This window comes from Galeopterus variegatus, unplaced genomic scaffold (assembly GCF_000696425.1).
Source record: "Galeopterus variegatus unplaced genomic scaffold, G_variegatus-3.0.2 Scaffold140, whole genome shotgun sequence".
NCBI classification, from domain to species: Eukaryota; Metazoa; Chordata; class Mammalia; order Dermoptera; family Cynocephalidae; genus Galeopterus; species Galeopterus variegatus.
This window is the reverse complement of record NW_007726251.1, coordinates 529,309-598,039: the sequence shown is the minus strand read 5'-3', so window position 1 is coordinate 598,039 and position 68,731 is coordinate 529,309. Positions and strand designations below refer to the sequence as shown.

General features: G+C 52.7%; 1 protein-coding gene across 1 annotated transcript; it reads left to right on the top strand.

The window, feature by feature from the left end:
- Positions 1-10,429: 10,429 nt before the first annotated feature.
- TMEM63C (transmembrane protein 63C) lies at positions 10,430-61,380 on the top strand. The gene is made up of 25 exons (XM_008590445.1): positions 10,430-10,543; positions 25,378-25,518; positions 28,117-28,178; positions 32,321-32,483; positions 33,025-33,104; positions 33,555-33,636; positions 38,362-38,399; positions 41,496-41,638; positions 43,028-43,076; positions 44,871-44,979; positions 46,844-46,917; positions 47,532-47,612; positions 47,722-47,845; positions 48,588-48,721; positions 50,126-50,248; positions 50,732-50,885; positions 51,991-52,097; positions 53,405-53,491; positions 54,004-54,069; positions 55,679-55,841; positions 56,086-56,191; positions 56,619-56,786; positions 58,409-58,518; positions 59,871-59,939; positions 61,180-61,380. The coding sequence occupies exons 4-25, from the start codon at positions 32,334-32,336 to the stop codon at positions 61,378-61,380; spliced, it is 2,418 nt and encodes an 805-aa protein (XP_008588667.1). The 5' UTR covers positions 10,430-10,543; positions 25,378-25,518; positions 28,117-28,178; positions 32,321-32,333.
- Positions 61,381-68,731: the final 7,351 nt, after the last annotated feature.

Below are 68,731 nucleotides of genomic sequence, written 5' to 3'. Positions count from 1 at the left end.
GAACCCTCGGGCGGGAGCGCCACCGCGCTTCCCAAGCGGCGCACTATCCAGTGCGCCACCGAGCCGGCCCCAGGGTAGTGGGGACTTTGATGAAACTCCAAAACCTGCAGGAGTGTAGCCCATTGCAAACTGGAAATAACCCAGCCCATTCCTTTGGGCCTCCCCAGCGGGGCTGTGGCCAATTTGTAGATCTTTCTTTTGCTGGAGAAAAGGAGCCGGAACTGGGTACCAGCCACTGGGCTGGTGCCAGGAGCCGGTCCTTGGGCGGGGCAGAGCTACCTTTGTGGGGTCGTGTGTCTTTTCTTGCTTCTGACTGGTAGGATTGGGGGGGCTTGGAAGGGGAACATGCCTCAGAGGAGACTTTGGGGGAAGGGCAGATGGGCAAGGCAGCTGTCCAGGCCCAGAGCATCAGGGATGCTGGAGCACCCTGCAGCAAGGGACCGGCAACCTTGTGCGTTTGCAATGGTAATTTGCAGATGGTTCCTGGTAGCGACAGGCTCTGCGAGGCGGAGCCTGAGTCTTTGCATATAATAATCCAGCCTGGGTTCCCGGACAGGTCAGAGCAGCCTCGGGGCGGGCCCAGGGTTGGCTCCTGCTGGGGAGGAGCCGGGATGCCGCTCCCCCGGTGATGCAGAGGGGAATTTTCTGACAGTCCCTTGCCAGGTGGGGCTGGCTTCACCAGGCCGGCGAGGAGGGGGACCGGCTGGCAGGCTCCTCCCAGGTAGGGAGCGTGTCGCCCGTCACCGCGCCCCGGCGGCCTGAGCACCTGGCCTGGGGCTGTGGCGCCAAGGACGCAGACGTGGTGAGCCCGCGGGGCGACTGATGGGGCCGGAGAAGGGGCGCAGGCCGGGTCCTGGGCGGGGAGGGCGCGGGCAGGGACTGCTCGCCGCTTTGCTTTCCGGGACCTCGGACTGGAAGGGATGGGGGTGGGGGAGACTGCGCCACAATCCCTTGCCACGCTGGCTGTCCCCCAGCTTGTACCCAGGAAGGGTAGGCTGAGGTGCCCACCAGGGAGGGCCGTGGCTTATTTTCAATGGATGGGGAGATGGAGGTGGGCAGGAGGCTTGCCAGGGGGTCCCCGGCCTCCTGCCTGACAGCCAGGTGGGAGTTCCTTCTCTGGACCACCCCCGCCTCTACCCAGGGATTCCCCGGGGCCCTGCCGCCCACTCACTGGGCTGGGACGGGAGGGGGCCGTCTACACCGCCGACGCTCTTATGGGTATGACAACGTCACCACTGTGCAGCTGCGGGAGGGCTGGGCTCCTGGGCTCCAGGGGCAAAGGATGCCGCCTCTCCCCCATGTGCGTCCAAAGAAAGGCTCTTACCTCTATCCTTACCTTGGCCTTGAGAGAGAAACTTTGGGTTTTGATGGAGGCCCTGGAGAAACTGAGGCCCAGGGGTGCTGTGGCATGACCAAGGTCACCTTACAGCTGCCTTCACCTGATGATATTCTAGGGAGGGGCCAGGGCCTTCTTGCTCTCTAGACCCCTGGTCCAATCTGGGGTGGACCCCCGCACCCTGGTGCCCCCCTTCCTCATCCGTGAGAATGCAGGGAGTGACAACTTCGGCATGGGGCTCCAGGGTGTCATGGGTGTGAACACTGCAGGGATCAGAATTGTCTGGGGACAGGAGAAAAGTGCTGGTGGAAAAGGCTCATCTGTGCAGAGGGGGCCGTGGGCCTGTGCTATCCTTGTGGGTTTGGGGAAGGAATGAGAGTTGGCTTCCGGGAGAGGAAGGCCAGAGGGGGCAGCCCAGTCCCAAGCGTCAGTCCTGTGTATCAGCCTCGATGGAGATGGAGTGAAAGTTCCCAGGCTGTGTAGGAAGGACAGCGGTGAGGGGGACAGCCAGTGACGCTCCAGAAAGACAACGTTTCGCTCAGAAAGGGCCAGGGAAGCCTGTGGTGGGTCTGCCTTCTCTTAGCGTCACCTTGTGGGCTATCAACTCCTGTCCCCAGGAGCCAGGGACCATTAGGTCTGTTGCCCTTAGAGGTGAATTTTCCTGACTTCAACTTGTCCTCCTTCTCCCTGGGACAGATGCCATTCTCTGGAGAGAAAATGAGGCAGGGAGACAGCTATAGTGTTTTAGAGCTGGAGCCAGCTACTGTCATTGTGCAGATGAGGAAACTGAGGCACAGAAGGTGCAGCAAGTTGCTCCAGGCCTCTTACCTACACACAGGGCAGACTGGAGAGGCCTCTTCCCTCTCCTCCTCTCTCCTGGCAAGGTGAGGCTGTGAATGCCTCCTGACAGGTATGGGGGATGTCAGTGGTAGGGGACAGTATTTTCTCCTCCTTTCAGATAGGTTTTCTAGTTACTTGGGAAGGAAGCAGCTTGCAGGGGGGAGGGAAGTCATTCGGTTACTTTCCATCATGCCACCACAGGGGATACACAATTTCGAGGGTCCTGTCAGAGCCAAAGATTAGATATCCCTCCTGCCCTGATGCCAGCAGCTGTGAACACAGCTGGAGAGCAGGGACCCAGGCCAGAGAGACTTCAGTTCTCTCCCTGACAGCATCTCAGGATGGGAGGCTCTGACCAGCCCATTATTCCGAGTGAAAGGAGTCACCATGTGTCTGGCTCGGAAACAGCTGCTTTTCGGAGACACCCTCTGGGCACACAGCCCCCAAGGCTGCTCCTGGTGATTCCACAGCATGCCGCGGGCAGCATGATGATCACCAGGAACTGCTGGGGTGACCTGGGGGGACGGATGGGGTTCCCAGCAAACCAGATAGGAATCAGCTACTTGTCAGTGACAGTGTAGTGTCAGGGGGGACAGGACGCATCCTACCAGAGGGAGACCGTGGGTCTGGCTCCTCTCCTGGGGCCCCAGAAAGCTGGTGGTGTGTGTCTCCCTTGGCTAGCAGAGGCAGGGGCAGGCCTCGGAGGGGCCCCCCAAGTCACGGAAGGAGAATCAGACTTGTAGAGCAGACAGCCTGGTTCTGGACCAAGAACCCCTATTGGCTGGCACTCTGGCCTCAGTTTCCCTACCTGACAGCTGGACATGAAAACATCTTCTTCAGATAGGTGGAAAGGCTTTGGAAACTTGTCAGGTGTTTATTAGAGACAGGAAGTGTTATTCCTGGAGACTCTAGAAATCCTGGTCTAGATCGAAACCATCTGTTTCCTGCCATGATGGGGGAAACGTGGTTGTTCCTCAAAGGAGGATGCCGTCTCCCTCTGTGGCCATCCAGGGCACCCTTCCAGGCTTGGAAGGCAGGCCAGCCCTTTCCAACCCACTTCAAGTCGTGTTTGACCCTTGAGGACTTCCCTTCCCCCATCCTTCCTGCAAAGCGGATCTTCCTGCAGGCCTGTATCCTCTCCACTGGCTCTTAAATCCCAGGGACACTCTACTCTGGTTTTTCCTGGGAAGTGGCTGGTGGAGGAACCATAGACATAATGGACATAAAGTGCTGGGAGCTCTTTGCACAGAGTGTCCAGGGCGCAGGAATCCACGTGGTATTCAGGCTTGGGCAGACTCGCACTGGGAAAGGCTGTAGTGAAAGCGCTTAGGGGAAGTACTCAGTTTCAAGAGAGATCTGCAGCTTCTAGTACTTTGCTTTGCATGAAGTGGGTTCCTCACGCTCTATCCTCTTCCCTCTCCTGGGAACGCAGTGGTTTTCACAACTTAGACATCAGCATGGGTGTGTCAATGGGACTCTGAATCCTTGCCCATGAGTTGGCTGGTACACCTCGTGCAAGGTAGGGTTGCATGGGGAGCTGAAAGGAGAATGTGAGCAGCTCAGGAAGGATGATATGTTCTTGTTCTAGATCTGTCTGGATTGCTCAGGGCCAACCGAGGCTGGCTCTTAAGTGCACTCTGCAGCCAGAACTCCATGTCTGTGTTTCTAGGGCAGGATCTGCACCTAAGCAGCCAAGTTTCTTGTTCGCACCTGGGGGCTGGTACTGAGACATGCAGAGGCAGGGCAGGAGGTAAGGGGATGGCCCACTGCCACCTCCTGCCTCCTCCTGGTCATTAGTAATGTTCCCAAAGGGGAAATTGAAGCAAGGACCCATTTAGAAAACCAAGACTAAGACCCTAGTGTCCTGACCCCACTTTCTGCTTTTCCTACCATTCCACTCTGCTATCGAGATTGTTTTGTTTTGTTTTTGCAACTGGCCAGTAAGGGGATCCAAACCCTTGACCTTGGTGTTGCCAGTACCACACTCTCCCAACGAGCTAACCGGCCAGCCCTGCGGTCAAGATTGGAAGAGCTGGGCTGGGCTGGGTGAGTTATGGCACACCCTGTGCCTGCAGGCCTTCATTCCTGCAAGTCAGGGCCTCTGGTGTCCTGAGAAGACCAGACAGAGAGGCCAGGCCAGCTTCCGGTGGGGAGCCGAACTCTCTCCTGCCCATCACTGAGTGGCCTAGCCAAGGAAGGTGGCCCTGAGACAGGAGCCTTCTCCTCACTCTGGCTGGTCTTGGCAAAACCATGTCCAGCCAGAGGGACACTGGCCTCAGGCCTTGTGGTCTAGCCAAAGAGCAAGGGGCCCTAAGATCTTTGGAGGTACAGGTGAGCAAGGTGGACCTGTGGCCAATTGGCTGGAAATAGGGCCGTTTGTTGGGGTTTTGATGTTGAGGCCTCATGGCCCCCAGGCATCTGAGTGGCAGTGACTTGGCCCTAGGCTAGAAACACAGCAGAGGCAACTGGACGCTCACCAGGGCCCTGTGGGGAAATCAACTGTGCTTTTATGGGGGGCGTGGGACCATGGAAAGACCTGTCACAAGCAGACATACTGCCTGGGGCACTTGGGAGCTGGGTTCACACCTGCTCCGTTACCCAGTTACGCTTCCCTCACTTCCCTGAGTCTTCCATTGGCTGCATGGCAAAGCAATTCCCACCCCACAGGACCATTGGGAGGATAGACAGGAGGAAGCAGAAAGATGTCCAGCATGCTGCCTGGTGACAGAGTCCCCTTCTGTCCCTGCTGTCTGGCAGTCCAAGGATCTCTGGGATGACTGACCATGCTTTGGTGGCATTCAACAATGTCCAGCAGTGTCTGACCAACAATGCCGATTGCCCCAGGCACTGTTAGAACTGAGCTGTTCCCTTCAAAAAAGCTTCAGACCCCTGAGGACTGGGGTGGTTCTCACACCAGAGGGTGTGTGGAGGAGGGGGTGCCCTTCAGTACGACAAGCTGTTGCTGGGCCAGGGATCCCTCCTGGGCCGGAGCTTGGTATGTCCAGGCCTGTGAACTAGGCCAGGCTTGGGAGAGCTTCTCAGGCACCAGAAGAATAATAGCCTGAATGGTGAGCCTGGCCCAAGACGTTGGTGCCACTCAGCAGCCTCATGTTCCTTGTCATTACTTTTTAATCCTCTCCACACTCAAGGAGAGAGCTAGAGCAGGTTTGAGTTGCCCACCCAATAGATGAGAAAGCTCAGGCTCCAGCCACAAACACACACACACACACACACACACACACACACACACACACACACACACACACACAGCAGCAGCAGCAGGACCCAAACTGGGCCCACGGAAGGTCTGATTGCAGTGGACTGACTGTGAGTCGTCCTGCCTGGGCACAGTTGACATACCCTGAGCTCACCTCCTATTGCTGGTGGTTTTGCTGAAGTTGCTTAAGACAAAAGGACCTGCAAGTGAAGGTTGTGCATCTCTCCCCTTCCCCTTCACTCTGGGCAGGGTGCCCAGAGCAGGGTTCTGCTGAAGGACAGCTCCTGTCATAAGAGCAGGGAAAACGGAAGGGATAGGATTCCCACCCCACCCCCGCCCATGCTCAGAGGGGCTGAGCCACTCGGTACAGCAAGGCCCAGGCTCCACACTCCATAGGGGGCTCCTCGGGGCCCTGGCCCAGGCACGTGCAGCTTTCCCTGCTTGGAGTGATCAGGATGGAGGGGACAGGGAGCTATGCACAGGTCCCTGGCCCAGACACAGAGCTGCAAAGTGGAGGAGCAGGAGGAGCCCCAGTCCCAGTGCTCTCCTGTGGGTCTGGGGAGGAAACACAGGCCAGAAAAGCCCTGACTTTTTCCCAGACCCAGAGGAGGGAAAGAAGTTGGGAAGAGCAGGCTTTCTGACGTAGGCCTTATTCCAGAGGCTGGGAATGCAGGCTCTCCTGCCTTCTTACTGGGTGGGTTACCTTGAACCCAGCTCTGACCTGGTGCATCCTCACTGGCTCTCCAGAGCCTGCCCTTCGAAGACTCATCTCCAGTTAAGCTCAAACAACCTTATCCAGTAAGGCCCCTTCCCACACACTGTGGTTCTTGCTCAAAGGCTCTTCATGTGTAAGGACGGGGCATGTGTCAGATCACCTTGAAGTTTTTCCTAAATATACATGCCCAGCTTTTCTGCCCAGCTCACCTCCAGCTTGGCTAAGAACCATTACTCTGGCAAATCAAGACATATCAAAAAGATTGTTATCTGCCCCATGCCCTGGACTGTCTGATCCACCTCCTCCTCCCATCCCAGTCCTTGTTCTCTTCCCCATCCTCACCTATTCAGTCTCCCTGTCCTTCAAAGCCCAACTCAAATGCTGCCTCCTCCGTGAAGCCTGCCCTGGATCTCAGCCAGAACAGGTCTCGAAGACCTTCAATGCCTTTATTGCATTGAGTCTGTCTCTTCTGCTAGACAGTGAGCTCATCATTTTCCAGATGTTCACTGAATGTCAGTCACACATGTGTCCTCTGCTAATTCATGGGGAAAGGGGCAGGTAGGCAAGGAATAGGATAATGACAACAGCTTGAGAATAATAATAATATTCTATAGTAATGGCAGTAGAAGATGCCTGGGGACATTCTGGCAAGGGCTAGTAAAGCTGACAGTGTACATACTTTATGACCAATGGTTTCACACCTAGGTGTATAATTACCTAGAGAAACTCATACATGCACATAAGGAGACAGTTCCAAAGATATCAAGGGCAATAATGTTTGAAATGCAAAAAGGAGATCTCAACCTCAATATCTACGATATCTACAATAACGAAATATACAACTATAACTGTGATATTATGCAGTAGTTAAAATATGTCGAATTGGAGAATTTTATTTTATGTAAATTATACCTCAATAAAGCTGATACGTACACCCACACATATTCTGTACTAACATGAATAAATCTCAAAAACAATGTTGCAGAAAATAATTTCACAATAATACCATTAGTGAACATTTAATTTTAATAAAAATCACAAAACAATACTATTTATGATATATGGATACAAACGTGTTGTGATACCTACCAAGTTCATGCTTGTGGTGGTCTTTGGAAAGAGAAGGAGCTGAGACTGAAAGGGGAAAAGGAAGGACTTCTGATTAGTCAGTAACATTCTATTAACAAAAAAGATTTGAAGCAAAAATGACTGTTAATATTTCTTAATTCAGTCAGTTTTATTCTTTACCATTTTTGCTTTAAAAAATTTTTGAAATAAAGAAAAAGTAATCTGGGCGTCAGAGGAAAGGCACTGACTTCTCCCTGTGGAGTCAGGGACGGGTGAAAGAGCAGGTGACAGCTGGGTGTTGAGGGATGGGTGGGAGTTGTTGGGTTTAACTAGGGGTGGAGGAGTTGGGAGAAGGAAGTGTAGGGTATTCAAGGCCAGGCAATATGTGGGCAGGCTCTTTGCACTTTTGAAAAGTTTGTTGAATGGCTTGTGTTTATCAAGCTTCCCCTACCCTGCCACCTGCTCATCCCCGTCCCTGGTTTCATCTCCTCTATTTCTGGGCTGTGTACATAAAAAGTAGGATCCTAAGGAAAAACTCATGTGTAATTTGATGATTTTTTAAAAAGCCTTGCTAATCTAATGGCAGTTGGAGGAGGAATGAGGCAAATATATAAAACTTAACATTAAAATGAGAAAGTAGCCACTGATAGAAAATAGGAAGACTTCTTAAAGGATACTATGTTTAACTATATGCAAATTCAGTTGAAAACCAATTGAAACAGATAGTTTTCTGGGAAAATGTAAATCATCAGTTTGAACCCAGAAGAACTAGAAAACCCAAACAGACCAATAATCGTAGAAGAAACTGAATTTTCATAAAATTCTCCTCCCCAAAATCCCAGGTTTAGACAGCTTCTAATTTCTTTCAAACCTTCAAAGAGAACCTAATTTCAATGTTATTTAGACATTGGTACCAACTACACCAGATCACAGAGAAGGAGGGATCTTAAATTATTTTATGAAGGCAGCACAACATTGATACCAAAGACTGATAAAGATAGCAGTAGAGAAAAATGAGTAAATTACTAAAACAAAAAAACCCTCAAGTATAGATTGGTGCAAAATTCATAAATTAAATAACAATAAACAGAATCATGCAGCATTCTGTTAAAAGATTAATACAACACAAGCAAGTGGGGTATATTCAAGAAATATAGATTCAATATTAGAAAAGCTGTTAAGATAATTGAGCAAACTAATAGTTCAAAAGAGATGAAACATCATATAAACAGCTCCATAGAAGCTAAAAAATGCCTAAAAGGCATTTGATAAAATTCAACATATGTCCCCAATTTTAACTCTTATTTAGTAAGAATAGATGGATATTGCTTAACATGACTCTGTGTGTGTGTGTGTGTGTGTGTGTGTGTCTGTGTGTATAGACATAAACACATATAAGGAAAGAATGCTTACCACTACCTTAATTCCTTAGCACTTCTCTGGAAGTACAAGCCAATGTAAAATTTGAAAAAACAAGTCATAAAACAGGAAAATTTATCAAAATTGTAGATGATAAAATTGACCATGTAGAGAAAAAAACAACACGATTGTCAACTGAAAAAAAAAACTATTATGAATAATAAAAGAATATACTAAGATGACTAGTAATAAATACTAGAAACAAAAATGTATTACTTGTCTATATAGAAACATTAGTTTCTTTTAAAATATAATGAAAAAACATTTACAATAACAGTAAAAATGCTAAAAATAACTAGAACTAAGTCTAACCAGAGAGAGTGGGACAGCTCTTATTACTGGTTCCCCAGCGCTTGGAACAGGACCTGATACGTAGTAGTAGATATTTGTCAAATGATAGAACTGGCTCACAGATCAAAGGAACAAAGTACATTTAATATGCAGTAATAATAATAGTAATTGCCAACATATAGTACTTCCCATGTGTGGACACTGTTCTATACTCTTTACCTGTAGCTTAACACATGACCTATCCTGGAGAATATTCCATATGTGCTTGAGAAGAATACATATTCTGCTGCTGTTGGGTAGAGTGTTGTGAATATGTCTGTTAGGTCTAATTGGCCTATTGTTTTGTTCAAGTTCTCTGTTTTCTTACTGTCTTCTGTCTGGTTGTTCTATTTATTATTTAAAATGGGGTATTGAGGGCCGGCCCAGTGGCGCACTGGATAGTGCGCCGCTTGGGAAGCGCGGCGGCGCTCCCGTCCGAGGGTTCGGATCCCACATACAGACCGGCTCCCGCTCACTGGCTGAGTGAGGCGCGGGTGCAACACCGAGGCTTGCAATCCCGTTGCCGGTCCCCGGTCCGGTACGGGGGCAACACTGAGGGTTGCGATCCGTTGCCGGACACGGAAAAAAGACAAAAGACCAAAAAAAAAAAAAAAAAAAAAATGGGGTATTGAAATCTCCTACTGTTATTGCATTACTATCTATTTCTCCCTTCAATTCTGTCAATGTTTGCTTCATATATTTGGGTGCTCTGTTGTTAGGTACATATGTATTTATAATCTTATATCTTCCTGGTGAATTGACACTTTATCATTATACAATGTCTTTCTCTGTCTCTTGTAATAGTTTTTGACTGATACAAATATGGCCACCCCTGTTCTCTTTTGGACTTCTCTGGCTTTTCCCAGCATGTAGTCCACTGAGTCTGTCTTCACGTGCATCCACATGGGAACCTGTTAAAATACAGATTCCCAGGCACTTCCTGGTGATTCAGATTCAGTGGGCTAGGGTAGGGCCTTAAACCTGCATTTTAGCAAGCCCCACTCTCAGGTGATTCTGAGGTAGGTGATGCCTATGGCCCCCTCTGATCTCCCTCAGCTCAGCCCTGCTGGCATTCTGTGCATCTAGGCTGAAGCCTCCCACCCCAGTGAGGGAAAGTGGGGTGCTCCACCTCACCAGGGGCAAGTGACTTGGACCTCTTGGACTCCTAATGCAGTGCTCCACCCATGGTCCTGTCCCCAGTCCCCTGCTCAGCTGAGATGAATGGTAGCTCCCCAGCTCACCCACCCCAGGGGTGGGCATTCACTGGCCTATATTTGGAGGTGGAGGGCAGACTGATGGTCAGGGGTGTCTATGGGTTACATCTCACCCCACCAGAGCTCCCGTGAGGCAGGCCTTGTTGGAAGATGCTGACAAGCATGTTGGGCCTGGGAGGGGCCACAAGAAGGTAGGGAGGACTGAGATCCATACTTGCCTGCACTGAGAGTGTTCCATTGTCCCTGTGCTGTAGAGCCTTGGAGGATCCACCTTTGTGGTCAGGAATCGAGCGGCGATGCGGCTGTGCCACTCAGAAGCAACTTTTTCTGGGGACTGATCAAGAGGCAGGAAGACCCAGTAACAGCCCATCAGCCTGAGCCCCAGACCTCACCTGCCACTCCAGGTAGGTGCCTCGGTTGCTATCCCACCCATCAGGGCTAAGACCTAGTGCCAGCTCCTCCCTCAAGCCTGGGAAATGTGGCCATCCCCATGCCTTTGGTTCTCCAGTCAGCACTTGGGCAAATGCCCTCCCTAAACCCTTCTAAACCCAGCCTGACAAGAGGGGAAAGAAGGGCCTAGTCCCCTCTCCAAATGGCACTATCCCAGGTGACCCTGGCTCCTGAGGCTGGGAAAGGGGCTTTGGTTAGGATACCCTCTGCCCCTTAGAAACTCCCCAGGCTGAGCTTCTAGCTGGGTCCCCTGAGTGGTTGTTGCCCAGCTGACCCTGGTTTGAGGCAAGTCCAGAACCCAGCCAGACACAGCTCTTCCAGGAGTCCTCTATGTCTTGACACTTTTTCCTTGGGAAAGGATTAAGACAGATGTTATCCTCATAGACTGCTAGAGCTGGAAAGGATCTTAATGATATAATTCAATTGTAATCTCTTTTTACTTCTCACACATTACTTATATCAATAGTATAGTTTTGAATGTTATAGCTGAACATCTCAGAGGAACCAGATGTAATGTTGTCAAAATCGCACAGGAAACCTTTGACTTCAGACAGCCCTTCTAAGTTCAGCTGCCTCCTCCCTCCCTGGCCTCAGCAAAGTACTTGATGTCCATGTCTCCCTTATGATTTCCTGTTCCTTTCTTGGGTGAGCCCTCCAGGGTGAGAAGACTTAGCCACTTCCGTCCCTCCAGCCATGCCCAAAGCTCGAGCCCTGTGCCAGACCCTTGTTCCTTTGGTCTAGATCACTGTGACAGGCAGCATCAAATAGTGGTCAAAAGCTCAAGCTCTGGAGCCAGATGGCTTCACATCCCAGCTTAACCACCTACTAATGGCATCTCTATGTACTTCAGTCTCTTCATCTATAAAATGGATATAACAATTGTACCCTAGGGTTACTGGGAAGATTAAGTTAATACTGTATAAAGTTCTCGAAACAACCCCTAGCACCCAGTAAGTGCTTACCACATTAGCTCCGATCTTTACAAAAGCCTGCTCTCTCCCAGCCACACTCTGCTGCCTGATTAACCTCCCTAAAGCATATTGCAGTCATCTCACTCCCCTGCTCTACAATCATCCATGGCTCCCTGTTGCCTATTCAATGACTATTCTCTACCTACCCTTTAAGATCCTTGAAGGCAGAAACTACATATTGTTTACCTTTCACATAATAAGGAATCAGTAATGTTCATTGAGAGAGAGGGTGGAATGAGTTCCTAAAGAATGGAAGTGCAGCCACCTACAGCTCCACAGCTGGCAGTTTGATCCAAGCTCCCCTGCCTCCCCGACATAGCCCACCATGAACACACCAGGATATAGCGTGTCGGATCTGCACATAGTAGGAATGGTTTCCCTTGGATCTGCTGGGACTGCAAATGCAGAGAGCCCTATTTTGAACTCCAGCCGTGGTACACATCAGAGTAAGGAGAGGACACCCGGCCATAGACCAGAACAGGCAGTGACTGCAGTTATAACGCATACTCTGAGGAGTTCAGGTCAGGCAGCAGATGTGAAGTCATTGTCTTAATTCATCAGTGGGAGGTGGCAGAAACCTCGGGCTCCCATAGCTTAGGACATTTTGTTGCATGAGTAACAAAATAAATGGTCTCAGCAGAGACCGCCCATGATCTGGCCCCTCGGACAGAGCACTCAGCAAGCTCCACATCCTGTGTCCCAGCTGCTTCTCTGGCAGCAGAGAGGCCATGAACTGTGGGTAAATGAGCACTGGGTTGGACTAGGACAGACCTGAGTTTAAAACCAGGTTCCTCATCTGACAGGGAGATCTTGGCCATGCAGTGAAATTCTCTGAGCCTCTATTTTTCCATACGTGTTAAGGGGAAGGTACACTTGGTTCATAGGGTTGGTGTGAGGCCAAAATGGAACAAAATTCCCAGAGCTGTATAGGTAACTTGCAGTTATTCTGATCAGACCATTGGGGTTTTCTTCCAGGCTGCCAGGTGGAGCTGCCTCAATCCCGCAAACCTCTTGCTTGTTGTAGGTGAAATTGTCCTCTCCTAGTCTCCACACCAAGATGAAGGAAAATAGTGGTGGTTTTTGGCAGGGGAGGGAAGGAGGAACATTACAGATCTTCCCAGACTCCTGGCAAGGGTGAGAGGCACAGGAGGGAAGCATCACAGTGCTGTCTGGTTTTCTTAGAGATTTTCCACTCGGAAGCCTGGGTACTGCCGAGCCCAGGAAGCCAGGAGTCAAGTGACAGGGAGGGAGCAAACCAGATCAAGCTGGTTCCTGCAGGGTGATATTTTTCTCTTTATTCGTTCAACAAATGAATGCATGTGTTGAGATTCTGGTCACTGTGCCAGGCAGTGGGTATTCAGCAGCAAGTGAAACGGACATGGACTCTGTCCTCATGGGGCCTGCGTTCTGATGAGAGTGGGGGCAGACATAAACCATGGGAGAGGTGTGTTAGAAGGAGATAAGTGCAATGGGGAAAATAAAAACATAACAGCAGGAAAGAGAAATCGTGAGTGCCAGAGGAGCTGTGTTATTAAATAGGGTCATCAGGGTGACCTCACCGTAAAGGTAACATTTGAGACACACAAACTATTTGCTCCCCTTCAGATTCCCCTGAGAGGCCTGGGGGCTTGGAATCAGGGCCAGGTCCTTTTCATGAGCTCCTAGGACAGAAATGAAATCTAGAAGCCCTTCTAGTCCCAGCTGAGATAATATCATGCCTTTCCTCCAAAACCTTCCATAGCTCCCCACTGCCTACACAATTAAGTGCAAATCATTCAGCCTGAGATTCAGGGTGTCATGGACTGACCCCAACCTGCCTGTTATCTCACCAGACCCTTCTCACCTCACCTCTGCAGCCAAGCCTGCCTGCCGGCTATTTCTGGAATATTCCACACTCTACTTCCCTTCTCTACTTATTTGTCCCCTCCGCTCAGACTGCCCCTGTCCCCACTGATTTCTGTCAGCACAGAAATCTCACCTGCCCTCCAAATGCTACCTCTCTGAAGCCTGCCCAGGCCCCTGGAGCTGTGGTCTCCGACCCTACAACGTTGGCTGGTATCTTTCTCATCATATGGCCATTTCTTCCTTGGGTTTAGGCATTTGTTTAACTGTCTGGTTCTCCACCTGGCTGGAAGTGCCCTGGACAGGGCCTGGGCCCTTTCACCTCCAGCTGGTGTAGGACTCAGCTAACACGTCTGAATTGTATCCAGGCTCAAAGGCCTCCAGTGACACTGGGACAAGCCGGGAGATCCTTTGGCCCACTTAGACAAGGAAGGCAGAAGTGGAAGACGAGCAGGGAGAGAGGAAAGTAAACTGTAGGTGAGATACAACAGAGGAGCTAGTGAAGGAAGGGGAGAGAAAAATCCCCAGCATTTTTTTTTTTCAGATAGACTGTCACAGACTGAAAGATGAGTGCCCAGAAATAGCTACTACTCCCTTCAGCATCCCAGGCTAGTGCTTCTTTGTGTCTAACTGTAATATCTCTTGCTGCAACTGGAGCTCATTTTCTCTGGTTCCGTCCTCTGGATTCAGGTTGGATCAGAGAAGCTTTCCTGACCCCACCCCACCCCACCCCCACCCAAGGGGTAAGAGCAAGGTCAGAAGGAGGCTGGCGCCTGTCCTGGGGGCTTGTGCCACAGTTGAGGAGGCCACACAGAGACTGTCTGGGGCTAAGGTATGGGGGCCACCATAAGTCATGGAGGTTGTGCCAGTCTTCACCCCTCAGTGCTCAGCCCCCCTTCAGCTAACCTTCATCACAGGCGGATCTATAAATAGAGAGCTCCCACCAGGGTAGCACATGATTCTCAGGCCCCTCGTGTTCTGGGCTCTCTGTGCCCCCTGTGAGGCCCTGTGAGCCAGACCTGCAGCCTCTGCCATCTGGCTCCCACCCATCACTGGAGCAGCTGGGCTCAGAGAGCCCCCAAGGCAGCCAGTGCAGCTCCTGCCCTATTTAGACATATGGGGCCAGAGCCCCAGGGACAGAGCCCAGGGACAGGCTGTGACCTGGTCTCCTTCCCGTGTCTACTGTCCCTGAGGGGCAGTGCATTTCCATCTGGGGGACCTGAATTTGCCCAGGGCAAAGCCTGAATACAGTCTGGGCCCACGACTTGTCCTGCCTCCCACTTGGCTTTTGTGCATGCCTGGTTTCTGCCTGGAATGTCCTGCTTCTGTTCTCCACATGGTAGGAGGCCCATATGCCCTCAGGCTGGGAATGTGGCTGCTTGAAGCCCAAATCTCATGTCAGCGATAGTGCTTCCCATCCTGGGGTTGTTGGGAGGGTTAAAAACGCTCATGCTTGCAGACTCTGCTGTGCTAAGACACATAGCAGCGGGCCAGTAAGCCCTCAACTCATGGTGATCCATGTTGTAAGAGCTGCCCTGGCTAGCACGTCCTCCAGGCAGCCTTCCTGGACTCCCCAGGGCTGAGGCAGGTGCTCCTCCCTTGTGCTCCCAGCACACATTGAACAGACCTCTGGAGTGCACTTCTGCAGCCCTATTACTCTCTCTTTAGGGGTCTGAGTACTCACTAGACTCTTATGCTAGACCGTAGGCACCTTGAGTGTAGGGAATAGAGTCTGGACGATACTTTGCTGAATAAATGAGTTTATGAGTGACAGGTGGGAGGCTGGGAGAGCCACTCTGAGAGAATCAGATTAAGAGAGCCAGGCCTGACTTTTCCAGGAACTCTCCTAACAGGCCAGGCTGCCCACACCCAGGTCTGGGGGTCAGATGAGGGACCGAAGAGGAACCTCCATTTCCTGTTATATGGTCCAGTGCAGTGATTCTCAAAGCATGGTCCCCTAGTCCAGCAGTATCAGCATCACCAGGAACTTGTTAGAGCTGCAAATTCTCAGGCTCCATCCTGGACCTGCTGCATCAGACTCCAAGGCAGGGCCCAGCAATCTGCGGTGTAATGAGCCCTCCAGGTAATGCTGCCCCACTAGAGTTTGAGATCCACTGCTCTATTGTTTCAAAGCAACTCACATTCATTTTCCCTTGAACAAACCCCAAAGAGCAGAGGAGATAAAATCTCTCTGGGGGGACTCTGCTCTGCTGTAGGCTTCCAAGAAGGCTCTTAGGCGGGGCCCACACTCCTGAGCTTGAGACGATTCTGCTGACAGAGCAGGTATAATGGGGGCACTTCTCCTGCAGACACCTTTTATATTCCCCTCCCCTTTCCCAGGTGGCCCTAGACCAGAGAGGATGTTGCTCCAGTCTGGCCTTGAGTCTATTCCGTCCCTTCTGCCAGTGGCCAGCATCCCTTGAGGCCAACCGCTACAGCAGGAGCCCCCAGGCAGACTTTTGGGAAGACAGGGCCGAGGAAGAGCCCAGAGATTGTTGGCTACATGCACATATGCTCACACACACACTGAAACACACAAATATACACACATACACAAATTCATAGACACAACTCAACTTGCACACATATAAACATATAAACTTGCATGACCCCCCCACAAGCACCCAAATCCCAAATTATAGTCCCAAGCGCATTCCCAAGCCCAGCCAAATACTCTCCAAAACATACACAGATACACACACACACACACACACACACAAACACATCGACACACACACCTCAAAACATACAAACACATGCATGGAACCATGTGTTAGCTTCCTAGGGCAGATGTTACAAATTGTCACAAATTGGGTGGCTTGAGACAATGGAAATTTATTCCCTCACAGTTCTGGGGCTAGAAGTCTGAAATCAAGGTATTGGCAGGGCCCTGCTCCCCCTGCAGGCTCTAGAGGAGGATCCGTGGTGGCCTCTTCCTAGCTTCTGGTGGTGCCAGCAATCCTGGCATTCCTTGATTTGTATGTGCATCACTCCAACCTCTGCCTCTGTCCTCGTGTTGTCTCCTTTTAAGGACACCAGTTATTGGATTGAGGGGCCACCTCATCTAAACCAAAACAATTACATCTGCAAAGACCCTATTTCCAAACAAGGTCACATTCTGTGGTTCCAGGTGGACATGCATTTTGGAGGGACACATTTGACCCACTAGATCCACACATCCAAAAACACATCGATAGAGAGGCAGACAAGCAGGTTCACATGTGTCACACACACACTCATGCACACACACACTCATGCACACACACACTCATGCACGCACACACACACACACACTGTATAGACAAGAAACCAAGGTCCTGAGAGGACAGGAGAGTCGCTCAGTGTCAGAGCTGTCCCTTCCTCCTCTCTGGGCACTTAGTACTACATAGTTCACACACTTATCACAACCCTTGTCACGTGATGCTGTTTTTCCTTCTGGTTTTGTTGTTTTGTTTGAAGTGCTTAGATATGCATATGGTACAAAATTCAAAAACCAATAAAAAGAATATAGTGGAAAGTCAGTCTTCCTCACCCTGCTCCTGCTGCCACTTCACCGCCCCCCCAAAGGCAACCACTGCCAACATTTCTGCGGATCCTTCCAGAGAAAACCTCGCTCCAGTCAGGCACACGCACAGGAGGTAGCATTCTCCATGTGCTGTCTGCGTCTTGCTGTTTCCACTGGACAGTGCGTCTGTGACTTTAGATCTGGTTGTCTACCAACATCTTGCTCAGGGTCTCCCCCACCTGACTGTGTGCTCACTCAGGGCAGGGCCATATGTTATCGACCTTTCCTCCCCAGTTCCTAGCTTGGTACCAGCAGAGAGCAGGTGTTCAGACAAGGCTGGCTCTATCCAAACATCAACGCGTCATCAGCTGGTTGGGTCTGAGTGGGACTAGGGCTCAGCCTCCTGGCTGTAGAGCCTTGGTCAATCAGAGTCCATGCCAGCAGCAGCAAGAGGTGGGGTGGGATGGCACCCAGCAGCATTCTGCCCCCTTGCTCCTGCTGGTGGCACTTGTCTGCTGGCAGCCTTCATCCTGGCTCTAGCTGGGGCTGACTCCAGGACCCGAGCCTCTGCCATTGCTGAATCCCTGTGCTCCCCTCCCCTGCTCTCCCTCCCTGCCCACTCCAGACTCTTGCAGAGGAATGTCAGGAAAGAGGCTGGGGAGAGATCACACTGCCGGCATCCTAGCCCAGGGGGCCTCTGATGACAGCTGAGCAATGCCCAGTCTTGCTGGCTGAAGGCTTAGTCGGGACTTGTTACCACGGAGACGAGAATTATAGCAATAACTCAGGATCGAACTGGAGCCTGCAGCTTCGCCCAGTTGCAGTGCATGTATTTGCTCCACAGCACTCAGATATGAGATGTGCTACATTTGTTTTTTCTAAATGAAGACAGAAATGAATGCCTCAGTCTGAGATTTCACCATGTCCTTCATCAGGAGGCTTAGGGCAGAGACCCAAGGGGAGAGAGAGTGGGGCAGGGGCTGCCCAGCCCCTGGGAGACTGGAAGCCCAGGGAAATGTTAGCCAGCAGCTCCCTTGCCCATCTGTGGAAGGAGGGGCTTAGGTTAGAGGATTTGTAGGATCCACTCCAACCACAGCACTCTGGGTTCGAGACCACAGGGGCCATATGTGTCCCACCCCAACCCCACTACCAGTCTTTCCTTTCTTCAACCAACATTTGTAAAGTGCTCAGCCCTACCCAGCACAGCAGAGAAAATAATCGGTAAACACAGCCCTGGACTGTCATCAGGGAGCTTTCCCTTCACTGGGGGAGTTGGCCCTTTTGCTACATCGTCCCATTAATGAACTTCAAATGTTCTAGGGACCAATAAGGAAAGTCATGTTTGACTTTACTGAGCCATTGCTGTGTGCTAGGCAGTGTTCTAAATGTTTCATGTGAACTGGTTCACTTAATCATCACATCCACCCAATATGGTAGATGCTATTAACATCTCCATTTTACAGATAAGGAAACTGAGGCAAAAGGAGGTTAACAAACTTGCCCAAAGACATGGAGCTAGTAAACAGCAGCAGCAGGATTTGGACCCAGTAGGATTTGGACCCACATTTAAATGCTACACTGTCTGCCTCTCAAGATGCTCTGAGGCATGGGATGTGCAGGGGTGCTTGACCTGGCCTGGAGTACTTCCCTAAGGAAGCAAAAATTGAGCTGAGATTAACAAGTAGAAGGATGAGTCAACTAGGAGGCAGGAGAAACATTCCAGGCAAAGGGACTAGCCTATGCAAAGGCCCTGTGGCAGGAGGGAAGGTGGCATGCTCCAGGAACTGAGGAAAAGATGTAGGGGCTGGAGGTGAAAGTGATGGGAAATTCAGCAGTATGAAGCTGTCACACTAGGAAGGACCACACATGGCAGGCCTCGCTGGCCTGGTTGAGGAGAGTGACCTAGCTGATTCCGTCCTCATCCAGGAAACCTCCCTGGGCACTCCAGTGCCCCTCATCTGTGAGCCCTGCCACTGCGGCAGCCCTTCTCACACACCATGTGTCATAATGCCTCAGTCAAGGCCTTTCTCTCTCCCCTTCTAGAATGAGCTCAGTGAGGGCAGGGACACATCATGTTCTCTTTAGCACTGACTGCTGGGCAGAGAGCTCAGGAGAGAACAAGTGAGTGCTGCAGGAGTTGAGGGGAGGTGAGACCACGGAGGCCTGGGGGTGCTCCCGGAAGGCTGCCTGGAGGAAGCAGAGTTGAACTGGGCCTCAAAGGTGGAGCATTCTCATCAGGGAAGGATCAGGAGGTCCTCCACAAGGGCGAGGGCTGGAGGGAGCAGAGAAAGCCAAGGCCTTTGAGGGGCACTGAGCCTTCTTGCAGGAGATGGGCGAGGGAAGACTGGAGGAGCTTCTGGGGCCAAGAGGGTCTCCCCCGTCCGAGCCCCTGTCCCTGGAGCAGGCCAGGAGCCGAGAGCTCAGACGTCAGGAGGAGCGGGGAGTTGTGCAAAGGATCAGGCCTTGACCTCGGACCCCCACCCTGTCTCACCACTGCTAGCTGTGTCATCCTGCCCAGGCTATTCATCCACTTGGCTTCAGTGTCCTCGTTTGTAAAACGGGGACAGTCATCACCCCAACCGTGACAGGACTGTTGGAGGTCAGGTAAGATGATGACTCCAAACACACTTTGTAACCTGGAAGAAAGTGCACACCAGGGCCTCTGTCAGGCACTTCAGAGACAGCTCAGAGGCCACACCCATCTCAGGACCCCTCTCACCTTCACCCAGGAGGCTCTTGTTTCTCTTTTGTTCCCTTTCCCATAGGAGCCTAGGTTTAGACCACCGCCCCCCAAACCAACTAAAGGGGCTTCAGTGGTCACCATATCTCACTGATGATTGGGGATGGGGAGGAGAGAAAGGGGGTGCTGAGCAGGTGACAGGGCAGGCTAGCCCTGCTTGCCCTACTGAGAGCTGTGCTGGGGGGCCACTGAGCCCTCTTCCTGATCACTGCACCTGTATCTTGATGCTGTGGCCAGCACAGTAGCACAGCTGCCAGGAGAAGGCATTGACCTGGGAAGGGAGGGTGCCTCTGGCTTCCAGGCAGACCTCCGGAGGCTTGGTGGCCACCTTGGCCCAGATGGTGCAGGGTCAAGCCTTGATCTTCCCACGCCTGGTCCAGGAAGGCCCTGAGGGCGGGAGGTGGGGGAGAGGAGGTGGCGTCAGATTCAGGCCTTGAGTCTTCTTCCTGAGTAGGCAGCCTGTGCAGGAACCGCTGGGCTGCATGTCAGCGGGAGGGCCCAGACTTTCACCCTCTCCCATCGACAAGCTTGAGTGGGAGCTTGTCAACATGAGGGCGCTTGAGGAAGGGAAGAGAAGGATTTGATGGAGAAAGAAGAAGGAAGCTGATTCTATGTGTGCCTAGAAATATCAAGCCTTACTTTCAAAATATAATCTTTTTCGGGCTGGCCCATGGCTCACTCGGGAGAGTGCGGTGTTGATAACACCAAGGCCCTGGGTTCGGATCCCATATAGGGATGGCCGGTTTGCTCACTGGCTGAGTGTGGTGCTGACAACACCAAGTCAAGGGTTAAGATCCCCTTACCGGTCATTTTTTAAAAATGAAATAAAATAAAATAAAATAAAATATAATCTTTTTCTCATTACACACAATAATACATGTTCATATGAAATAGTTTTTCAAATTCAGAAAAAATTTTTAAAAGACAGTTGAAAGAACATGGTATAATTTTAGTTTTGTACTTTTTCTTTTTCTTTTTTTAATTTTAGAATCGAGATGATCTAGTTTAACAACATTATATCCTGCTGTTTTTACTTACTATTTTGTCTTTTTAGCACAAGCAGGGAGTCACCCCTCCTTCTCTCGGTGTCTGCCTGAGTCACTGCCCAGCTCCCAGGAGCCCGGCTGTCTAAGGTGTCTCCACAGCTGCCTCAGCCCCATCTGGGCATGATCATGGCTGCTCACCGATTCAGAGCAATGGGCAGGAGGGCATGGGCCCCTGGACTGAGCTGCAGGGTCTGGAGGGCAAGGAGTAGCATCCCCACAGGAATCCCAGAAGTGAGATGATTGCGGTGGGGAAGCTGGCACACTTGGCTTCCAGCCCGGGTCCAAGTGGCCACCTTCTCCCCCCATGGCATTCCAGCTCCCTCTGCCACCTGCAAGCTTTCCTTCCTTTTAGCTGACAGTCCATTAGATGTAGTGCAGATCTGGGAGGTGTCTTCCTGTACCCCAGACATATAGTCCTCCTGCAAGGGGCAAAGCTGTTCTCTCCCCAGTTGAGCCTCCAGAGACTGCGACGTGTAGTGGAGCCAGACACTTAGGTTCCAGTCCTGCCTGTCTTTCTCCAGCTTCATGACTTTAGGCCAGGTACTTAACCTCTTTGAGCCTCAGTTTCTCTACCTGTGAAATGGGGACACTTATTTGTACCTTAGATTGCCTGTGAGGATTAAACGATGTTCAGTGGGATAACCATAAGAAGGCACCATACCATGCCTGGCCCGTCACAGATGTCCAGACCCTCACCTTCCCATTTTATCTCCTGATGCCTTCTCATGGGCTGCTGCCACTGGAGCCGGGAGGATGGTCCCAGTATTCCCTGTCAGCGTTTTCTTTTCTCCATTTAACTTCTGTCTTGAGCCTATGGGCTTCATTCCCGTTTGTCAGAATCAGTGTTCTCTGCCTTAAGGTTGGCACACAACAAAGTAATTGGGGGGGCTGACTTTACAGCCCCCCTCAGCTCAGGCCCCAACTTGACTGTTACCAGCTCCCTGATCTGGACAAGTCAAACTCTCTGGGCCTCAGATTCCTTACTCATAAAACAAGATAATAATAGGACCTGCCTCTTCTTTGTACAGGAAACAAAAACCACTCTAAGAATTTTAAACAAAAACAGGACCTGAGACAAGGCATTCCATGCTTCCTAAATCACTGGCAGCGTTAGAATCTGAGTCTTCAGAACAGCAGAACTGGCCCACCAGACAAACCGCTCCTCACCCACAGTCAGGAAGGCCATTACTGCAGCCACTGAATTCATGTCCCCTCACCTGCAACCCAGGGATCAGAAAACCTCTTCAGAGTTTGCCACAATCCCTCCCACGCCCCCCTTCCTGGAAGCCAGAGGCTGGGCACTGAATCTGCTGCAGAGATTTCCTCTATGTGGCCTGTCAGCAGAACACAGCCCAAGCATCAGGAAACCTCCTCCTCCCTTCCGCCTCATAACTCTATCTCCAGTGCATCTTACTGTTGGGACCTAACCTGTGTCCAGCACCCCAGCTGCAAGGGAATGTTGGAAATGTAGTTTTTAGCTTTCCAGATTCTGTCACGTAGGAAGGCACACCAGTCAGAGGTGGGAATGAGTGCAGAGGGCCGTCAATCACAACCAACACGCAACCTCGTAGGCTTGTTAACCCAGACAACCCATTAACAGATGTGGCACAGTGCTTGGCACATGAAATTACTCCACAAATGCTTGCTGTTATGCTTATTATTGGGCCAGGGCACCAGTGAGCGCTGCCTGGCCCTGCTCTCAAGCCCTGGCAGAGAGAAGCTGCAGCAGAAATGCAGTGCTCCACGTGGTGCTGTCCACGGTGCTGGGCGTCCTGCTAGACCCAGCCGCTGGCTGCCTTATTACTTCCCAGCTTGCTTAATGGGCCTCGCAGCAAAGTGGAGCCCTAATCCATTCACCCCATGCTGAGGCCTCAAACGTGAAGTGGGGGCATTTTGGGGGCTTCAGAGGGAAGGCTGGTCTCAATCCTAGGAAAAAAATCGCAAAGGCAAGCGAGGGGCCAAGCCTGCTGCCACCAAAAGTGCTTTTGGTGAGCTGCCCAGCTGTGCCAGAGTGGGCACGGAGGTAGGAGGCACCGGGGGCACCTTTCATGTGATCTATGGGAGCCAGAGCCTCCTGACTCCAGTCCAGGAGCCAAGGGGGACGGCCGACCCCAGGCCAACCTCGCCCTGCCCTGGAGCGACTTCACCTACCAGAGCAGGCTGCCCAGGCCATGGGCACTGAACTCGGATGGCAGAGACTCCACATGGAAAGGGGACCTCAGGAGCAAGAGAGAGAAGGGGACTGAGGGACAGGCCAGGGGCTCGCCCAGCCTGCCCTTTGCAGGCTTCTCCCCCATGCTGTCTGCCCAGCTGTTCCACTTTGGAAAGAGCATTTCCTGGAGGGGCAAGCCAGCAAGCCTCTTCAGTGCCCACCTGGGGCTGCCTCTTGCAGGGCCCAGCCATCTTGGCCTTCAGGGAGACCCAGACCAGCCCCAGCCTGGTGCTTGGAAGCCCACACTTGCTCATTAAGAAGGAAGGTGGGTACTGGCTCTGCAGGAAGGCACAGGAGGGGCTCAGCTTGCACACAGGAGGAACTCAGGCTCCGAGGAAAAACTTCTGGACCTGAGGTACTGACAATGAAGGGCCATGGATAGGGACAACTCGGACCAGTAGGCCTTGGGCAGCAATGCCAGCAAACTCAGCAACACCTCCATGGAGGACAGGGGTAGCAGGTCGGTCATGAAAGGCAAAGCCCTCAAGTTGTGATTGGCTTCCTGGCTTCTGTCATATTCAGGGAAAGCAGTATATCTGTGCATGTGTATAGATAATGCTCGTGATTAAAAGGAGAGGAAGCTGGAGTCTGTATTCATAGCCCTGTGTATATGTACTAACGCCAAACAATGTTTTTATTTAACAGGTGTGTCCTGATAAATATGTTTTTTCTGGATTTTTGTAAATTATTTAAAGTGATGTAAAAAATATTTTTGGAAAATATTGTCATTCAATTTTGTAGGGCATTCCTAACAGTTTTCTGTGGTCTGCAAACAAGTTTTTGATTAGCAAACATTTGGTTCTTACCTTCATGGCCAATTCAAGAATACTCTGAGACAGGGCTTTTTGGGTGATTCCTGGCAAAAATGTCCAGTGGTACCTGCAGCTCAAGCCTGAAGAAGGCAGCAGTTGCCCTCCCCAAGAATCACTAACTTCCCAGAGGTGACTATAAGGAAGCTCCTGGGACAGCACTTTTTATACAAAGGACCCCCCTAGTCCCTAGAGGACAGAGCATGACTTCTAAAAACTGCAGTCCCAGCCTTTGATTGGAAAAATGTTTCAAATCACAATGGCCAATGCACAAACTGCCCAAGCTGTTCCCTGCTGCATGTGGAAACCCCAGTGAGGTCTTGGCGGTGGGTGCTCTGCAGCTCAGCTCTGAAGCCTGGAACATTTAATGTCTGATCTTGTTCATTCACTAGATGATTCTAACATCTAAATAGACCTCTTTTTATATGAGGGGGAAAAAATAGGAGAATAGCAAAGGCAACAATTAACATTTGTGGCACTCACAGTTTACAAAAAAGTCTCGACACACTATCTCCTTGAACCACCCCTCATACCCACCCTGGTGTAGTCAGGACAGACATAATGATATCTTTACTGTAGAAGAAAAAACTGAACAGCAGGAGGTTAAGTAGCAGCTAATAAGTAACAGAGCCAGGTTCACACCCAACCTCCTGATGTAAAGTGCATGCTCGCTCCATTCCATGCTATCACCTGGGGAGAGAGACTTGGTAACCGACAGTGTGCAGTGGGTAGGCAAAAATTCAGGACTCAGGTACTCTCTGTACACTATGCAAGTGTATACCAGTCACCCACGTTTTATTTCCTACCCCTGAGTGTAAGGGACTATGTCTCTGGGTAAAAGACCATCTGTCTTTCACTGAGGCTTACCACATGCTGGTCATTGTGGGAGAACCATGGAAAGTTTTTTTTTTTTTTAATGGCCCCTGTCACCAAAGATCCCACAAGTTTGTTGAGGAACTGGCTGCTCATGTGCATGGAGGAATAAGACGATAGTGCCAGGTGGTGGTGGCAATGCCATCTGTATAAAGAGGGTGAGGGCAAGGTGCAGACTAGGCTGGTCATCGGAAAGAAGGTTCCAAGGATAGGATATGAGCTGGACCCAAGGGCTGCAAATGCTGATGAGACCAGGGCTGGCCCGTGGCTCACTCGGGAGAGTGTGGTGCTGATAACACCAAGGCCATGGGTTCAGATCCTACATAGGGATGGCCGGTTAGCTCACTGGGTGAGCGTGGTGCTGACAACACCAAGCCAAGGGTTAAGATCCCCTTACCGGTCATCTTTAAAAAAAAAAAAAAAATGCTGATGAGACCAAGGCCCCCGCCGAGCCCAGAATGAAGTGGCTCAAGCTCTGCAGGGTGGGGCAAGCAGCTCTGAGACACATGGCAGCGGTAGGGGGTGAGGAGGCAGGTCAGAGGGCAAGCTTGGTGTCCATGAAGAAGTGGCCAGGCCAGTGGCCTCTGGATAATGGGAAAATGCCAGATCTTGGAGATTCCAGTGAAGAGGTGGTGTGGACCTCTGTAGTCCTTCAGCCAACTCTCCACACTCTCAGAACTAGCAGGGAGGGGGAGGAGGATGGAAGGACCAGCCTCAGGAGCTGCCCCACAGGGACATGATTTAAAGGGCACTGAGTTACTGTTGTTTATCACCATCCTCTCTCATTTAGGGGGATCAGAAAACGTTTTGAGTCTTCAAGAACTGCTTATCTAGATGTAAATAACCCTGGAAGTCTTAAGCTGGTGGTGCTCTGTCTCGGCCGTGCACAAGAATTGACTGCAGATTCTTATTCCTAACGTCTGGGTGCAGCGTGAGTATCTGGATCTACTAAACACCTTCCAGGTGATTCCGGTGACACTGCCCCTCCAGGCTGAAGTCACTGAGAGCATTCGGATGGGGAGCCTTTAGCCCGGTTTTCATCCCCAATCCACCACTTTCCTCAGTGAAGTTGGGCAAACCATCCTTTCTCGTGAAGATATGAGGAGACTGAGGACAAGAGGACAATTTAGAGCCAGGAAGGACTTACTGATACTTAGGGGAAGATTCGTGGTCAGCTGATATGGTGGGTGGGGAAGGACATGAACCAGAACCCCTCATTCTTGTAACCCCTCAACCTCTCCTCCCCCTCCGCCAAAGAGTACCTGCCCTCCTAGTAGTGAGAGTGAACCTAAGCCACCGAGCTGACCTCTGCAAAGGGGTGGCAGGGACAGGGGAGGAGGCCCAGAGAAGAAGGGGACATGGAAGGGGGCACCCGTGGCCGCGAACTCCAGTTCGTTAGTTTAAGTCTGAAACCTCGGGAGATTTCTGGTTAACAAAAAGGTGATGAGTTATTGAAGAGACTGAGAAGGGCAGATGGCAAGGAGGGCAGGACAGGGGCTGTGGCTGTGTGCACTCTGGGGGTGAGCCTAGTACCCAGGGGTCCTTGTGAGGATTAAATGAACTAGTACTTAAATGGGAAATATTCAGCCCATAGTAAGTACTCAGTAAATGTTAGCTATTAATAAAATCAGCCTCTCCCTAGGGTCTCCTGGACCATCCTAATTCTGGGGTCGTACCTGAGACTTGGGTTCCCCACACAGAGGGCTTGACCTTGACTTGTCCAGCTCATCTGGAAGGAAAAGCCAGGTGCAGAGTGCTGGCCTAGCAAGTCAGGACAGCAGTAGGTGACCCCAGGCTAGTTCTGCAAGCCTGGTAGTGAGCAGTGGGATGGAGAGTCAGAAAGACAAAGCTGGTTCTTCTCAAACCCTTTGCCCAGTTGCCAAGGAAAACTTTGCCCAGGCCTCAAACTGCTGAGCCTCTGCCGTTTGGCAGGGGAAACCAAGACATCTGAGTAATGAGTAATGAGACAGGACAAAGGCCACACACTCTGCCATCAGACAAGACGTGCAGCTGGGGAGGGGACCTGAGAATCCCGACCCACCAGCCAGCATTCACAACCCCTCCACTGCCCCTGCTTGGCCCCAAAGCAAGGCTGACATTTGCTTTGCACTCACAGCAAGAACAGAGGCACTGGCTGCCGACCGGCTGCAGTTTGGGGGTAGTGGATGGTCCTTCCAACCTTGCATCTCTCCTCTTGCCTGTCCCAGAACAGAGTAGGTGGAAGGAGCCTAGGGATGGTCCAGTCTGGGTCCCTCACCACCATCTCACAAGTAGCCAATGACAGTGATGACGGCACTGGCTGGTATTGAGCACTTACATTGTCAATCGTTGTGCGAAGGGCTTTATGTGAATTGTTACCTCGTCTCCACAATAACCCCATGAGGCAGTACTACTATTATCTCCACTGTCCAGGGAGTCAGGTCACTGTCCACGGCCGCACAGCTAGCAAAGGTGGATCTGGGATTTAAGTCCAGACAGTCTGGCTCCAGAGAGCCTGATTCTCCCTGCTACCCCAAACAGCCTGTCTGTGTCCCCTGCTGTGACACTGATGACCAAAGAGATGATTCCCTGATGCCCCCTGACCCAAGCCAGGTTAGTGCTCCTGTGTGTGTCCTTTAGCACCCTTGGGTTTCAAGCTTCATTCTTTCTAGTCCTGATGCTTTCTGCTTCTCTCCTTCACACTCAAGAGCTAGCACTCCCTCCTGAAACAAGGAAGGTCCAGGGATGGCGAAGGGGTGTGGAGAAAAGGCTTGGTGCTGCTCTAGGTTTCCATGACAACAGCCTCCTTGTTACTGCCTCTGCCTGCGGCCTGAGAAGGCCAAGGAGGGGGTGAGCTGGGAGGGGGGAGGATCTCCTCTTCTCTCTTTTCCTCCCTCACCTGCCCTGCAGGCTGGGCAGCCGGGTTAAGCTGGATGCCTGCACCTGACCAGCCTGCTGGGTGGAATTCCCAGCTTAGAGGCTGGGTCCTTGTAGCTGGGGTCCTCCCTGGCAGTACGGTAGCCTGAGCCAGGCCTCCAAACAGCAACCTTCTCCCCAAATCCCAAAGGCTATGAACTCCCTGAAGAGGACCTCATGTTTGTACTTCCAGGGTCTACCCAGAGCCTGGCAAGAGTAGATACTCAGCGAATTCTTGTTGAATGAATGAATGAGTGAACGAACCAGTGATCCATCCTGCATTTTAGCCACGACTATTCACTTTCACTTTCCCAGAACCCTATTCTCAGTGTCCCTCTGGGTCTTTGCCAATATGACTCCCTCTGTCCTCACCTCCCCCCCGCACAGTGCTACCTCCCACACCTCTTTCACATCTCAGCTTTGAGGTCACTTCGTTCTGTTCAAAAGACACCATCAAGAAAATAAAAAGACAAGCAATAGGCTGGGAGAAACTATCTGCAAAACACACATCTGATAAAGGACATGCATCTGAGCCTAAAATGAGGAAAGGGGCCCTGTGGGATGATGCTACCGGTGAGGGGGGTCCTGGGTCCCTAAGTGTTGTGGTCTCTCCACTGCGTTTGTTCTTTTACAGCATCCCCGGGGCTGAGTGGAGACTCCAGGCCTGACTTAACCTTCCCTGGAGAACTGACTCAGGTAGGAAGTCTCCCTGGGACCTTTAGACCTGCAGGTTCCCTCCCACACCTTGTACCACCGGCCTCCCTAGCGCGGGCTCCCCCAGTGTCCACCAGCAGCACCGCAGCTTCCTGCACAGCTGCCCTAGAGCCTGAGGCAGCTCGGATGCCTGCTCCACCCACCAGGAGACCCTGGAGGTGCCACTGCAGTCCTCTGATGCTCCAGCAGAAGGCTGACTGTCAAAGTGTGCTGTGTTCAGTGTAAACTATTATAAGTTGACATCTGTCTAAACATGTCAGCGAATGTGTTCATCAGGGAGCTGGGGTGGAGATGATGAACCCATGGGCAGCCTGGGCAGAGCGAGAGGAAGCAGGAAGTAGGGAAACATAGAAAGATAGGCAGGAGACCCCCTGTTCTTGTTAGACCCTAACCCGGAGGTTGGGAGTGTGAAAAGTTTCTGTGTTCTCCTTCCTTGGCCAGGACTGATCGCATTATGCTCTCTAGCTCTGTTTTTGTGAGCGAGCACGTGGGGCCCTGGGCTCACAGGCCACTCCCATCTCCTGCACTCCAGCCCTTTACCTTCATTCCCTTCTCCATCCCCATCTCCCACCCCTCCCCGGCTCCTGAAACCATTCCACTGTGCCCCCTGGAACTCCACGTCCACTTTTCATTTTACAGATACTTATGCGACACTTCCTGTGTTCCAGGCGTTGTTCCACATGATTGACAAATCTTAACTCACTCACTCCTCTTAACAGCCCTGTGAAGTGGGTTCTAATGGCTGCTGCTTCTGCATTTTACAGAGGAGTGAAGCAAGGCAGGGAGAGCTTAAGTACCTTGCCCAAGGTCGCCCAGCGAATAAGTACTGGAGCTGGGCTCAGTGTCACAGAGCCCATGATGCCCAGAAACGCCCCAGCTCCTCTGCGCCTGCTCACTGAGAACTGAAACGTGACAGCCCCGGACCGCTTCCCTTCCCAGCCTCTCAGAGAGCGGGTTCTGCTTCTCCCTCCACACCGCTGGCCTGGGGATGGAGAGATGTCTTTCTTGCTCCTCTTTGCAACCTCCACATTCTTCCTCCCTCTGCCACTAAAGCCCCATCCTGGACCTGTGGGTGTCACCCTAGACATCCCGCTGCTCCTCTCTGACACAGTCATCAAGGACTCCCCCAGGCCACTCCTCCTCCGTCCTAGAAGAGTTTAGTTCCTGCCTCACTGTCCCTCCAGTGCCATTTCCGTCTTCATTCTTGCTGATCCACATATCCACAAAGATGATCCTTCCAACACTCTGGCCTCGCAGTTCCTTGACCTCCCTACTCAGCCACTCACTCCCAGAGTCATGGCCTAGACCTTATCACTACCAACAACTGCAACCTCTCTCTAATCTCAGTGACAAACCTCCCACTTGCCGACTGCCACTCCAGTCACACCCTCTGGTACTCAACAGTTCCCTGTCCCACTTGGAACTCCAACACCTCTCACTGTCCTCGCCCGTCTTATGTCTACCCGGTGCAAACTCCATGGGCAACCATTAAAATTACCCCCTTGCACACACCGCAGCCCTCTTGCCTCATGTTCATTCTCGCTTGGGAAAACCTCTACCCCAGTGAAAAGTTCCGCCGCACCTGCAACCGCACAGATGGCTATAGCACGAGTCTGCCTGCCGTCACTGTAAATTCAGGACCATGAACTTCAGTGAGCCTCAGTGCTGCCTGGCAGCCCCATTACATTCCCCCTAACCCACTCACTCTTTCACTCCCCTGGACTTCTATTTCTACCTTTTTTCCTGTCCTCAAACATCCAGCATCTGCCACCATCACCATCTCACATTCAGCCAAGACCTTGTTCCCGCTTTTACTGAGGACGTAGAAGCAGTGAGGGCAGAACGTCCCGGAGCTCTCGCCACCACACCTGCCGACCCGCCGGCCCCTGTGCACGTGCGCTGCCTTCCCTCCCGCTCCAGGAGCCAGCCATCCGGCTCTCAGCAGAGGCAGCGTCTCCACTTGGGCGCTAGTTCCCAGTCCCTCCTGCTGTCTAACGTTGCTCCAGCAATGCCACCCTCTCTCCTCCATCGCCAGGTGTTTTCTCTACTGGACCATCACCATCAGCAGACAGTGTGCTGTTTCTCCCATTCCAACCACGTCCACCTCTAGTTGCCCTTCCAAAGAGTTCTTTGTGCCCTCCGGCTCCAATCCCTCTCCTGTCATTCTCTCTTGAACCTTTTCCAATCTGGCCACCAATAACCCATCCGTTGCCTCAACCATGGCTCATTCTCAGTTGTCGTCTGACTTTACCACATCAACACAACTGGTTCCTCCCTTCTAGAAACGTTTCTGTTGTTCGGCTTCCAGGACACTACCCTATTCTGCTTTTCCCTTCCTCACTGGCTGCTCCTCCTTGTCCCTTTTCTGTTTCCTCCCAACCTCTATACACTGGAGTGCCCACAGCTCACTCCGTGAACCTCTCTCTTCTCTCTCAATCCAGTCCTTTGCCTCTGAGAGTCATCTACATGCTGGTGACTTTGTGTCTCATTTATGTCTGAGTATCTCCTCTGACCTGCAGACTTGCATGTCCAACTGCTTGACATCTCCACTTGGCGTGTCCAGAACTGAGCTCCTGATCACCCCCACCGCCACTCTGCACTTTCCACCCAGCACTTCCTGTCCTCGCCACCCAATAACAGCAACTCCATTTTCCTAGTGGCTCAGACCAAAAGCCTTAGAACTCCTCTCATTCATTCACATTCCCCATCCAATCCGTTAGCAACTCTTTTTGGCTCCATGTTCAAAATATTTCCAATATCTGACCACTTCTCACTACCTCAACTGCTCCTAGCCCGGTCCAGGCTTCCAGGACCTCTGCTGGATCCTAACGGACCTCTCTTTCTGCTTCTCTGCTTGTTCGTGCCACCCACCCCATCTATTCTCAATGCATGGATCTATGTGATCTGTTTAAAATGCAGATCATTTCACATCACTCCTTGGCTCAACCCCCCTACCCCATGCCCTTCACTCCTCTGACCAGCCACACCGGCCTGTCTGCTGTCCCTCAACCCTGGGGCAAGCCTGCACCCCAAGGCCTGTTTCTCTGCCTGAAGTGCCCTTTCCCCATAACTATATGGTTTGCTCCCTCTCTTCAAGTCCTTGCTCAAATGTCACCCTCTCAGGGAGGCCTTCCCTAACCACCCTCTTTACAACTCTAACTTGACCCTCCTCCCCGCACTTTTCCTCCCACTGGAATCCTACAAAGGAGGGATTTTTATCTTGTCCACTGATGTATTACTAGCATCAGTCTGGCACAAAGCAGTTGCTCACCAAATATTTGAATGAATGAGTGAATGAGTGAGTGAGTCTACTTTTCTTGAATGAGAGTGAAGAGTTTCTAGGGTGAGGTGAGGTCTGGAGCCAAAATGAATGATCTTCTCACATCCGAACAACCTTGCAGATAAGTTCAAGCAGCTACCAGTTGCCTCCAGTCTTCAATGGCTCTTTGCACACTTATCCATGCCTGCAGAAGCCAGTGACCGTGCATTTGAATCTAGCTAAAATGCTTGGCTCACTGATTTGGCTCAGGTCCTTGGGCAGGTGCTGATCTCCCTGGTTCAAATGTAAGGTAGGACAGGGAGGTTTACAGAGTCACTGCTACGTGCCAGGCACTCCACATCCTTAGGAGCTGTGGCCTTTCCCTGGAACTGGATTGGAGACTCGAAAAATGTAGAGATGATCCCCAGTGAGCCCCATCCTCACGGGCATCCTGTGAACACAGCGGTTCTTTTCTTCCAAACTGCACATTTATACTCTGAGGTCTGACCCACCTTTGTGAGATTTGTTAATTTGTAAACAAGAAAAGCTTCACGAGGTAGAAATAGGAAGACCCATCTGGATGTGCATTTTACAACTCTTTTTAAAGAGATCAGGTGATACAAAATGAGAACGCTCCCAGGGAATCTGAGCTGCCCTGTCGTCACTGCCCGGGTTTGAGGCAGCTCTCCCCTGCAGGACAGGGCTATGTACCATCACGTGGGCTGATCCTCCCGCCTTGACCAAACAGTTACAAGCCTGGCCAGAGCACCCAGGGCAAGTTCTCCCAGCTCCCCGGCAGGCTTCTGTGTCTTGCAAAGTGAGGGGGAGTCTTCCTGTCTGATTTGGAGACCCCTTTGTTCACCAGGAAGCCTCCCACGATGACCGCCTCACCGGACGACATGAGTGTGGTGGGAAAGTTCCACAACATGACTGCTGAGGACTGTTTCCAATCTCGGAACACTGTCCTCCAGGGGCAGCCCTTTGGGGGTGTCCCCACCGTGCTGTTCCTCAACATCATCCTGTGGGTGGTGAGTGCTGGGCACTGTGGGGAACAGACAATGAGGTCTCAGCCAGGGTGGACGGTTGAACTTTCACCAGTGATGCGATGGGGCACCAGTTGTCTGAGCCGATGCCAGCCACAGTGATGCTAACTCCCCGTGTGTCAGTCCTGCTCAGGGCGGCCCGGGTGGGTGGGCCTCTGGGAACAGGCAGAATTCCTGGGATTCTCTTCCATGCACCATTCTCCAAAGGCCCACCTGGCTGGCACCCTTGGGCCTCCTTTCCCTTTCCCCTTGCTGAAGTCTGCAAGAGGCATTCTTGTCCCATGGTTCTAAATGTGCCTCTGGCTCCTTCATTCAACAAACTCTAAATATCCACTCTGTGCAAGGAAGCTGTGGGCACGGGGAAGCCAGAGTTGAAACGGAAGGCCCCTCCTACAACAGAGCTTACCTTGTAGTCGGGGAGCTCCCTGGGGACCTCAGGGACAGGGTGTCCCCCATGGGAATGCCTGGGCCAGCCAAAGGGAAGGCATCATGAGTTCTGTCCCACATTGCTCTCCCTGGCCCGTAGCTTGTCCTTGTGGTTTACTCCTTCCTCCGGAAAGCTGCGTGGGACTACGGGCGCCTGGCTCTGCTGATCCACAATGACAGGTGAGGAAGGGCGGGGGTCAGGATGGGTGGGATGTTTGCTCCTTTGCAGGGAATGTGCTGCCCTGACCAGGATGCGGCTCTGCCCAGTGCCCAAGCTACAGCACGCATCTCATCAGCAGGTGGCATCTCATCACCATCCCTTGCCCTGTTCTGCCTCTTCCTACAGCAGGGGGACCTACAGCATAGCCATCTCTGCACAAGGCTGCTTTTTTCTCTGGTCTCAGACTTTCTGGGTCCCATGGCTGGACTCCCAAAGTGCATTGTGCACCTGGCAGCAGGGGTGATTGCTGTGTGTACCCAGAGCTGTGTGTTCAGCACAGGAGCTGAGGCATGCTTGCTGCTGGGCACAGTGGGCAGCAGCCCTCAGCCCAGGGAGGGGGAGGGAGCAAGGCAGGCATCTGAGGCCCTTTCTCTCCTTTTCTGTCTCCCACCACCTCTCCTGGCTGGCAGCCTGACCTCGCTGATCTATGGTGAGCAGAGTGAGAAGACATCTCCCTCGGAGATTTCGTTGGAGATGGAGCGCAGGGACAAGGTGAGTGCTGGGAGCTGTCTGGGCCCAGGGGGAGTCCTGGCCCTGGGCAGGCCATCAAGGTGTGCACAAGAAGGATTAGGGCTCCAATGCAGAGGCTTTGCAGCCAGCCAGACTCAATCGCCTCCAGCACTGTGACCTTGGCAAATTCCTCAGCCTCCCCAAGACTCAGTTCCCCAACTGAAAGATGAAGATATTAACCATACCTGCCTCCTAGCGTGCAAAGTATATGTTAGCCAATTCTAATATCTTAGAGAGATTTTTAAAATTAATTTTTCTTCCCAAATCTCCCAGCCCCAATCCTGTCCTCCTCCCCACCCCCTCACTCTGAGCCAAGGACTCACCTCCTATTTCCCATAGAAGATTCAAGTCTTCAGGCAGCGATTCCCTCAAGCTCCTACTTCCCAACCCCGCCCGGGGGAGCCCAGTCTCCTGCTCCCACCTCTGGCCTCCACCTGGACTTATTCTTTCACCCCCCGGGCTGTGCAGCTCCTGCTGAACGCCAGCCAGTGGTCTGGAACCGGGGACTGGACAGTGAACACAATGGACCAAGTCCTGCCTCGTGGCACTTTCCTCCGGGGTAGGGTGACAACCAGATAGATGCAGATAGAACGGTGACCAGTACAAAATGGATAAAAAGGGCAAGGAAGGCACTCGACAGCGATGGCAGGAGCTGTGTCATTGTCATCACTGACAGTGGGGGATGCTCTTGGACAGAGGGGGACATGTGAACAGGACCTGAACACAGTGAGAGAGGAAACTCCTTTGCCCCACGATGGTCCCCATGACTGCCTGTTCCCCCACCCATCAAAGTGGTCGGTGTTTGTTGTCCCCATTTCCTCACCTGCCACTCCCTCCACAGTTGGCTGAAATGTGGCATCCACCCTGTCACTCCACCTGGACAGCCCCCGGGTCATCAGTGGCCCCTGCCACTAAATCCAGCGGTCTGTCCTCAATTCTCATCTCACCTGATCTCTCAGGAACAACCGACCCTGTCCACCGTCCTTCCTGCTTCTGGGTTTCCTTCTGCCTCTCTGCCTGCTCCTCCTCTGTCCCCATGCAGGCTCCTCCCCCACTCCTGGAGACCCCCAGCTGATCCCACACCCTCCTCCCCGCCCACTCTCCCCCTCTCTCTCCTGGGCAGTTCGTGCACACCCACTACTTCATTTGCCATTTCTACACTAAATTCTACCTCCCTTGAACCTTTCTCTGGGCTCCAGTCCCATCTGTCCAGTGGCCTTCAAATACCTCCACATGGATGTTGTAAAGACATTTCAGACTCAGTGTATCCAAAACATTCCATGGTATCTGTCCACCCCCACCTGTTCCTAGGGTCTCAGGCCCTTCCCACCGTTCCCCCCTCTCCCTCCTGCATAGGCCCCTGAGCACGGCCAATTCATTACCAAGTTGTGCTGTTTTTACCTTCCTGGTTCTCTCTCCACTTCTCCCACCATCCCTAATCCAGGCCTCCATCAGCCTCTTGCCTGGATGACTGCAGTGGCTCTCACCGATCTCTCTATGTGTACACTTGCCCCCCAATCCATTTTCCTCCTGCATCCAGAGTGATCTCCCGAATGGGGACACATATTCCCCTGCACGAACCTTCAATGTCTTCCTGGTGCTTTTGAATAAACTGCAGATGCCTCGCCGAGGCCTGGTGGTTTGGCCTTTTTCCCTCCTGTGCAACCTGCCTCTCTCCTCCATCTCCCCATGCCCAGCCACACTGGTCAACTTTTAGATCCTCAGCAGGGCCACTTCCTTCCCTCCACTGGGTCTTTCCCCTACTCTTCCCTCTCGGCCTTCCCCAGTGGCCTTTCTCAAGTCACCCACCATTTGTGCAGATTTCAGCTCAAGCACCACTTCCCCAGGGAGCCCTGACCACCCACCTGCCACCTGACTCCAGATCTTTTGTTAGACACTCATGGAACGTGCGTTCCTTCCCTTCAACGTTCTCAGTTCTGTCTCTAACAATCCCTCATCTGTATGACCGGTCTAGTCTGCTTCCCCCAGCGAGTGGAGGCGCTGAGCTTGGTCTTTAGCATCTGATACATACTCGTTGGATGCAATAAGTAAGGGGAACCATATTCCTCCCATCTCTTGGAGGGTCCTTTAATTGCCAGTATCTGCCCCGTACAAAGAGTGAAGCCTCAGATGAGTTACTTAATCTCCTGGAGGCTTCCTTGGTAGAATGAGGACGGTAACACCTACTCTGCAAGGTGGTTTTCAGGTTTATTTAGAAATATCACTTTTTTTTTGTCCTTTTTGAGACTGGCCGCACCGTGCTCAGCCAGTGAGCGCTGTGAGCGCACCGGTCATCCCTATATAGGATCCGAACCCGTGGCGGGAGCGCTGCTGCACTCCCAGCACCGCACTCTCCCGAGTGCGCCACGGGCTCGGCCCTAGAAATATCACTTTTTTTTTGTCCTTTTTGAGACTGGCCGCACCGTGCTCAGCCAGTGAGCGCTGTGAGCGCACCGGTCATCCCTATATAGGATCCGAACCCGTGGCGGGAGCGCTGCTGCACTCCCAGCACCGCACTCTCCCGAGTGCGCCACGGGCTCGGCCCTAGAAATATCACTTTTTAGAAACATTGTTTTTCCTTTTTATAATGACCACAAGATCATTTTATTTTTAAAAATCTGGGAAGGTAAGTCATTATGGAGCAGTGAAGAGGTCAAACCCAAGGGTGGACATGAAATTAACCAAGGAGGGCGACTGTGGCAAGGAGCCCCTATAGTGGTCCAGCCAGGGTGGTGAGGCCCCCACAGTGTCCTGAGCAAGCCGGGGCAGGTGTCATCACCCCCACAAGGCCAGGCTGGGGAGATTGGGGGACCGAGATGGGCCCAATGGACTGACTGATGACACTCGGTCTCGCTGGCTGAGCTGGCTCCTGGGAACTCGTGGCTGTTTCCTGCAGGGGCAGGAAGAAAAGGTCAGGGAGTGTCTGCCTCTCATGCTGCTGTTCAGCTGCTGAGTTTGCTGAAAGGTTTAAGCCTTCCGAGCTACAGCGTACACACAGGAGAATGTGTGTGTGTGTGTGCGCGCACACACAGGCGTGCACACACATTCACATGCAAGAGAGAGAGAGTGACGGATCCACACAGGCCCCCACCCCTATGCAATTTCCATGAGCGCATTGGCCTTGCTTCCCCTCATGACCTCTGTCCTTCCATGGATGACCTGTCCTGTTCCTGTACGTATACATGCCAGTGTGTGGAGACGCCTGTGCACCTGTCATGGAAGGGGCGAAATACATTCCTAGGAAGGTGTGTCCTCAACTGTGCATAACCATGAGGGGCCACCATATAACCTACTTGCTCCCTTAATAGACCTCACCCCAAGGTTAATAGATTTCCCCAAGGTGGGCATGGGCACTGGAGAAAGACTCTGCAAGCAGGAAGGGGTGGCTGGACCTCTCAGCCCAGCTCTTGTCCAGCAAGTCACCACTCCCTAGGGAGGTTCCCACTCATTGCTGCCAGCACTGTGCTGTCCCTGTCATTGCTCTGACTCAGACCTGCCATCTGCCCTTACTTTAGCTCCCAGGACACAGCTGGGGAAATGGTGTCCTGCAGTGGACACCCGCATGATGGGCCATTTTCACCATCAATCTGACACAGGGAAGGGGACTCAGAAGGTGGGCCATATGTTGAAGGAAGCATTCCTCCTGTTTCTGTTTTGCCTGCCTTATTGCTTTCATTTGGGAAATACCCCTCCCCTGATCCAGGTGCTCCCACTGTCAATCAAGTGTGCCTGCCTGGTTCATGGAAGTGCACATGAGCTGGCCAAGAGCTGCAACCTTGTCCGAGATTTTGCTACACCCTCTGGAACCCCAGAAGGAAGCGTGCACCAGGGCAAATCCACCAGCTCCCAGCCCACCCTCATGCACACCCTTCCCAAGCTGATCCCCAACTAGGCCCCCCACCTCCCCATGGCTGAGATCGCTTTTCCCCACCACCCAGAATCTCCAGACAACTAGACCCCAAGAGAAAGGCATCTTCCACAGGACAAGACCCTCAGATGCAGGAGAAGAAACCCAGCTCAAACTAGTTTTATCTCAAAAGGATAATCTGTGGCTCAAATGTGGGGAGATTCAAGAAAAGCAGCTGCTTCAGGCACAGCTAAATCCCGGAAGTCCAGCAATGCCACCAGCACCCCCTCTCTGGTCCATTCTCCTCTTAGCTGTTTTTTTTTTTCTCAAACTCTTTATTTGTGGCATCAAAGATGGCACCAAGACATTCCAGACTTCATGGTGTTTGCCCAAGTGCAGGAGCTCCAAGGGAGAGAGACACCATGTCAGTCCCCTTGAGAGAATTTTAATCGGCCCCACTTGGGTCATGTTCCCATTGGCCAACTGGTCACTGGAGGCAGACCCCTACTTGAAGGACAGCTCACAGGGCCACATGCATCTGGGAAGGGGCATTTCCCAGAAGGAAGCAACAGATGTCCACCCCAGAAGGAGTCCTTTCTCCCCTCCAGTCCAAGGCCCACTTTGTTAGCCCCAGTTCCTGTAACGGGATGGCAGGAATGTCCACTCACTTTGTGGAGACGTTTCCTTCAGCAGTCACCACTGGTTCCAGGCCAAGCCTTCAGGCTTTTTCCTGGGAAAGAGGCCCCTTCCAGACACCTCCACAGCTGCCTCGGATGACCCACGGGCCGCCTGGCTTCCCAGAGCCGGGCAGGGCAGGCCCGGGCCTGCGTTTTCTCACCGTTTCTCTCCCTTTTCCCCAGGGCTTCTGTTCCTGGTTCTTCAACAGTATAACCATGAGGTAAGTGCCTGAGCTCAGTGAGCTTGTGACAGTGTTGCTTTAGGGGGTGGGAGGATGGGGGTGTGGAGTCTCCTGCCAGAGTTAGCAGCCCCCGGCTCAGGATGACAGAGCATGGGCTCTGTCCCCCCCAACCCCACTCCTCACCTTCCACAGCCCAGCACAGGCAGAGGACACTTTCCGGGTTACAGTTGGTGACATGGGAACTGGACATAGCCCGCCACCCTTGTCTCTGCCACAGCCCTCAGGGAAGAACCACTTTTAATAGCTGGGTGGTTACTCACACGCGTATAAAAATGAACGTCACACCAGAAAAAAGAAAGCCTTCCTGTGTGCTCTTTGCCTTATTTCTGTGAACATCATCCATCGTATTTGTCAAGAGGGAGCCAAAACACTGGGCAGAGGGCAGGCTTCCTCGCTCCGCCTCAGCACCCAGATTACAGAGGGACAGTCCTTGCCTGCTCATTTTCTGGATTTCTTTAGTGCCAGACCCCACTTGGCAAGGAAGCAAACCCCAAGTCACCTGTTCTCTCCTGATTCCCAACACCAGCCAGATGCTTTGGCTGAGCAGACATTTATCAGAACTCTAAGCCCCCACAGCATGAGTGCACCCACCCATGCACACACATGCACATGCACACACACAAACACATGCATGTGTGCACACAGCTCTGCCTCCGCCTCAGAGACCTGTACGCTCCTGGACTCTCCGTGAATATTCCCATCTGTCCTGCCTGGCCCACCCTTCAAACCTCCTTTCTGAGTCCTTTCTTGCCTGGTGATGCCCACTTTAGGGTGCAGTCTCACTGCTCCTCAGAGACCACGTGCACCAGGGGGCCTGAATGGGCCTCTTGTTTTATTTCTTTGCAGAAGTCACAAGACTTCTTCCCTCATGTACCTTCACACCCACCATTCATGGTGAGTCCTTCAAGGGCTTTGCTGAGAGCATTCATACTTTGTCACGAGAACTTGCCCACTCCCAGGAGCCACCAGGGCAACCCTTTTCCCCAAAACGAAGGGCTTGGGAGCCTGGGGAGCTCAGGGCACCCTGACTGGGCCTAGGACCAGTGGCCTCTTGTGTTTGCTTCCTAACCCCATTAATGGGGGACCCCCCACTATGGCCTTGGCCTCCAGTCTCCCTTCCTCATTCATCAGAGTCCCCGGAAAGTGATATAGCTACTCTGTGTGTGGCTCAAGAATTGGCCTCCTGTGGGCAGTAGAGGGGAGACTCTTGTTTCTTGGCTCCTTTCTTGGTTTGCTTTGTTCATTTTTTGAACATGCACAAGCCAGCATAAAGAGAAACATAAAAGCCCACCTCCCGTCTTTCACACCCCTCTCCACAATAGTCCTGGTCAGCCCCTTCAAGGGAGCTTTCCTTTTCCCAGCATTTATGATTTTTGTAATTTTTAGGATAACCAATAACGTGTATGAACTTTTGGAACTTGTTCCCCTGGGAGGCTGTACGGGCTGTCTGTAGGTTCCTGCGTTTAGCAAATTGATGAGTGATAGACAAAGTATAGTGGCAAATTAGCCAGACCTCTGCACGGGGACGAGGGAAGGAGAACCTGGACGAGGATGTCCATCCTGGCTCACCACATCCTCAGGTCGGAGGGAAATGGAACCCCTGGGAGTAGTTTGAGGCTGACTTTCTGGATTTTCTCCGCTGCCTGCTGACACATCAGACGTAGGGTACACATAGGGCAAGAAAGAAAGTATCTGTGTTATGGGGGACTTGAAGCCCACACAAAAAACATATAACAAAACTTCATGAGCAGGAGTCTATGTGTCTCTGCGGTGTGCGTGTGAGCATGAAATGACAGACTCGGGTCACTGCTTATACCTCTAGTCACCAGGTAAAATGGGCACAACAGCAAGAAACTAAAGGAAATTAGCCACACTGCAAATAGTCATCATCTTAGGTTTGATGAAATTGTGGATGAATTATTTTCTTCTCTTTTGTATTTTCCAAAGTTTCGATAAGCATGTGTTGCTCTTATATGTTTTTAATTGAAGTATAACACACATACAGAAAAGCGCACAAAAAATAAATGTACAGATTAATGATCACAAAGCAAAGCCTACGCCACCACCATCCTCATCCAGAAACAGAACGTGGCCAGCATGCCGGCGGCCCTCCCCTGCTCCCTACCAGTGCCCTTTCCCTTCCCCCCTCTTCAAGGTAGCCGGTATTCTGGCCTCTAACTGTATAATTGCCTATTTCTGAACTTGATATAGGAAATCATGCGTATGTGCTTGTGCTGGCATCTTTTACTCAGCATTGTGCTTATGAGTTTCGACTGTGGGTCGTTCATTTCTCTCACTGTATAGTATTTCGTTTTATATATATCACAATTCTTGTGTCCATTTCACTTATGATAGACATTTAAGCTGTTTCCAGTGTGGGGATTTTGCAAATAATGCATCTATGAGATTCTTATAGATGCCTCTTGATGCACATGTCATATATTTCTGTTGGGTAGAAAGCTAGGAGTGAAATTGCTAGGCCTTAGGATGTGCATGTATTCAATTTCTGTAGATAATACCAGCTGCTCTCCAATGTGGCTGTGCTAACGTATACACCCATGAGTACAGGAGAGCTGCCAGTGCCCCACACCCCCGTCAACACTTGATGTTGTCTAGCTCTCTAACTTTGGCCAATCTGGCAATATGGGGTGCTATCTCATTGTGGTTTTCAGGTATTCCTTTTTAATTTAAGGGATTAAATTTTGTAAAATAGACTTTTCAAAAAATAGACTGCATGTCAATATCACTAGTACTTTTTCCAGTGCCTGCACCATAGCAAGCACTCGAAATGTTTGAAGAAGGAATAAAAAGATGAATGAATGCTTGATTTCAAGAGTGTTTCTGGATTCCTAAATGTTTATCTGTAGCATAGCCTCTATCTTTGATATGTCTGTGAAATCCAGTGAAATACACTTCTGGCACAACAGAAGCTTCAGGAAGAAGGGTGCTGTTGCCCCCAAAATGTGACACTTCTGGGTGGGGTGGTAATCTTCTCTCACTTTCCTCCACCTCCCCCGCACTTAAGCTGTGGCTGCCTGGCTCCTGAGGCATGTCCTTGTTGTGGGTCTCTTCCAGGGACAGCGATCTGATCAGCAAGTGCGGCGACGACGCCCGCATCTACATTATGTTCCAGTACCACCTCATCATCTTCGTGCTCATCCTCAGCATCCCCTCCTTGGGTGTCATTTTGCCCATCAACTACACTGGAAATGTTCTGGGTAGGTGGAGTTCGGGGGCCCTGGGGCCTAGGCCACTAGACCCAGAGGCAGCCTGGTGGACCCATCAGAGCTTGGATCTGGGGGGTCTAGAAATCTGGATTTTAATCCTGCCTCTGGAAGTGAGTTGTCGTGTGACCTTAGACAAGCTGTGCCCCAGTTCACCCATGTGGAGACTGGACACGATACCTCCTCTGTCACATGTTTGACCCAGGGCCTAGTACCTAGTGGGCATGCAGTATTAATTCAGTCTGGAACAGAATGCTTAGTCATGTCCCCACACTGCACCTGGCCAGGTGTTCATGGAGGCCCTTCTGTGACATGTGAGCCACTACCAAAATCCTTGAGCTTGATTCCCCGTGTCTACTCTGTTGGACACAGCGTTGCAGGTGCAGAACTTGTCTTGTAGGACTTCCACCCACTCTCACTGAAACAGGGTAAGTGCTTTTGACAAAATAGCATTGTAGGTGAGGGATTGACTTTGAAGACAGAAAAATCTTGGCTTGCAACTTTTGCCCACATCTGCTCCCCAGAAAACACCTTTGCTCAAGCTAATGTATTATGCGATCTTATATTTGGCAAATCAATCTCCCCAGGCCTCAGTTTGCTCACCTGTCTTGGAGATCGGGATAAAATGTGTCGAGTGTCTACTACAGTGCCCGATACCTAGTAGGTGCTTAGCAAATAGCAGCCAGTATTGCACTTAGCAGTTGGAGATGGACAGAGCTGTATGGAGGCTGTACAACCAGCCTTACCTTGATTCCTCGGGTTTCTACCTGTTTCCCCTCCTCCAGAGGTGGATCTTAGTTAATTCAGTGTAGCACATTGACTGTGCCACCAAATTCCACTACCAGACTAAATAAATTCTGAGTCCTCCTTTCCAGATTTTCATTCTTAGAGCTAGCATGTTGGCAAAGATACTATAATGCAGGATTTTTAGACACATTTCACAAAACCTGGAGATGTCTGAACCAACAAACTAATATACTTAGCCAGAAAGATTTACTCTGTTTGAATGAGGCAGCGTCACATTTCTGGTGTTTCAGGTTCTTGTTGTAATCGTGCCAGTGGTGACAGTGTTGCTAATTTCTTCATTCTGCTCATGGCCAGACAGCAGCTCCTTACACTCCTTTCTTGGTGCGGGTCGTGTCCTGGGGCTACCGTGCAGAGTTGGTCTCGCTTTACTGCCGAGAGCCCCAGTCAGCAGTACCAGGGCGAAGAGGCCTCTGATGTTTTTGTTGGAAGCTGGGGACATGCTCTGGGAGCCAGAAGGAAGAGCAGTTGCAGGCAGGCATCTCTGGACCCGAGGCCCTCATTGAGGAACCTTGAATTCTGGTGCCCCACAGCACTCAGGGAGCCGGGCTCCTGGTCAGCAGCTTTCTTCTCTTTCAGACTGGAACAGTCACTTTGGTCGGACCACCATCGTCAATGTCTCCACAGAGTAGGTAGCTGATCTTGCCTTTCGTGCTACTGGCTGGGGCATTGGTGGGAAGAGAAGGGCCACCGAGTCGGTCCATGCCACGGGCCCTGCTTTGCTGATAGGAAAGGCCTGGTTTCCCTGGGAATTCAGGTCCTGAGTGCCATGCCCGAAGTTGCATTCTCTTGGTGGGGCAGGACTCCTGGGGCCTCACTGTCCTTGTCTGACATGAGTGTAACTACCCAAACTGGCCACTCCTGAAGACCTGGAGAAATGGTCCTCTTTCCCTGGGATGTGCAGCTCCCAAGAGGCAGAGAGCCTGCACCAAGGAGAGGTTGAAGTGACTGCTTCCCAGCCCACCAACAGATCCAAGTCAGCCCTCACACACTGAGGGGGTCGTGGGCCTGAGGGTCTACCCTCTGTGATTTCCGCAGTGGAAGGGCTTGGGTTCATGCCCCATGTCTGCCACTCACTGGCCCTGGATCCAGGGCAAGGCACCCCTCCCCCTCCGAGCTTCAGTCCTGGTCCACAGTGGGGGAAGGGCTGTTGGATATGATCTCTAAGCCCCTTCCCCCTCACAGTCTGGGAACATCAGCCCACCTGATTGGTGGCCAGATCAGTTTGTACTGAACCAAGTGTGACCCTGGTGGCCCATGCTGAGGCCCACCGGTGTCCTGGCTGGGCTCAGCTGACTCCCTGCCAGGGCTGCAGAAGCAGTTCCAGTAAGTGTGAGTGGGGGTCACACTCCCACCCTGTCCCCCTGCCCCCACCCCTGCCCCTGCCCCATACACTCCTGGAATATGCCTTGGGGCAGGCCGGCTCAGCCAAAACTCTAAAGTCAGCAGAACAGTGCATGGCATCCTCTCACCTCCCTTTCAGCCACCTCCTCCCCCGGGTGCTGCCACCCAGAGCACAGCTACCAGCTTCTTCCCTGGGCCAGTCCCTAGTCTAAGGTGCCTGCACCTTCCCAACAAGAAGTGAATTCAAATAGAGCAGCAGAGAGCCTTTGACACCCATACTAGCAGAGAGCTGCAGTGTTCCTTAGAGACCGTGTAACCCTCTGGCCCTCTGCGGAAGCTAGATGGGGAATGGTATGTGAAATGTCAGGCACTGGGACAGGGAGCAGAGGAGATATTTTGAAGCAAGGCGGCCTTTCTCTCCTCAAACCACACCAAATAAGGTGGGCCCTATTTCTGAGCACTAATCCTGGCCAGATGCCTTAGTACAGCAGCACATGAACCAAAAGCAGGAATGGTGAACATGGCCCCAGTGCCACCACTCCTCCTACCCAGGAGAGGCACAGCGAATCATCAGGATCCGCCCTCAGGGCCTGCACATGACCCAGGGCCCTCTTCCCTTGGCCTGCTGGGCAGCCGTGGGGCCTGAGCCACGGCGCTAGCATACGACATGGCAGTGACGGATCTAAGTGCTGCAGCAGCCCTGGGTCACCTCCCAGCACTGCCACTGTGATGAGTGACCTTGGACAGGTCACCTACCCACCCTGGTCCTCATTTCCCTGTGGGTAAAAGGAAGATAATCATAGCACCTCCTGGTCACTATGAGAGTCTAGTGAGAAAATGCATGAAAGCCCTTATTCCCACCTGCACCCGGCCCCTCAAGCACTCGGTAACTGTCAGCCCTTCCTAGCTGGAGCAGGACCCCTTCTCACCACTGCCCCCTTCCGAGGTACCTGAGTGTCTTGCCTCTAAGGGGGTGGTCCAGGGAGGCTGCCTGTAGGGTGGGAGAGGGGGGTCTAGAGGCCGTGCACAGCGGGCTCTGCACGATCTCACCGTGGCACCTGTCCCCTGTCCCCCGCAGGAGTAAGCTCCTGTGGCTGCACTGCCTGTTCTCTTTCTTCTACTTCATCACCAACTTCATGTTCATGGCTCATCACTGCTTGGGGTTCGTGCCCAGTAAGAGCCAAAAGGTGAGTAAATGCGGAGCTGCCAAAGCTGCTCCCTCTTGGCTGGAGTCCCCTCCCCAGCCGGGCCACCCACTCCTGCCTGCAGAGTAGTCCCAAGTTGGTCCATCTTTTGGAGGGGTCTCACCTGGGCATGGGCAAGCCCCCTCCCCTTAGCCTGGTACGTAATCACCTGTCTCCCCACCTCCTCATCTCCTAAACCCTGTGCTCTGACCCCCAATCCCTACCCCTGCACCCCGACTCCAAACCCCCTAGCCCTCGACACAGCTGTCCCAGTTGTTAAACCATTGAAAGTTTCAAACTGGTTGGTAAACATAGCTGCTGCCCAGGTGGTACCTCCTGTCCCTACACCTCTGCAGCCCTGGCCCCTCTCCAAGGACCCCTGGACTGCGCACCATCCACAAACTGAAGGGTTAACAAACACCCAGGCCAGTCAGGGCCTCCTGCTGGACTGCTGGGTGAATTTTGACCGGCCCCCTCCCGCTGCACCCTTCTGCCATCTCTCTGAGGTCAGAGATTCCCCGTCTTGCCCCTTGTGAGCACCACCGTCTTGGTCTGCATGACGCTCACGACCCCCCACCCCCACCCCAAGCAGACCCTGAGGCCAGGACTTAATAGCGTTCCTTTATTTGGGAGATGGTCTCAGGAAAGCCAATAGGGGAGTGGGGGAGTAGCCGGGGAAGAGAAGGCACCAGTAAAAGGGTGTTGAGGGACAACTTACCAAGCCGGAGCTTCATCCCACACCGGGGAACTCTGGGAGCTGGTGTAGAACATGTGCCCTAGAATTTTCCCAGCCTAGAGGTGAGCAGTCAGTGCTGTTTTTCCACAAACTTGCCATCCACCAGTGTTTGAGGGCTGTGTCTGGGGACATTAACACTTCACTTCCTGCCCTGTGCACAAGCCGAACACGCTCCCAGGGCCAGGAAAGAGCACCAGGAGAGTCTTGGTGTTTGGAGTACACAGCAGCCCTGGGTGTGCAGAGATGAACGCCGAGGGGCCACGGGCAGGCACCGGCAGTTTCACCTGCCAGGACCAGTGGCCTGACGCAAGAGAAAGGCCAGGACTGTCCATGCTCTGGTGGGAAGGGCAGCAGTGAGAAGGGACACCCTCGGCTCCATCCTCAGCCTTCAGAGGTTCAGTGGTGTGGGACTGGCTCCTTCGAGGCCATCCATCCTAAAGACTGGTTCACTGTAACCCACCCCAGAGTACAAATGCACATGCCCTGAAAAGTTACCCGAGTGCTTCGGCCTGCGGGGCATGGAGGCTTGGGCTACCCGACCAGTCTGGACTCGGCTACTTCAGCTTCCTTATTGCCACCAGAAGCTTTTACCAAGAGCCCAGTCTCTTGCAGCACAGTTTGCCAGACTGTCATCTTGAAGGAGATGGCTCAGGAGGACATTTCACACTCACAAAATAAATAAGAAGCTTGGGGGAGGCTTCCCACCCTCTCCCCAGTCTTGCTCATGCTCCCGACTCCCTGCCCAGTCTAATGTTAGGGATGTGCCTAGGGACATGGGGCTGTGCAATGGGAGTTGCAGGGAGATCAGAAATCACTGCGGTGCCACAAGGGCAGCAAGTGGGTGTGAGCAGCTCTGTCCAGTCGTGGAGCTCTGGTCCTCCACCTGGTCCTGTCTGCAGCCTTCTGGCTCTGCCTCCCTTGACCAAAGCTGTCCATGGCAGGGGGCCCACAGCTGGGGCACAGAGAATACACAGGCACTGTTTGCTGACCTCAGGGCTGCCTGGCTTGGCTGGGACACCATGGGCCGGAGAAGCTGGCCCTCAGCTTACTCAACAAGGAGGCCCTAGGCATCAGACAGCCTGGTGTGAGCAGAAGGCCTGTCTTCTTTCTGCATTTCCCCTCCCCGCCCAGGTCACAAGGACGCTGATGATCACCTATGTGCCCACAGACATCCAAGATCCAGAAATCATCACCAAGCACTTTCAGTAAGTGGGTGGGGTGGGCCGAGGCATGCATTGCCTCCTCTGGTGACCCTACCTGGGTCCTCAGGTGGGTAGTGAGTTGGCACAGGATGGTGGGGCTACGGGCACCCCAGGAGGTGACTCCCTGGACTCAGCTCAGGATCACCTGTTCAGAATGGGGAGGGCCGCTGGGGCTGGAGCAGGGTTCCCTGCATGGCACTGGTGTGATGTGGGTGATGCTAATTTTCCTTTCCCCTATTGCCCCAGCCTCTGAACCCAGGGAGCCTTTGGGCCACAGCTATTTAGAGCAGATCATCTTGAGACATCTTTTGTGACCCCAAAAGGGACACTGTCCACTGAGATAATTATCTTTCCATAACAACCCTCTCCTGAGTCCCCAGTGGTTGGAGTTCTGCCCCCTAGCCCCTCTCTGAGTCATCTAGTAAAGACGCAGCAACTCAGATTACCAGGGTTCAAACCCTGAAGTTCAGCCTTAGCAGCAAGGATGGATTCACCCCTCCTGGGAACCCCAGGCAGCTGAGCCATGCAGCCCTGTGGGCTATCGTGCTGGACAGTGGGTAGGGACAGCACCTCCCCAGCCCCACAGGCCAACTTAGCATCCATGTTTGTGGCTGCAGCGAGGCCTATCCGGGGTGCTTTGTGACCAGAGTCCACTTCTGCTATGACGTCAGGACCCTGATTGACTTGGACGATCAGAGGTAAGGCCTCCGTGGGGGCTTTCAGGGTCTGGGGTGGGAGGAGAAGGGGAGGATGGGGCTCTGTTGGCCCCTGACTGGAAGGACCTCCCCCATTGTCTGCTGCTGACAGGCGACACGCCATGCGGGGCCGGCTCTTCTACACGGCCCAGGCCAAGAAGACTGGGAAGGTGATGATCAGGATCCACCCCTGCTCCCGCCTGTGTTTCTGCAAGTGCTGGACCTGCTTCAAGGAGGTAACTGGCTCGGGCACCGGGGGCATGGCAAGGGAGGGGCTGGGGCTCTAGGCTCTGTGTCCTTGCCTGCACCCTCGGTCCCCTGGCCCCATCCAGGTGTGCTCCAGTGCTACAGCACCCAGCTCCTCCCCTCCTTTCCACCATGTCCTGCCCCCCTGGCAAGCACACAGAGGAGATAACACCCTTCTGGGGGCCCCCTCCAGAGCAATCCAGGGAGGCTTGCTCTTGTCTCCCTTCTGGTCTTGGACGGGAGGACCAGAGAGAAAGACCAGAGAGTACACAGCAAGCTGCAGTCAGCTGCCAGCTCAGGCTTCCAAAGAGATAGGACAGGGACATTTGAAGGCAACAGCCTCTATCTTATCACCCAACCACTGTAGCTAGAAGGGGCCTCAAGACTTGGACACCTGCCTCAGGGAGGACTGACCTGTAGCCAGTCCTGAAATGTGGCAGACAAATTCTATCACCTCTCTGGGGTCCACCCCAAGTCTGAAAGCCCCCCTTACCCGGAGCTATGCCTCGCTTACCCCAGATCTAACAGCAGGGAGTGAATTGCAGCATCACAGCCTCTTCCTGTTCTAGAGGTGGGCCTTCGGAGCCTACTGAGGTCCTGAGCTCTTTCTTTGCCAGGCTTCAAAGCCTGCCCCGGGCTGCTGAGTGGGCAGGAGCCCCGTGTCCAGGCAAGGCCTGCCCTTGCCTGCTGCCTCCTGGCCTCTCCAGCTCTGAGGGCCGCCTCTCGCCCCAGGTAGATGCAGAGCAATATTATAGTGAGCTGGAGGAGCAGCTGACGGACGAGTTCAACGCCGAGCTCAGCCGTGTTCAGCTGAAGCGTCTCGACCTGATGTTTGTCACCTTCCAGGACTCCGGGATGGTGAAGCGGTGAGTGCCTGGGCCGGCAGCATGTAGCACCCAGCCCAGCCCCAAGTGTGGGCCTCTGCTTCCCTGACACCATCCTCTGTCACCCCCATTCCAGCCGAGGAGGAGGAGAGGGAGCCTCCCTCTGGGCTGCCATACTCTGACCCGCCCGCCACCCCTCCGCGCTCCTCATGGGAGCTGCCATCTTGCTTTCCTGAGCATGCCCGTACCTGTGTCCCCAGCTGCCGGGCTCACCGTGCCTCCAGGATGCTCAGACCCTGGGCTCCTTGCTCCCACATGTCCTTGCTTCAACACAGAGGTGGTCAAAGTAGCCTTTGACCTCTTGGCTCCTCTTCCGGGCCTTGACAAGTGTGACATCATTTTCTCCCTCCCTGCACACATTCCACCCCCTCTCCTCGCCATAGGTGGTGCTAGCCCTTTCTTGGCTCCTGCGGCCGGCCTCCCTGTTCATAGCCCTACAGTTCCCTTTCTCCTCTGCCTTAGCCTCTGGGAGCCCCACTGCACCAGGAGTGAATTAGGTCCACTTTGGAATGTTCCAGAAGGATCCTTAGGACTGGGCCAAATAGACGGGAGCTCCAGAATCAGTCTGTTAAGGATTGTGGGGGCCTTCCTCTCCCTGATCATGAGCCCGATCATGCTGAGCAATTTGTCCTCACCCACCCCAGCCCTGCAAAGGAGTAGTGGAGCAGCCCAGATTTCAGCCGCAAACCATGATGCGCAAGTTTGAGAGTCACACGCTCAGACTTCTTATCTGTCAAATGCAGTTACTGCCCTCTGCCCTGCCCACCTCCCAGAGGGTTGGCAAGGGATAGGCTGTTCTACTTTGTGTGTGTGTTATATAAAGCAATGCACCCACCTAAGATAACACTGTTCATTTTCTGAGAAACCATCATTTGGGGGAGAGGATCTGAGGCTTAATTACAGAAGAATATGATTAGAAGGCCAAAGATGCATTCCAGTGCCATCGCCTGCCCCTCACTGGTTGTGTCTCTAGAGACATCAATTTAGTAATCTGTGCAATTGAGATTATATTAATCACCAATTGACACAGGGTCAGGCCCACAAAAAAATTGATAGCAATGATATTAAGAGGCTAAAATTAGTACTTCCCCATCAACCTCAAAGAAAAGCATATCTATGTGATGTCACTGCTGTTAAGGGGGAAAGATGGGAGCCGAGAACCATCCCCTTCCCGGGCAGTCTGGGCACCCTCTGGTGCCCCTTTCCTCCAGAGGGCCTCTGGAACTCTCCACCTTCTAAGGTCCTGGAGACATACTCAAGGCTTCAAGAGTCCCCATGAGGTAGATGAGCCCCGACCTGTGCACTGCCACAGTGGCCCTGGGACCCTGGCATGAGACCCTCTTAAGCCCCCAAACTACTGTTTCCTCCTCTTCTCCATCTCTGCAGCATCAAGGAGGATTACAAGTACATCCAGTGTGGTGTGCAGCCCCAGCAGTCCTCAGTGACCACCATCGTCAAATCCTACTGCTGGAGGGTCACTCTCGCCCCTCACCCTAAAGACATCATTTGGTAAGCCTCCTCTGTCCCTCCCCTCTCCTCTGTGCTCCTCTGAGACTAAGGGAGGCCACAGGACAGGGCCTTCTCTCCCACTTTGTTGCCCGGCAGAGACTCCACAGGGACTAAGCCCAGTGCTGTGCAAATACAGCCCCTGCCGGGCTGGGCCAGCACAGCCTCTGCCTGCCCCTGAACACCCCCACCAAGCGTGGGAGGCACTCAGGCCTTGGGGAAAAGGTTTTTCCTGCAGAAAGAACTCAGATCCATTTCTTGCTCCCCTGTGAGGTATCTTCAGAGCCTTTACAAGTGGTGTGACTGAGGGAAGGCTCAGGGGCCTGTTGCATGCAGGTCTGGGCATGTGGCTGCATTAGACCAGGGCAGCCTGGTCCCACAGTGGGCATGCAGGAAGCAGCACGTGGGCTCCCTCCAAGGGCTGGGACCCCTCCAAGGGCTGGGACCCAGGGTCTAAGCGTGCCTCCGTCCTCTGTCCCTCCCCAGGAAGCACCTGTCAGTCCGCCGCTTCTCTTGGTGGGCCCGCTTTATCACGATCAACACCTGCCTCTTCTTTCTCTTCTTCTTCCTCACCACGCCCGCCATAATCATAAACACCATCGACATGTACAACGTCACCCGCCCCATCGAGAACCTGCAGGTGCCTCCCCTGCTCAGGCCAGGCCTGAGGGCCCCAGGGAGATCCAGAAAGAACTCAGGCGAGGATGGGAGGGGGGCCCACTGGGACGGGGCTCTGGAGCCCCCGCACCACCAGTGTTGTGGAGGTGGCAGTGGTGTAAATGGTGGGGCAGAGTGTCCTTTGTTCTAAAGAGGATGAGTGTGGGTCACTGCCCACCTTAGGGACTGGGGCTGGGAAGGAAAGGGGGAGTAGGGGCACTGCAGGGGTTCGGGGTAAGTCTAGGGGGATGCGTGGCCCAGTCAACGTGGGCTCAGAGGGCTTCACTGGATCAGGCCATCCTATACCAGCTAGGGGTCCAGAGGGGGTGGCAAGTGTCAACAGCTCTGCTCTCCCCAATTTCTCTAGGGCTGGGGGTTTCTGATCTGAGTGGTAGGGCTGAGGGTGAGCAAGAGTAAGGTCCCAACACAGCCCTTTGAGAGAGATGGGACCTCCAGATCTGTCTCCACCTTCCTTCCTTCTCACGGGCTCCAGGCTGGGAGCACTCAGCACTGAAGGAGGACCCCCTCCACCCACGGTGCAGTTCAGAGGAAGCACGGCCCTTCCAAATTCTGTAGTCTCAAGGCTGTCATCATGAGCCTGGAGGGCCCCTCTCTCCACGTTATGCCCATGCCTATTCCCAGCAACTCACACTTCACGGCAGGCCCCTGGGGACCCTGGTCCACCCTGCTCCCCTCTCTCCCCCACTGCACACACAGCATCACAGTGTAGGTAGGTGGTGTCGCTTCCCTAAGGTGTGAGATGTGAGTGGCAGCGGCTGACTCTGGCCTCAAGGTGAAGTCACTGGGAAAGCTCAGGCTGCCCCTCCAGGGACCTGCCCAGAAGGTCCTCGGGGACTCCACTTGACCTTGGGGTGGAAGCTTCTGTCTGCCCCTGCCAGACAGACTCCTGGCCAGGAAGGCATATGAGAAAGGCCGGGCCCACTGCACAGCCTCAGGAAAAGTGGGCCACCCTGGGAGTGAGCTGCGGGAGGAGAGGCCTGGGGTACACGAGAGTCAGGGACGGCCTGCCAGCAGAAGGGGCTCCTGGCACTAATGTCTCTGCTGCCCTCCTCCCCTCTCCCCTACAGAGCCCCGTCGTGACCCAGTTCTTCCCCTCCCTGTTGCTCTGGGCCTTCACGGTGATACTGCCTCTGATCGTCTACTTGTCCGCATTCCTCGAGGCCCACTGGACCAGGTGAGCGGGGCCCTCTGCCCTGCCCTACCCCACCAGCCGGTACTTGGGCCTCCCATCTGGCCTAAGGAATAGAAGTGATATGGGATGGCTTTTAACCCCAGAATACCAACAGGAGTTTTCTTTTATTTATATATATTTTTTTCATTTTACATGTTTATGGGATACAGTTTGTTGTTTCAATACATGTGTGTACTGTATAATGATCCAATCAGAATAGCTAGCATATCTATCACCTGAACATTTATCATTTCTTTGTGTTTATAACATTCAAGATCCTCTTTTCTGGCTATCTTGAAATATACAATACAATATTATTAGCTATTGTCACCCTAGGGCACCAGAACTTATTCTTCCCATCTAGCTGTGACTTTGTAACTTTGTACCCTTCTACCAACCTTTCTCCATCAACCAACAGGTGTTTTCTTTTTGGAAGGAGGGGCTGGGTGGTCTCTGGGCCTCTGGCCTGAGGGATGTTGAGAAAGAGCCACGATCTAAGGGGTGTAGGGCCAAACCCAAGCCCTCCCTGGGCTTCTCCTTCAGCCCCAAGCCACGTACTGAGGGGATGGGGGTGGGGAGGGGGGTTAGACATGAGCGAGGCAGTGCCAGGAGTTCCAGGCAGAGAGCGCAGGGTGAAAAGACCTGTGTGGGCAGCAGCAGGTAGGCTACTGTGGCCACAGCAGAGGGGCCCATGAACTCAATCTGGCTGTCAACACATTTGGCCCACACAGTGCCAATGCTTTAAACCATCAGGAGATTTCCCATTTGCTAGCCCTAATAGTTCTATGGTGCTATCTAATTGGGTAGAAAGGATTTGCCATATCCTGGACAGGTGATACTGCTATAGTCTGAAGGTTGCGTGGGTCTCAAAAGTTATTCCTGTGCCAGAAGTTGCTACCATTTTACCAGGCAGTAAGCCAGAAGGTTTTTCCTAACAGAGATCCTTACTGGCCTTTCCTACAGCCAAGAACAAGGCTTCTATGGATAATTGAAACTCTGCAGGGATTCCGAGTATCATTGGTAATGTCTCTTTAACACAGAGATGTCATATATATGGCACAGGTATGGCCTCCCTGCCTTCCTGTGTCCAGGGAAGACATCACTAGTTGATCATGCTATTCGTTTTTTGCTGCTCCCAGTTGCAGCACAGCTCCATGCTCCATGGAGATGGGGTTGGGTTGCACCATCAAACCCATTTCCTAGCCCAGGCAGTGAGCTGCTTCTCTCCCTTTCTCTCTCCATTATGTAGTTAGGCCTTGGGTTCTTGTTACGTCTCACACACTGATGAGAACCTCTCTGTTTCCTTCTAGATCGAGTGAGAATCTGATCATAGTACACAAGTGCTACATCTTTCTGGTGTTCATGGTGGTCATTCTGCCCTCTATGGGACTGACCAGGTACCTCACTTCCAATTATCTCTCCTCTCTCCGCCAGGCTCACCCCAGAGTTAGAACGTCCTCTTCAGATACTGCAGGCCTACCTGTGGGTACTGCGAACGCATTCCTCAAAGGACCCCTGCCTGTCATGGGTATAGCATGAGCCAGGTGTCATGCAAACTCTAATACGTCAGCCCTCAAACTCTGCCCTCAAAGAGCTTATCCCCAGCTGGGGAGATAAGGCATACCTGCTAGCTGACCAAGCCCAAGGTGGGAAGAGGGCCTCCAACAAGCAGCAGAAATTCAGAAATGTGGGAGGAATGGCTGGTGAAGGTTTGCTGGAGGAGGTGGCCTTGAGCTGAAAAACCAAAGGGCTGGGGGCAGTGTGGACCAGCCAGTTGGAATAAAGCAAGTGTCTTTGGGGACTGTGCCAGGGAAGAAGGAAGGAGGGAAGCCAGGCAAAGAGGAATTGATCCCTGGGTCCTACTTCATAGAGGTGCTAACTAAAGGGCCGGCTTTGTTCTTGCTTCTAGTTTGGATGTCTTTTTCCGCTGGCTCTTTGACGTCTACTATCTAGAACAGGCGTCCATCCGCTTCCAGTGAGTACCTGCGTGTGCACCAGGGCTTCTGTGTGCTCACACTGGGGTGGGTATGTGTACCCTTCTGGGAGTCTAACACCTGTATTTGTCCACAGAGGTCTAGACCAGTGCATGTGGATGCTCTTCATCCAGTTTTCCCCAGTGGCAACATTTTGCATAACTATAGCACAGTATCAAAACCAGGAAATTGACACTGGTACCATGCACAGAGCTTATTCAGATTTCACCCGTTTTACATGTAATCTGAATGATGTCTTTAAGTGCCCAAAATACATGGATTGCAAAGAAAACCAAATACACTAAAATATGGTTATCACAATATTTTAAAAATCAAATTTGTGACGGTATTTATTAACACATCAATAACAAGATAATGCATTTGAAATTTTGGCAAGCTTAAGTTACATTTTATTGTTTCAAAGACCAATGTGAAAGCTGATATTTTTTATTTACTGGAATAAGAACAGTAAATTGGGGCAGGGGTGTCTTTGACAGGGCAACATGCAGATCATGTTGGACATCCAGCAAATTTCGATTTTTTGTTTTCATGGTTACAAGTGTTGAAAATCCCAGTGTTCAAAGATATGTTGCAAATGACATGCAAGCTTCCATCGCTTGTGCTCTATAATGCAAGGACCAGAATTTGCCAGGGTTTCTGCAGTTCAACTAGCATTGTAAAAACTGCTTTTTCCCCATAATTTGAATGAGTTCATCTTTGGCTAGGCCAATATCTTCAGTACAGTTTATATATGAGAGAAAGGGGTTGTGAGCCCATGACTCAACCCTGATGCCATCAAGAAAGAATGATGAAATTCTTTTAAGGAGTTCTGAGATGTGTTCAGAGGCTCACAGATACCTCTTATTCAAGGAAGTTGACAGAACTGTGGAGAGGAGAACACTGGAAAGCAACAGAAATGTCTATAGCAGCATGGCTATTAGGTGGCTGGATGACTGCTTGTTGAAGTTGGCCACTTCAAAAACACGTCTATAGATAGGAGAATTTCAATCATGTGTCACAGCAACAGCTAAGACAACTGTGGTTCGTTGCCCATATTCTTAATGAGACCAAATGCTAAATTGCAGTTAGATTAGTGAAAATGGGCTGGCCAGTTACTCAGTGGGTTAGAGCGTGGTGCTGATAATGCCAAGGTCCAGGGTTGGATCCCTGTACCAGCCAGCCACCAAAAAACAAAAACAAACAAACAAACAAAAAAAAAACCCCAAAAAAACCACAGAGGTTAGTGAAAATAAAGACAATTTTTTTTCCCATCCAAGATCACAGACCGCCCCCCCCCACCCCGAATTTTACTAATGGACTCTCCAGAGTCTGTGGCCCTGGGTCAGACACCCCTGCTTTGGATCAAGCCAGTGCGTGTATCCCCTAACACACCCACACTTTATGTACCCTGCTCAAAAGGGCTGCTCGCTGATAAACACTGAGCTGGGGAGAGATGTGTGTATGAAACTTCATCCTCCTCGTCTGCATCTCCACCCCCACCCCAACTTCCTCTGCTCTTTTCTTTCTCTCTCCTCCTCCTTTCCAACATCTCTCCCCTTTCCCTGTCCCCCTGGCTTCTGTCACTGTCTTCCACTCTCCCCCACTGTCCAGGTGTGTGTTCCTGCCAGACAACGGTGCCTTTTTCGTCAACTACGTGATCACGGCGGCTTTGCTTGGCACGGGCATGGAGCTGCTGCGTCTGGGCTCGCTCTTCTGGTACAGCCTCCGCCTCTTCTTTTCCAGATCAGAGCCAGAGAGAGTCCACATCAGAAAGGTACAGGCCGGGCCCTCCCCTGAGCACAGTTTCTCATGGGGGGAGGGCCTGCCGGGTGCACTGAAGGACCGAGCTGGAGGCATGGTGGGGATGGGTGGCTGCTGCTTGGACACTAGGGTTGGGAGGGAGTTGGCCTGAGGCCTGAGCTGTCAGTTCAGCTCCCAGGAGGCCATCGAGGAGCCACAGAAGCAGCCAAACCAAGGGGCCAGGCAACCTGAGGGTGACGCCTGCCTTCTGCCCCCAGAGCCAGGCAGAAGACTTCCAGTACGGGCGCGAGTACGCGTGGATGCTGAACGTCTTCAGTGTAGTGATGGCATACAGCATTACTTGTCCTATCATTGTCCCTTTTGGTGAGTCATCTCTGAGGCAGACCCAGAGCTGCACACGCTCAGACTGGGAGGAGGAATCGAGCCCCTCAACATCGGGCCACCACCTGGAGCTTGAGGAGATCTGGGACAACCTGGGGCGGGGAGGTGTCAGGGCCAGGGCCAGGGCCAGCTGGGGGGCTGAGGGTGAATGGCTGTTGACAGAGGGTGTTTGTTGAATGAGTGCTTGAGTGAATGACTCTTCACCAAGCTGGAATGGCAGGTTCTGCGGGCTCAAGGGAAGCTTCTGGTCCCAGAATTCAGCACCACGGGGCACCCACAGTCTGTTCTTGGCTCTTGCTGCTTTGGCAGCCCTGAATCTGGCTTCTCAGGCCTGTGGCGACCTTGGGGCAGCATGGGTCCCAACTGCTGAAGTAGCTACTGAGTATGTCTCTGTCTTCCGGCCCCCCAGGGCTTCTCTACCTGTGCATGAAGCACTTGACAGACCGCTACAACATGTACTACTCCTACGCTCCCACCAAACTGAATGAGCAGATCCACATGGCCGCCGTCTACCAGGCCACCTTTGCACCACTCTTGGGTCTGTTCTGGATGCTCTTCTTCTCCATCCTGCGATTAGGTGGGTACCAGCCTGCCCCACTGCTCTGTGAGTCCCTCCACACTGACTCTGTCAGAGGAGAAAAGCCCAGGAAGAGCAAGATGACGCTCATTGGACTCGGCCATGTCTAGTGGCTTCTCTGGGCCACAAGAGCCTGTATTAGTGTCTCGGCAGAGTTTTGAGGCTAAGGGGAGGGTTTGGACCAACATGGTCCAAGTTGTATGGATTTTGGTTCCCAATCTTCAGGGCAAGAAACATCGTATTCCTTCATTCTAACTCAAGGCTGGCAGGAAATTGAATATTAGCTATTCCGGGGCTCGGTTCCCATGACATTTCCTCTGGGGTCCTATCAGATGCCTGGTTTGTGCCACAGGCCTGGAGGAGGAATCAGAGTCTGCAGTGGTGGCCGACTTTGCCCTCACTCTTTGGCTACACGAAGCTGCTGTCCCTGAACAGGGGAGCTCAGAGACACCCGTGCAGACAAAGTCCCCATAGGCCACAGGCTGGAAATCCCTCAGCAACCTCCCCTCTGAGGCCACCAGGCAGCCCCAACCCCACTGCCCTTCCCTCGGGACACTTGACTTTAACCTTCTCAGTGGAGCGGAGAAGGGGGACAGTGCTTGCTTCACTGTCCCCATCACAATAGCATCCGGAAATGGCCAACTCATTCACGTGGCTTATCCATTTGTCGTCACCCCCAGGTTTTTATCCTGCCAGCCTCTTCCTGCCTTCTAGCAGACAATGTTCTCCACAATGCTTTATTTCTAAGAATAAAGGACATGTTTATTATCAAAAATAGAAAAAAATATAAAAACCAAAACTTAAATTGCCCATAGTCTATTGTTACTTTACAAAATTGTGATCAACCATACTATAACATTCAGTCCTGTATCCTGAGTTTTTTATTGAACATTATGTTCTGAGCAATTTCCTGTGTCATTAAAAGACTGTTTGAACACATGCCTTTCAACAGCTGCCTTAGAGTCTGTCGGTTTTATTCAGTTCTCCCTTGTTGGATATTGAGGTTGTTTACCATTTTTTGCTGCTATAAAAACACTGCAGTAATCAGCGTTAAGCAGTGACCTTTGACTGTAATGAGTGATTTTTAATATTTACCCAGTTAGAAAACTGCTGCCATAAAAAAGGGACTGAATATCTCTAAATGAAATGCAAATGACATTTGAATTCGGGGTTACATCTTGGTGCCATTAGCACCGATAACTGAGCATGCTTGCAGGAAAGGTCAGAGATTGTGTTTAGGGGCAGTGGCAGAAATGGGGACTCAAAGATACCTCTATGGTGTTGGAGGTAACTGACAGGTGGAGAAGGACATGTTTAATGGGTTCTTAAGTAGATACTTAAATCAATCAAAACATTTTTTCTCATGGAATCTAGAAGATGCCAAATTCTAAGCTGGTCACATAGAAAAATTGGACGATGTTCTGGTGTCAGGCTCATTGATCCTAGTTGTTCTTGGAGGAGAATTGGGCAGTGGTCTCTCTGTCCCAAGCTCAAAGCCCCTCCGGAGGTGCTGAGACAGGCCCCAGGCATGCCTCAGTTGGGTGGCATCTCAGCGGGCAGACTCCTGCCTACAGCTCCAGTGCTCAGGCTCCGAGCCCATGGCCTTTTCTTCTCCTTGGCAGGTTCCTTCCACACCATCACCTTCTTTTCCCTGTTCTCTCTCATCATTTCCATGATAATTGCCTTTTTTGGCACTTTTCTGGGGAAGCTTCGGGTAATCAACGACTATGAGGTGAGTCACCATCCCGCCCTTCCTCCACTGGCTCTCTCAGCTCCTGGGGGACTCTGCTGCAGGGTCCCCTCCTGGCCTGGGCACCCATAGCACCGCAGGACGACAGGGTCTTGCCTTCCTCTGTGACTGTGAGGCATGCATGCACACCTGGCACTAGCTTGGGCACTGGCCCCCATTCAGAAGACAGCTGTCCTCTCCTTTTCTGCCCTCGGACACCTCCTCCAAATGGGGCTGCTGGCCCATCCCTCCTACAGTGTGAGTCCGGTCCAGCCACAGAGCTGAGAGCACCATTCCCAGGGCTGAGTGCTGAGAAAGGATGGAGCAAAGGAGCAGGGGGAGAGCTGATGATGACCTGGGAAAGAGGGGACAGTCACTTCCTCACCTTTAAGAATCCTAGGCTGTCGAACTTGAGGCCATCGTGTTTGGAGTGCCCCCCTTATGACTCCTCTGGCAGTGGGGCCCACCCAATCATTGGGCCACCTGGGAGAAGGGAGCCAATCCATGTCCTTTCAGAGGCATGCTATCAACACCGTGAGTTCTAGATCAGCATTTCCCAAAGTGGGTGTCTGTACTGGGGTACTGGAATGATTTCTAGTGGACCAAAACATAATTTTTAAAATTTTTCATTGTTACTTATTTAGTTTTCTAGTTAACTTTCTGTATATGGCAACTGGCACAGACTTTCTGCTTATAATTGTTTCCTTTTAAAATGAATTTATGCAAAGAAGAGAAAGTTGATTTTGAATACTGACACCCTGTGGAGTAGAGGAGGGAGCCTCTTGGAGGAGGGTCTTCTTGCTGCTGGTGTCTCCGTATCTGCGGCTCTGGGCACAGGAGCCCACTGCCTGGCCCCCCTCCTCCACCTGGCTGAGTGCCATGCTAGTGAAAGGCCAGAGTGAATGACTCCTCTGGCTCTGTCTTTTTAATACAACAACGTCTGGTGATTCTGGTGCCCAAGTGTCCACTCTAGAGGAGGATGACAGGGAACCTAGCTCTTATTAGTTTAGGACTATTCCAGATAGAGAGGGGAAATCCCAGGAAGAAAGAACACAGTGTTGAAGTCAAGGCTTTTCCTGGGGTCAAAGCAAGCCTATCTCTGAACTCTAATCCCATCTCTGCTTACTTTCCTCCTATTATGATCCTTGGAAGTAGAACATTCTAGAAGGAACTCCCTAGCATTCCAGCCCTCTCTCTGCCAGCTGGGCTGATGGTCTGGAGAGACAGAAGACGAGTTGAGTTCCAGGGTGGCATGAGGCTTGGGTGCAGGGTCCAGGCTCCACTGGGTGCGGGGAGAGGGGGGCAAAGAGCAGACACCCCCATTCTGTGACCTCCCACCTCTCTCCCTGCTGTAGCCCGAGGAAGAGATCCAGACTGTGTTTGACATGGAGCCAAGCAGCACCTCCTCCACACCCACCTCCCTTGTGAGTCATCGCCTTCGCCCTGGGGAACAGGTCAAGAGGGCGGTGCCTGGAAGAGTGGCATTGTGGGGGGCCAGCACTTAGTGCCCACCCTGGGAATTGGGGAGGAGATGGGGGCACCCTGGGCTCCCGCCTCTGACGCAGCAGGACTTGGCCCAGGTCCAAATGCTGCCGTGGCCCTGGCTGAAGACACCGGAAAGGAGAAGAACCATTTACTCAAAGAGGAAGCGCTTGGACAGGGCAACTGAGATCTCAGCCACCTCAGCCGTGTAGATGCAGGGGCGTGCTGAGGCTCGGCCTCAGGACTGAAGGCTGCCTCCAAGGGCACAGGTGCCAGGCAGAGCGGCACAGACAGAGCTGCAGGGAGCTATTGGAGGGCTGCACTGAATGGTAAGGCAGGGGTGGCAGATGAGTGACCTGCCAGCGTGCAAAGAGGCCAGGTGGACTCAGTGCAGGGGCCCAGCAGGCTGTGCGCTGGCTCTCGCACCAGGGCTCGGCTTGGCCTGGAGGGGCACGAGCACTCACCCGCGCCCCTGCCACAAATGCAAATACAGGGCCACCAATGTGGGCACCGAGCTGGGTACCAGCCTGGCCCGTGCCCCAGTGCCAGGGCGCCTTGGAGGAGCATTGACGAAGGGTGCTGGCCAGCCTGGGCCTGGAAAGCTTCCCAGGGGAGGGAAATGTGTAATGATTCCAGGAATGGGAGCAGGGGTTGCCAGGTGAAATAGGGTGTCAGGGAAAAGCCTTCTAGGAAGAGAAGCTCCTGTGCAAAGGCCCAGAAGAGAGAATCAGAGCGTTTGGGGAAATTGAAGACAGTGCTGGGCATGGTGGAAAAGCAGAGTGGGCGGCAGGGCCCGGTGGGAGATTAGGCTTTCTTTAGTCATGGGTGGAGTTGGATAAAAGTGCATAGACAGAAGCAGACAGAACACCAGTGGGTCATGCAGTGCTCAGTCACGAGAAGGAATCAGGACTACAGAATGAATGAAACACGTTCTGAAGGAGCAGTGGACTAGGAGTTGGGAGACCTGCCATTAAACTAGCCCTGGGACCTCATAAATGTTCATTAAATGGTCAAGAACAATAAGGTGGGTGGGATGGGCAGGACTCAGACTGCTGGGGAAGAAGAAGAATCATGGCTTGGAGGAGACAGAGGTGTTGGGGGATAGGACATAGGGGAGAGGGTGTGCCCAAGGCCTGGCTCCGGGTGTGACCTTGCCCCCATCTCCCCTCTTTCTCCGAGCAGTTGTATGTGGCCACCGTGCTGCAGGAGCCAGAGTTGAACCTGACCCCGGCCTCCTCCCCAGCCCGGCACACCTACGGCACCATGAACAGCCAGCCGGAAGAGGGAGAAGAAGAGAGTGGTCTGAGAGGCTTTGCAAGGGAGCTGGATTCGGCCCAGTTCCAGGAAGGGTTGGAACTGGAGGGCCAGAGCCAATACCAATGACTGGGACCAGAGGCCTCCACCTGGTGACTCCAGCAGAGGGCCCAGGGGAGGGCCCAGCAAGGTAGGCAGGAGGGCAGCTCGGACCTCCCCACTACCTCCTGCAGACTTTGGGAAGCCCCCAGTGGAAACATCTGTCGCCTTGGCCGTGGGCCATGTGGAGGCCCCCACCTGCTGAGCAGCTGGAATGGGAGGTGCTAGGAGTGCAGAGGGACTCCAGGTCAGGATGGAGAATACAGGCAAGCACTGTGTCTTGGGAGAGGTGGCTGAAGCCCTGGGCACAGAGACTGAGTGCTGGGGTACCTTCCTGGGGTCAAGGTGGCGAAGGCGTGTGTAAGGGCAGAGGCAGAAGGAAGCCCGCCAAAGGCTCTCCGGGGTCTTTGCCCCCCTGCCCCAGCTGCTTGTCTAAGGAGCTTCTGCTGCTGCACCCCCTTGCAGCCCCACCACCAGCCCAGGCCTCCCCCGCAGTCTGAGGAGGCAAAGGTATGTGCACTGGCCCCATCAACAAAGATGGCCATCTCGTCCCAAGTTTCCCTGCATGGAGGTCTTTGAAGAGAAAGTTTCTGCACCCACTGAAGCAAAGGACAGCAGAGCGCATAGACCTGAGAAGAGGTGACTGAGCCCCCTTCCTGTTCCTCTGCCCCTTGTCAGATGTCGCCTGGAGCAGCAGCGTGGAGGTCCTGCTCCTTCCTATTCTTACGAGGGTAGCTGGGGCATGGTCATTCGGGGCTCATTAAATGAGACCTCTGTGCATTTTGATAAAGGAAACCTCGGCTAGTTCTTGCTGGTCAGTATAAAGTGGGGAGGGGCCAAGGCAGAATTCATGGAGCGGGGTCTTCTCCCCAAACTCTGGGTGATGGGAAACTAGATATACCTCCCCAAGCTCCAGGGCCTAATGAGATCTCCAAAGCCAAGGATGCGGCCACTAAGAGCTTCTCCTGCCTCATACCCAAATGAGGGCCCGGGCCCCCAGCGTGGCCAAGATGACAGAAGCTTAGGGTAAGAAGCCCATGCTCCAAATGGAAGGTGCTGGCCATCCCTGCTCCCCAAGTAGGACCCCTCCTCTCCTTTCGGGACTGCCTTGCACCCTGCACTGAAAACCACCCGAGCAGCCTCCAGCGTGACCCTGGGTCAGACACAGCAGATGCTTCCAGCAGTGACATCACCCCAGCCCTGACAGCTTGGGGTGGAGGTGAGGGATACGTCCTCCATGGAGAAGCCCTTTCTGGGGGAGCAAGTTTGCCTTCCCAGGGCTGCCACCACCTGATGCCTGAGGAACTGAATCCTGAACAATGCTGGTAACACCAGCACCTTTGCCACAGAAGGGGGAGTACAGGCCTCTGCCTTTTGGGACAGGCCGCCATCAGGATCACCATGTAGCCCAGCTGGAGAGGACATGGAGAAAGGCTGGCTGGGGCCTCAGTGAACCACAATGAGCCAATCAAATAGGGTCTGCGTGCTCCAGAGCCCCCTAAACTCCCTCCTCCAAAGGCCTGGGTCCCTGCTGCCAACCTGCTGAAGGTGGGCCCCTGGCTCACCTCACCTGGGCCTTCCCAGTGGGTCTTGGATACATGGCTGCCCTGAACTCAGATCACCTGGGCCTCGTCCCTGCTCTGCCTCTGCCCAAATCCCAGCCCCAGAAGCTCCAAGCTTGACCCAGGTGAGAAGGAGTGTTTAAAAGGCAGATATTGCCGTACACCCAAGGCTGGGCCCAAACTTTGGCACAGGAGATCTTTCCAGAGAGCTTGGGTCAGCTGGGGAGGGGCTGTCTTTCATATTCTTTGTCCAGGTAGGATAAGGGGGAAATTACACCCAGTTAGGTCCTTACACACCCAGGTCCCACAGGGCCCCCGCCCCCTGGAATTTTACCAGCCAAGAAGGGGAAAGGACCCTTTCATAGCTCAGCAGGGAGCTCTGTCCAGGGCAGGGAGATGGCCTACTCTGGGCCCTGGCTGACTCCCACAGTGTGTATTTGGTAGAAGCTGGCTTGGGGCCACTCCCTGGCACCTGCCCCGGCCCCTGCAACCCTTACTGGATGCCACTGCTGGTTCTGCCGCTGTCTCCTCCTCCCGCGGCCTGTGGGAGCTGCATATGGAAAGGGTCATGGCAGACAAGTGGCAGGATGTCTGCGGTCTTCCCCCTCTGAATCTGGGTTGCAGTCTTGTTCTGAGAGAAGGTGGTACAAATGGGAAAGTTCCAGAGTCCACTCACTTCTCTACACTTCTTGGGGACCTGGCAAGGCTCCGCTGCAGCTGGGTTGGACCTCAACCTCCCATGGTCACTGCAGGTTGGGGGTGAGGCATTTTAGCTCCTCCCACACACCACATGCAGCCCTCCCCCCACACACCTCCCCACCACCTGCTCTCTTCACCCACATCTGTCTCACCCCTTAGCCTCTGCCTCTCACCATCCCACCTGACCCCGCCAGCCCACTCCCCAGCCGCCCCACCCCTAATCCATCCACCAAAGCACACCCCCCTCCAGACTTGATCCTCCAGTGGGGAGCTGCCTCCTGGGAGAGCCGGGATTGCCCAGCTCCTCCGAGAACAGCGCTCCCCAGGCCTCAAGCAGCCCCACGCCTGCCTGCCTGTCCAGCCCTCAGCTGCCTCTGGAAGCGAAGTGCCTATCAGCAGCATTGCATCCTCTGGGGTTCCAAAGGGGAGTGTGGACTAACCTTGGCCACCACCACTAAAGGAATGTTCCAGATGCCGAACCTTCTTGTTGTTAATGCTATGATTGTGCCTTGAATAAACAAGTCCTCCTAACCTCTGTGGGCCTGTGCCTCTGCATCTGGACCAGACCCGCAGGGGCCTTCCCTCCACCTGGAAGGAGCCAGAGTCCCTAGGGATGAACCCCTAAAGTCACCACACCTCACTACGTGGCTTTTGCCCCTAGGGGCCAGAGCTATCCCTTCTGGGATCCCCTCACCCCTAAGGCTTTCCCTGGGCCCTGGCCCAACAGAGGAAGGCCTAGTAAGTGCTGCCTGGTCTGCTGGGGAAACAGGAAGTGACTTTCCTTCACTCTGCTGTGCAGTAGGTAAGAATTTTCTGGTCCTTGAGCTACCCAGGAAACTAGCAGGGCAGCCTCCCCCGAACAGCAGAAGCCCCTGGGTGATGCTGGGGCCTGTGAACAGGCAGTTGGCGTTGACTAGTGGCTGGTCTTGAAAAGACACAGATTTTAGGTGGAGGCCCCCAGAAAGAGTGGCAGACAGGGTTCAGGTGTGCACCAGGGGAGAAGAGGGAGGTAGAGGCGAGACTGGGCATCGGGGAGGGATGTGGTCAGCCAGGTCAGGCCTGGACAGGAAAATCCCTTTAGCAAAGGTTGCTGCACCTGTGGCGAGGAGGAGAAAACAATCCCCTGCCCTGGGGGACATGTCTCTGGGTTAGGAGTCTCAGTTCTGGCCCTTCCCCTAGCCAGCTGGGTGACCCCAGTGAGTCACCTTATCCAGAAAGTAGTGGTAGGAGGACATGAGGTCGACTGCCCTGCCCTATTACTGTACAGAGCAGGTTCAGCTGGGGAGAAGAGGGAATGGGGGTGTGCTGGGGACAGGGAGGTGTCCTCCCCCACTGCTCCCTGTGAGGACAGAGGATGACAGACTCCAGGCGGCTGCCAAGGCCGGCTCCCCACCACCACCCTTGCTGGGCCCTCTCCTCAAGCTTCCACAGTCCAACAACAGGCATAGGTTCAGAGCCCCGTGTGGTGTGAGCCTAGGCATGGCCTGTCTTCTTGTCCCTTCTCCCCTTAAAACAATGATTTTCCAAGTCACATGAGATGGAATCCACAGGGAAAGCTTCAGAGGGGAGAGAAGTTACAAGATTCCCGACTGGGTGGGAGGGGCTGTGCCCTGCTGCCTGGGAACGTGGGTGGGCTGGTGGCTGCTGGGGAACAGATCTAGAACTCCTTCAACAGCTGCCTCTCGGGGTCTCCGTCCGGGGGCCAGCACCCTCAGGTCCTGCGGATTGCAGGCTCTGGGCCATTCCTTGGTTCAGCAGGCCCTTCAGGGGGCTTTGCTCAGGCAGAGACAGAGAGATATAGATGAAGAAGGAGGGGAAGTCCTCAGGCAGGATGGGGTCGGTCAGGAAGACCTGGAGGCCTAGAAGGTCTGGGGATGGGACTGGGGCAGGGCTAGAGGGAGCCAGGGAGGCCCGGGATGCTGGCTCAACTGAGCTGTGCCCCAGAGGGGATTGGAGCACCAGCCTGAGGGCCACGCCAGGCACCTCAGGGCTCGGGAGGAGGCAGGAGGGCCTGGGGCTCCCCACGGACTCTGCCTGGAGGCCATGGCTAGGAGGCAAGAGGTACCTCCTGGGCAGCTGCAGCAACCTTCCCAAAGCAGCTGTGCTGGAGGCAGCTCGGGTCTATCCCGAGGAATCTCCTTGCTGGCCCAGCTCCAGGCTTCTAGGTCTGCTCTGTGGAAGGCCCTGGGAGGAGTGGGGAGCCTGGTGCATGGGAAATAAGTCCCCAGCTTTTCTCAACTGTTTTCTGAACAGTTGAGGCTGTTTTCTGAACACTTGACAGTCCCTCGCCTTGAACACCAGCAGTGCAGTGACGCTCAAGCCTCAGTTGCTGGGTTTCTCCATCTCAGCTGCAAATAGTAGTCGCCTGAGAGGTTTGAAACAATCCCAGTGTTCAGGCCCCATCCCTGAACAAATCAAAATTTCTGGGGTGGGGCCCAGGCACCTCTATTTTACAAATTCCCCCAAGTGACTCCAGTGTGCAGGGAGGGGTGAGCTGGTAGAGAAAACAAACCTAGCCTCAGGCACAATGCACCCAGAGACCTCAGCCTCTGTTCTCAGGGAGGGTGTGGCCCCGCAACCTCTAAACAACCACAAATCCACAGGCTGCTCAACCTCCCCTCCTCCACTCTGCCTCCAGGGGGGCTCAAATGTCAGCTGCCTATTAGATAAGCAAAGGTTAGGCCCCAACAAACACTTGCCTTCCCGCTCATCGTGATGAATACCTAGCTCAGCACAACCTCTGTCATAATTAGCTTACTCTGCAATAAGTATGACTACTATTTGAGCCAGAAAGCCACGCACCAGGCTTCAGGGCTCACTTCTGCTACCTTGTCACCTTCAGCAAGGGTATGAGGAATCTCTTCCTCCCTCCCCTCCAAACACAGAGCCCAAAGTGGCTTTCATGACAGCCTGCCCATTTCTGGTGCAACAGATTATAAGTGCAATAAAAAAATTTATATAATGGGATAGGCAGGGATAAGTGCTTTGAAGAAAGAATAAAGCAGGTTAAAGGTGGGGGCGGTGACTGGAAATGGGCAGGGGCAGTTTTGCAGCAGAGGGTGCAGGACAAGCTCTAGGAGGATGAGACATGGGACCAGACCAGAGTCTGCGGGAACAAATGCAGGACCCAGGAACAGTGAGGAGGCCAGAGCTGCCAGAGCAGAGCAAGTGAGGGAGGTGAGGTCCGGGAGGGCTGTGGGCTGTGCAGGCCATGGTTAGAACCCCTCTAGTGACGTGGGGAGCTACCAGAAGATTCTGAGCAGGGGAATGACATGATCCCCTCACGTGTTTTTTGTTTTTTGTTTTTTGTTTTTGTGGTAAAATGCACATAACAAAATTTATCATCTTAACCATTGTTACTTAACAGTTCGGTAGTTTAAATACAGTCATAATGTGCAACTATCACCACCAGCCATCCCCGTAACTCCTTTCATCTTCTAAATCTGAGACTCTGTACCCATTAAACAATATCTCCCCATTCCCTCCAGCCCCTGGCAGCCACCGATCCCTTATGGCAATCACCAATTCACTTACGAAGTGATCACTGTAGCTGGCATGGGGACCAGTGGAAGCAGAACGCCCAGTTGGGACTCTGCTGGAGACATCCAGGAGAGAGAATATGGTAGGTTAGACCGGGACGGGGTGGTGAATGAGGAGAGAAGTAGTTAAATTTGGAATAGAGACAGAGGATTCATGGATGGGTGGACTTGGGGTCTGAGAGAAAGCACGAAGCAAGGATAAGTCCCAGTTCTTCAGCCTGAACAACTCGATAAGCAGTGGTTTACCAAGTGGAGACGGCTGGGAGATGCAAGCCCAGGGGACAGACCAAGAGTCCCCTTATGGTCATGTCAAGTCTGAGATGCCATGTGGAATGCTGATGTGGTGGATACAGGAGTTAGGTTGGAGATGTAAATTTCACAGTCATCAGCATCTGGGTGGCATTAAAAGTACGGGACTGGCTGAGACCTAAATGGAAGCAACACAGGTGAGGGCTGAGCCAACACAGAGCAATGCGGAGGGGCTGGCCGGTGAGTTCAGTTGGTTAGAGCGTAGTGCTGATAACACCAAGGTCCAGGGTTCGAATCCCCATACCAGCCAGCCGCCAAAAGAGAAAAAGAAAAAAGAGAGTGAGAGAGAGATGGGGAGGAGAATCAGCAAGTCAGACTGAAAAGGAGCAGTGGCAGGAGGGAGGTACACCAGGAGGGACTCAAAAAGGAAGGAGGGAGCCCCCCGTTGTAACCACACTTGATGGTAAATACGGGGCAGAGAAGTTAAAAGACGCCACAAGGAAGCATCAGCCAAGTCAATGACGCTGGACATGCCATTAGACAAATGACCCTCTTTCAGTGACCCCCCCCATTCAAATCAATGGCATGGAAAAAAGGAGAGGGACCGGTATAGAGTGAAAGGCTTAAGAGACACAGCCAAAAGCAAAGTGTGGACCTCGTTTGGATCCTGAGCCGAACAGAACAGTTGCGGAAAGTCATCTTTAAGACATTAGGGAAATTTGAATCTGAACTGGATATCGGGCGATGTGGAGGAGATCCTGTTCATCTTTCTGGGCATATGGATGGCATGGACTAATATGTGAAAACAAAATATCAGCTAGAAATTCATACAGCAGAATTTACAGGTGAAAGAACATGAAGTCTTGGATTCATTTTAAAATTCTCCAGCACAAAAAAAAAGGAAAAAAGCAGTGGGAGGAGATGGTGAGGGGGGTCACTGCTGATGCTGGGTAAGGGGCACTGGTCTGTTGATTTCAGTGCATGCTAACATATTTCACTAGTTTCATATTTCCAGAATGAAAATTCAAAAATAAAGGAAGGAGTGATAAATCTCTCAAGTGCTGCTGAGCAGAGGAGCAAGATGAGAACAAAGATGTGACTCCTGAATTTGGCAAGATGGAGCTTGTTAGTGACCTTGACCATAGCAGATTAGAAGTGGGAACAAAGACTGGTTGAAATAGGTCCCCATTCTCTCATGGGACATGAGGAAATGAAAACAGCCAGGAAAGACTACTCTTTTGAAGAGTTTTGCTATCAAAGGAAGTAAAGGAACAGAGTGGTGGCTGGAGAGGGCAGAGGGAGGGGCTGTTGTTTGTATTAGATGGGAGGCGT

Excerpts from the sequence above, each read along its gene's own strand:
- TMEM63C (XM_008590445.1), top strand. The coding sequence starts at position 32,334 with ATGACCGCCTCACCGGACGACATGAGTGTGGTGGGAAAGTTCCACAAC. Across the intron at positions 32,484-33,024 it reads TCAACATCATCCTGTGGGTG|CTTGTCCTTGTGGTTTACTC; the intron begins GTGAGTGCTGGG and ends CCTGGCCCGTAG. Across the intron at positions 33,105-33,554 it reads CTGCTGATCCACAATGACAG|CCTGACCTCGCTGATCTATG; the intron begins GTGAGGAAGGGC and ends CCTGGCTGGCAG.